Source organism: Hydra vulgaris, chromosome 02, assembly GCF_038396675.1.
Source record: "Hydra vulgaris chromosome 02, alternate assembly HydraT2T_AEP".
NCBI lineage: Eukaryota > Metazoa > Cnidaria > Hydrozoa > Anthoathecata > Hydridae > Hydra > Hydra vulgaris.
This window is the reverse complement of record NC_088921.1, coordinates 55340495-55412583: the sequence shown is the minus strand read 5'-3', so window position 1 is coordinate 55412583 and position 72089 is coordinate 55340495. Positions and strand designations below refer to the sequence as shown.

Sequence of the window (72089 nt, the reverse complement as noted above, 5' to 3'; positions counted from 1 at the left end):
TTATGCTTAACTAAAGTACTTTATTTTAACTTCCTGAAGCAATGCAAGATAAGTTGCATGATCTGATCAGGGGTGAACCCAGACCTTTTTTGGTACTATAGGACCGGTATGGGCGCCAAAAAAATGACTCAAAATGTCAATTTCATGTTGTTTTTCTTTTTCTTTTTATATTAAAAAAAAAAAAAAGTTCTTTCAAATGCTAGTTTTCTGCATATTTTAGCTAGTTTATTTAGCCAGTAATGTTTACAAATAAGGTTCGCTGCAAGTTTAGGGTTAGGGTTGAATAAAACTAATGGACATTCACTGATGGCATCATACAGGAAGCCGAATAATTGAACCTGTCATTTCGAAAAGGACATAAGTCCAAAACTTTTAGCAGTTAGTTTATAAGTTTGAATTAAAAATTTCTGTATGATTTATGTTTTTTTTATAAAAAATAAAAAATACATAAGTTATATACGTTCTTTATTTATCTACTTTTATGTTTAATTTCTTTAGCAATCTAGACATTATTTTAATAAAAATCATATTTTTGTTGATTTTGAAAAGTTCTAGTAAATGGACTTGTGCCCTTTTCGAAATGACAGGTTCAATTATCTTATATAAGCCAAGGGTAATACAATTTATATTACCCATTTGGATTTGAATCAATATGCCTGAATTATTTCCTAATGAGTGCTTGTAATATTTATATTTAAAATAATAGATGTGTAGCATTTTGTTAATAATCGATATCTCATTTAAAAAACCAACCGACTCCTATTTGTTCTATTTTTAATCTAATTAATTATTATTTTGATTATTTTGCTAATAGATACTCAAAATAGATTGAAAGAATGTTTATGCTATATATGCTATTACTTTTAAAAGTAATTGCATGTATATGCAATATGGGGCACTTCAAATACAAAGAAACACTTTTTTGCTGTTTTTTGACTCCCTTCTTTGTATATGTAACATTTTAAACAATCTCTCCCCGCCCTATTTGAAACGTGACATTATTTTTCAACAAATATATCTTTGAGTTTGTACTTTTATGCTAAAGGTTTACTATTCCGCTGTGATTAGAATTTAAATTTTAAGTATTTTGTCATGTCACACTGTGGCTAACCATCCCCTCTCCCATGTGATATTTGGTGACACTTTCAAACACCTCCACCCCATATAAGAATGTCACGTATTATTTGAATAGCCTCTATATGGTTTTGCTTCATTTTTAAATTTAGCAACAACAAAAACAAAAAAAATTTTTATGTAAAATTAAGCCCTGTCATTAAAAAAGAAACATTCACTGTTTGGTCACATTGCCCTGTGTGTCTTAATAAAAAAAAAATTAGATATACTAACTACTTCCTTTATACAAATAGTTATAAAATATTTGCCTTAAATTTTGGGTAAGTTTTTGCGTAAGTTTTTGCCTAAGTTTTGCGTAACTCATGCGCAACCTTAACTTTACGCAAATGCTGCGAAAAAGTTGTGAATACGAAATAGTTACGCAAAAAATATTTTGCGTAAGTTTTTCGTAACTTTTGCTCAGCTACGCAAGAGTTACGCAAAAGTTGTGATTCCGCACCCAGGTGAGCAGCAGGTTTTGCGTTAGTATTTCAAAATTTTCAAATATCTGTAATTAATATGTCAGAAAGTAAAACAAGACAACAAAAAAATAAACTTGGGTTCAGTTTAATTTTAAGTTATTCAAGAAAAATCAAAGATATATCAAAATCACATTATATTCAGAATTATAACGTTGTTCCGATGCTATTTTCACCTGAGTATAATCAAAATTTATTACGAAATAACAAAACTTTTTAAAATGATTTTAATTCCATCTTTCTGTTTCGTCACTGAACGTTGCGTCATTGAACTAATAGTTTTTTTCTGTAAAATAAAGCGATATAAAAACTTTTTTGTTTGTGGGTTTTTTTATGACTGCCTTATTACCAAATGATAAAATTACAACAAAAAAATCTAATTAGTCTAGCAAGAATTAAAATTTCAGCGTCACTGAACTCGTGTTTTAATTTTTGCTACGTGTCAGTGTTATGTTAATACAATTGTGTTTAATTTATTTCATAAAATTATGATTCAAGATTAATTTAGAGCATAATTTATCTAAATTCAAAATAACTATCTAGAATTTAAAATACCTCATTATTAGTTGTCAAATTTTTCAATCAATCGAATGTCAGATTAGTTGCCTAAATTGCACCTCAAGGCAGATCCTAAATTGTACCGACGCTACCATTTTGACCGCTGAAAAACGCGTGTAAAGTTAAACGGAATTCCCAAACTAACCTTTAAAAGGCATGTGGAACATAAAAATGTATATGCCAATAACTCAACAACAATTGTTTTTAAAGCAGATATTGTTTTATATTGTTTTACATCATGTGATATTGTTTGGCATGTTCCAGAAGAAAAATAAATTCAAGTTGCATAGAGTTTATTAAATAAAAAACTTCATTTAATTAGATTATGGACAGTTAGGTGTTATGTTTAGTTATATCAGAATATTATTCCTGATTATACAAAAACCATTCTTTTTAATCAGCTCTTTTAATCCCTTAAATCTAATATCATAAAATATTTGCGAAGTTGTAAAGTATCAAGAAAATCAAGAAAGTGGTACAATATTGGATTCAATAGTTACAATACAATATTCAATTCAAAAGTGGTACAATATTGAAATCAAGAAAGTGGTACAATATTGGATTACAATGGTAAAATTAAGGATCTAGTTTCCTTTACTGTACTCTGAGCGCTATTTTTTTAATTTGATTTTTTGGAAATTAACGCTTTTTAAATTATGAGTTATTTTAACACCTTTACAACAAGCAATCCTTAAATTATAAAATACAATTGAATATCCACGTTTCAACTCAGTAGATGGCCTACATTTTTAAATTTGGTTTACTATTATATAAAAACCATTCTTTTTAATCAGTTCTTTTAATCCCTTAAATCTAGTATCATAAAATATTTGCGAAGTTGTAAAGTATTTGAAATCAAGATCACTGTTTAAAAAATACTCTATGTATAGAGTATTTTTTAAACAGTGCTTTTGGTGTGCAAACTTATATATTATATTGATAAGTTTCCTAACGACATTTGGAAATATTGAGTTTCTTAAATTTCAAGTTTTAAATCGAATTGAATTTGATTGCGCGTGCAAATTAAACTGTTCATTTAAACTGCTTTCTCCATTGTAGAAAATGCTAACTTCTTGTGAAGTTGATGCGATATTTAGGTGAAAAGTTAGGAAATATTCATTAAACTCTTAAGTAAGTTTCTTATTGAAAAGTGACTTAGTATTAAAAGTTTTTTAAGATTATCTCCTTGTACTAGTTTTTTATTTAAAAAAAAAAGTGTGATCAGAGAATCATATTTTCGATGTTAATCATTAAAATGTGTTTTCGATCTTATTCCGTTTTTATCGATATTGTTCTACATTTGTGAATTTCGATATAAAAACTTTTCGATATTAATCTGAAAATTACATTTTCGATTTTAATCATTAAAATGAGTTTTCGATCTTATTCCGTTTTTATTGATTTCGATATTATTCCACATTTGTGAATTTCGATATAAAAACTTTTCGATATTAATCTGAAAATCACATTTTCGATCTTAATGGTTAAAATGGGTTTCGGTCAGTTATTTTTCGATATTAATCATTTTTTCAATCAGTTAATTTTCGATACTGTTCCGCTTTCACTATATTTATATGTAATATAATAATTTATATGTATTCATTTTGTGTTTGAGAGTGACTGAATCTATAGATGTAGATATAGCTTATATGGTATTATTTTTAGCACTTTCCTAAGCGACTATTTCTATGCCCTTATTGTTATTGACAATAATCTATCAATACACTGATTTTCGATTCATATATGATGTTTTTCTTTGTATTTACTTATTCGTTACATTTTTTCATTTCAGATTTATCATATGGTGGATTTATGCGATATAGATGAACAAAGTATTGTAAATTTGTATACATTTTTTAAAAACATCTACTGATAATTAGTCCAGTCAACGTCTAAACTTCAATGTTGCATATGTCATTTTTAAGTAGTTTCTAGGCTTTTCTAAATGTGTTTCTTATTCACATGGTTTTACAAGCATGGTCTGCAAGCAAATTTGAGCTGTAATATTTTTCTTAGTCTTTAAGGAGAATTGATGTTGTTGTTTGTTTAATTTAATTGGTCTAAATATAGTAGTTTTAATAACTAAATGTTTGTTTGTTCTTGTTTTTTATTTGTTTTCAGATTCTTAAGAACTTGGCAACTAAGCTAAGCAAGTTTTGTTTTATTTGTGCAATTGGAAATAGCTGAAAGCTATTTTTTAGTACAATTGGAAAGAACAGAAGTGTTTTTTAGTCACTTCACGCAGTATAACTGGTACTAATTTACTAATTTCTTTTTATTTAATATTTAATTTATTTTTTATTAGATATATATTTTATGTATTTAACACGGAAAAATGACTTTAGTTTGTTGACACGAAAGTGATCAACAAATTACAGTCAGTAATTTGTTGACTACTTACATAAATAATTTTGTACATTGCAGTCTAGATTTTTTGTTAAATCAAAAATAATTGATGTAAATAAATATTATTAAATATTTTTGATAAACGACTTATGTATAAAAACATAAAAAGATATGGATTTTAATAAATCTTAAGTTTAAATATGGTCTTTGATTAGAAAAGATCACAATTTGTAGGATTCTTTTACATTTTTTTATTAATCAGTTGTAACAATAGTAATATTACTGGTAATATGTTTAATGATAATAGTAAAATTGAAATGGATAATATTAGGCTCAAAGAAGTTATTAATGTAAATGCTAATAGGCAATTTGAAAATAGTTGTTGTCAAATGAAAGAGATAGATCTAGGCAAGATGAAATGAATCGTTGTTGAAATCTAAGAAATGCTGCTCAGCGAGCAAAAAACTTGCCAGAATTCAGTGTCAGGCGATGTGTTTATGTCTGTTAATTTGATTTTACTTTAGACAATTTAGAACAAAGCAAAGTATGAAATTTACTATTTATAGTAGCAATTAATAACAGTTTTAAATTTAATTGATTTTAAATTTTTTTATTATTTCAAACATAATTATGTTCTTTTTTTTTTTTAGCTGCCATTGTCATCACTTGATTAGTTTGCTACTGTTGAAGCATGATTTTAATTTTATAAATTTAATATGATATGAAATTTACTCTATTAATCATTAGTCAACAGTTAGAGAGAAGCTGGAGCTTAATTAAGAAATGCTTGAAATTAAATCAAGTTAAAAATAATTTTGTTTACTGGTAACATAATAAAGACAGTTACTTCTATTTATTGCGTGTTTTTTTACTTTTTTTAACATACTGTTTAGAAACACTTTCTTTCTCTCCCTCTCTCTCTTTTAGATGACTGGGAGAATTAATAAAACTTATGTAATTACTGAGCTCTTACGTATTTCTTAATACCACAATTAATAATGACCATTTATAAGAAATATTTTACGAGTTGCTTGGTATTTTATAATATAATTGTTCAAACTGTTTGACTATAACTGTCCCTCGATTGTTCAAATAATGTAATAAATAAAATCTTATAAGTACAAGTATTTTATTTGATAAAATATCTTATTAAGTTGTGGTGTTATATGCCAGTGTTACTTGTGTTGATAGACCTAGGCTGTTATAGCTATTTTTTTATTCTTTATTTTTTCTGTAATACTTTTATCCTAATTCTCCTAACAATAAAATGCAAATAATACTTTCAAATATACAACTCATTTTTCACCATCGCGTCAAGTTGTAAAGATAGTTGTAAACATTAATAACATTTGCACTTTCAATTAAAGTGCAAAAGCGAATTTAAAAAATCGCGAAAAAAATTATATAGTTGGGCCGGTAATGGTACCAACTGTTAGCCAACTATTTTATTACTGTTGGACCGTTAATGGTGCCAACAGTTTATAAAACAGTTGGCTAAGTGTTTGTAAAAGCGTTACGTTTTTTTAACGGTACCAATTAATTAGCCGACTGTTGGCCCAACTGTAGCTAATAGTTGGTTATTAGGATCGGGCCAACAACTAACCAACTGTTCAATGTTTACTGCGTAGTTTTTTAATTTTTTACAGATTCCACTATTATTAGGATTACACTATGCTTGATTTTAAATGTTTCTTTTAAATAAAGTAAAAATCAAGTATAAAAATTGAGATAAATCATCGAAATCCATATAACAAAGTTTATTAATGATATTACCTATTAATATGTGTATGCAGTGGTGTAGGAAGGTTTTTATATGTTTAAAATAACCAACTTTTAAACAAAGAAAATATTCTCTGATAAGCACTTGTTAAATAGTTTTGAGAGTATAGACGACAACTCCGGAGAACACTTCTGCAAGACAATAGCAAGTATGTTGTCTGGGCCACAAGTTGTAGAAGAATCTAGGCAGGAAATCATTTTAGGTACAGAAGATTGAGTGATACGAATGTCAAGCAATGGATCAACCTGTTTGTTGGCAATCAGATAGAACGCAATTAGTGGAATCAAGAGATGATATTGATGAAAAGTTTTTAGCAAACAATTCAGCTTTGTCTTTAGGTGAGGTGACAAAGTCTGAACCATACAAGAGAGGTGGAATTAAAGACTTGCCCTTATTATTGATACGATTAAATAATCTCCAGAAGTCACGAGAGCCTAATTTTTGAGATGAGATGCGAGATTTCATGACCTGAGAATAGCGGGCTTTGGCGTTAGACAAAACCTTTTTACAATGGTTTCTAGCAGTAATAAACAGACGTTTGTTTTCTGGAGAATTGTTTTGCTGATAAATATGGAAGTAACGGTTTCGATTGGCAATCGCAGCAGCACAGTGTGAGAAAAACCATGGAGGAGAGTGCGGCTTGACCTGGAATCGTCGAGAGGGAACAAAAGATTCCATGCCAGCCTGAACCCACGAAGTTATGTAAGATGCGCATTTGTCGATAGGAAGACAAAAGATTTCTACCCAAGGGCCATCACGAAGAAAATTACGGAAAGAATCCCAGTTAGCTTTACTGTAGTTGTAAGAGGTACGATAATAGGGGGATTCAGGCGATGAAAAAGAATGAGATATTTGTTTTAGAGAGATCAAACTGTGATCAGGATCACCTAAGGGTGAATGTGGAAAAACTGAGTACTGACTAAGATCAGAAACAAGACATAAGTCGAGTAGAGAAGGTAAATGATTCGGGTTGTCAGGAAAGCGAGTTGGAAAGTTGACTATTTGAGTTAGGGATTGTGAAAGGCAAAAGTTGTGGGCTTTAAAGCCTGCAGAGTCACTGACACTAGAGCCAAGTCATTCAGAGTGGTGAGCACTAAAGTCACCGACAACAACTATATTAGCTGATGGATTAAGAGAGAGGGCTTGGTCAATATGATCAGAAATAACATCAAAAAGAGTGCAGTCTTGAGATGAAGGAGAGAGATATAGAACAAAGAGAAAGGCAATAGAGTGAAGTGGTGCTAAACAAAAGCACATGAAAGAATAGTCTGTGGATTCAAATCTAGTTTCACGACAAATGGGTGAATTCTTACGAATGTAAATGATCAGGCCAACCATGTGACTATTGATGTCTTTACGAATCAGAGGAAGATAACCATCAACACTAAGATCACAAGATGAGACAGCCGAACTCAAATTAGTCTCACAAAGAGCAAGTAGGTCTGGTGAACTTTGCAAGAGATAAGACTCAACAGAAGAAAAGTTACTTCGAAGACCACGAATATTAGTGAATGATAGGTTTAGAGAACTTGGTGATGATGATGGTTTTTTGTGTTTTATAGTTTTTGGTACTATATTCATTTTAAAATTAGATTGAAGAACTTGACTCAAAGCATAGATAGTACTCAGAACACTGTTTAATAGCCCGAGCAGTTGCCTCATTACAAATAATAAACCCTAAGCCGTAACAAAGGGCTCCAAATGTGGCCTCCGCAATGCACACCAAAAGTACAAACAGAGACACCATCCATGCGCAACATGGCACTGTTTATACTTTGATATTTTTCAGCTGTTGATGGAATCAACCTCTCTGAGAGCTACCACAGAGTTCGGAAAACCTGACTACCAGCCGGCCTCAGAACCATAAAACTGAGTTTTAGAGCAGTACCCTTATTAGGAGATATTAGAATGAGTTGCCTAGTCATAAAAACAGAGACACAAGCAAAACCCATGCATTGAGTCAAGAAGATCCAGCATTCAACATCCTAAACTGGAAATGAAAGTTGCCCGACGATCTGGTAAATTTGCTTTCATCACTAACAAAAATTTGGTCATTTGAGATTGGAAAGCAAAAGAGAACAATTATGCTGGAGACGTTAAAACGATTCATGGAGAGAAGTAAGAATTTTAATATCATTTATGTTTGAATATTTCACTGTTTGAAACAATTTTTTATTTATTTCTTTGTTCTTAATTTTTTATTTTATTTGTAATAATTATCTAAATTATTATGGATGCTTTAAACGACAAAGGTTTTGAAAAACGGATGTTTGATCCCTTTCATAATAACTTTTTAAATAGTTTTTTTGATGAGAATCTAAATATTTTTCTTGAAACTCAAATAAATTTACTGCATTCACCATATATTGATCCTTATGATTTCAAAATACCAAATGGTTTTAATTCAATTTCTATATTGCTTATCAATAAACAAAGCATGCAGCATAATTTTGATAAGCTTAAGGAATTTTTAAATATCTTAAAATACATATTTGATGTCATAGCTATTTCAGAAATTTGGCATGACTCAGAAACTTTAATTGAATCTAACTCAAATTTCATCTTACAAAATTACCGCGTAACTAGTCAAACACGAAGAAGAAGTAAAAAAGGTGGAGGTCGTTGTTTTTACATTTCAGAAAAACTATAAAATTAAAAAGCAATTAAGCTCTTTCAAAAAATAATTATGAGTGTTAAACAATAGAAATCATTAGTGAAAAAGCTAAAAACATTGTCATTGTATGCCTAAACCTTCCTCCGAGTGGTACCGTCAAATCTTTTGAAGATTTTATAAGAAATATAATAGTTAATAATAATAACAATAAAAAACTATGCATTATCGGGGATATAAATTTAAATTCACTAACCTATGAAAAAAATCTAAATTCACAATCGTTTTTTGATTTGCTTTCTAAATATAATATATGCCCACTTAATGATAAACCAACTAGGATAGCTAAAAGTTCAGCAACTGCGATTGACAACATCCTTTTAAACTACTTTTTAGAAACGTCGTTAGAAACAGGAATATTTAAAACTGACATAAGTGACCACTTTCCTATCTACATTGAAATTAATAACCTTGATATAAATTTGACTACTTGCCCAAAAACAATTAATTTAAAAAAATGCAATCTATCAACGTTAAATAACAATAACTTCTCGCAAACACTATACGAAGAGAAATGGAAAGAAGTCTATTTATGTAAAAATACTAACGAAGCATACAATGCCTTTTTCAATAAATTTTTAAATATGTATAATGAAACGTTTTTTATGAAATAATAAAAACAAAAATAAAAACACTAACTAACCCTCCGATGAACAAAACTCTGAAGTAAAATGTCCAAGAAAAAACAAAAACTCTATAACAAATTTCTCAAAAATAGAAATATTGAAAACAAAAACAAATATAAAAACTATAAATATTTTTATCAAAACTTACTTAAAAATGAAAAAAAACAATTTAACAGTAAAAATAATTACTGAATGTAAATTTGATATAAAAAAACATGGAGTCCAATTAATAACCTAATGGGTAGTAATAAAAGTAGTTCATGACTTTCTCTCAATATTACTATTAATGATAATAATATTCACTGCCCAACACAAATCTCAAAAGAGTTTAACAATTACTTTACTAAAGTTGGTCTAAATTTAGCTAACAAAATTGTACCTTCCATTGATTCATTCAAAACCTATTTAAATTCTGCCAATAATAATTTATTATGATAAAGCAATGATAGTTATGATATCTCTAATTATAGACCTATATCCGTTTTATCTGTTTTTTCCAAAATATTCGAACACGTTATGTATAACAGAACTTATGTCCATTTGGCAAAAAACAATCTCTTTTACTCTAAACAGTTTGGGTTTCGAAAGAATATTTCAACGGAGCATGCCATTATTGAATTAATTGACCAAATAACTAACGGTTTTGAAAAAAATAAGTTTACACTAGAAATTTTTATAGATCTATCAAAAGCATTTGACACAATAGACCACTCTTTACTCTTAGAAAAAATAAATTATTATGGTGTAACAAACAAAACATTATCTTGGATAAAAAGCTACCTTACTGACCGAAGAAAATATGTGATAAATTCGGATTCTGGTGGATTAATTATTCTGTGTAAAGTATCACAAGGTTCAATTCTCGGCCCTCTCCTTTTTTTAATATATATAAACGACTTCTGTAATGTATCTGCAAATTTAAAGTCAATTATGTATGCTGATTACACTAATTTGTTTATGTCCAATAGTGATATTATTCAGCTATATGGTGAAATGAATATTGAGCTGTTAAAAGTAAATAAATGGTTCAAAGCTAATAAACTCTCTATAAACGTAGACAAAACTCAATAAAGATTATTTTATAAAAAAAACGCTGGAAGAAAAACTGCCACTTAAATTACCATTTCTTTTTATACATAGTAAACAAATTAAAAATCAAGAATGTTTAAAGTACCTAGGAGTCTACATAGATAAAAACTTATCTTGGCTTTCCTACATAAAATACATTGAATCAAAAATTAAAGAAACTATTGGTTTTATGTATAGAATTAGTCCTTTAATTAATACTCAAACTCTTAAATTAATATACTTCAGCCTAATTCATAGCTATATTAATTGTGGTAACATTGCGTGGGCAAGCACACAACCCTCTAAACTTAAAAGGTTATTTAGTGTACAAAAACATGCTTGCAAAATATCGTTTTTTAGCTTAATTTTTTGATATATTCAAAAAAATTTATTTTTTTAAAGATTTGAACGGAGTTTTTTTTCTTTAATTCTATTTTTATTTTAATAACTTTATTTTTATTTTATTATAATAACTTTATTTTCTTGACACTTGTTAAAGCTCACATAAGGGTCCTATGAAAAGATTGTGGTGACTCAGGTCATCCATATCTTTTTTGAGCCCCTGTCTGTCTATATAAATATATAAATATATAGATTTTCTTTTTTTTATGGAATAATTTTTTTATATTATTGTATAAACAGCAAAATATATGGAAAAAAAAAAATTACCAATAATGTATTCTCATTTACATATTACAATTTCTTAGTTACAACTTTTTTTTTTCTAATTACATATTGCGATTTCTTATTTACATGTTGGGTTTCCCAATTACATTTTAAAATTTTCTAATTACATGTTGTTTTCTTAATTACATATTGCGACTTCTAAATTACATGTTGTTATTCTCAATTACATCTTACTTTTCTTAATTACAACTTTCAGGCTCTCAATTACATCTCGAAAAGGTGTAGTACATCTATCAATTAGTTTTTCATAACCAGAAAAAAAGAATATATTGGTAGGAAATTTAATAGATAAGTTAAAATAAGATCTTTGATTTTGATAGTGAACATTTCTAACACTCTAACATTGCATGATTACCAACAACTAAGTTCATGGTACGCACAGTGTCATAAATATGGCTAAAGTTTATGGCACGCACAGTGAAAAATAAGTAAGAATTTATAAATAATATATAAGATATATTGTTTATAAATTTTTTCATTTTTTACATTTTTTATAAATTGTTTTTCATTTTTTCAGAGGCGGATACAGCATTTTTTGATATTTAAGATAGCTAACCATGGCCTTGCAAACTAAGCTCGGGGCCCAGGCTACTGGTAGTGCAGACAGTGGCAGTAGAGACACCTTGAAGACAGTTGAGTTGGTAATAGGGATAATACTTCTACAAGGACCACTAGCACTGTTTGACTAGCTTTGTTCATATTCTCTTTCCACTGGATATGTCAAAAATTAATGGAAACTACACGTTTCCAATGTCTGTTTTGGAAAGCAGAATCCCAAATGGGGAATCCTTCTCACAAGATTGACTTAAATTTAGCTCAGCAAAGACAGCAGTATTTTGTTTTCCATGTAAATTATTTTCAGCCTAAAATCAAGTTCTAGACTCGACTTTATCCCTAGCAATGATCGGAAGAATCTAATTAGTCGAATTCCTGGGCATGAACACTCAAAAGTTCATAAACAATGCTTAATTATTTCATTTAATTGCGTGAATTGGAACTTCGAATAAAAACTGATCAGTCAATTTAAGGTTTTGTAAGTTGTCGAATTCTCAATGAAGCAGCCACCTCAAGAAAAATCCTGAAACGAATCTTGGATGTGGTTCTGTGTCTTAGTGAACGTCAATTGGTTTTTTGTGGAAAATCTGACCTAATTGGAGATTCTCATAATGGAATTTTCTTAGGATTGTTAAATTTAATTTCAACAATTATGACCCAATTCTCAAAGAACATGTGATAAAAGTTTATCACAGGACAAGGGTCAATGGTTTTAGGCGCATTACCGTTCACAAAATGAGTTTATTGGTATTTGTTCAGCTGAGTTTCACAGGTGAATTATAAAAAAATGCAAGTGTGAGAAGTACTTTTTATTTATGGATATTTCTTAATATAATTGGATTATGATAATTTTTAGTTATGAATATTATGATTGCACTCCTGATGTGAGTTATACTGAACAAACTACGTCATTCAATACATGAAGAAAAATCTGGAGTATTTTCAATTGAAAAACGGTTATTCATTTTGCAGATTGTGCCAAGAAGACTGGATCTGATTTTAAAACTTTAATTCTAGAAACTTTGAAAAGTCTAAAAATTATTTTAGACTGCCTTTGCCTAGGCTATGACATTGAAGCCAACGTGTCAAGAAAATACAAGGGTGTTTAAGCAATCCTACAAAAGAAAAACCCATTGTATATATTCTCATCCTATGGTTTTTATTTATTAAATTTGTGTGGAAAAAATGCTGCCTCAAGCTGTACAGATGCTGAGACTTTCTTTGGAATTGTTTAAACCGTGTATACAATATTCTTTACAATCTGCTAATTCACAACTCTGAGAAATATTGCAAAAAAGGCTCCATTGTATGTCTTTGCATGAGAAATGTGGAACTCGATGGAATGAGAGACTTGACGGCATTCACTTTTTCTCTTATTAGCAAAATCATTGAATCTTTGGAAGAGTTTAAAGCTTAAACCTCACGCCTAAAATAAAAACTGAGATAAGAGGTGCCCTAAAATATACGAGCTTCTTCAAATATGTTCTCATGATTGGAATTTAGATAAAAAACCTTACATTGATCGCTAAGCAACTATTGATATTGAGGGGAAAAATTTTAAAGCCTTGATCTACTCAAATCTGTTCGGTTAGAGTGGTCTAAGAGACCAAAATAGCTGCAGATACTAAAAAAATCAGTTTTGAATTTCCAGTCCACATAAATGTGAAGCACAAAGATTTTGTTGGGGAACAAATTAAAGGTAATAAACATATTACGGAATCAACAGAAACAAAATCAGGAGAGAAGGCAACATTTTGGAAAATGATTTTTTTATCACATTTTTGATATTGAGATTGTTGAGCTCACTCTTTGTTTACATCAATTCATAAATCTTTGTTATATTCTTTTTTAGTAGAAATATCAAAAACTGAAGGAGGATGTATGCCCAAAAATTGAAGGATGCTCGAGGTCCCCAAATCCTGTGCACGACCCTGTAGCTAACTTATAAACAATGAGCGAATTCCAGACATTTATATGTTTCAACTTATTTTAAATAAAATTACTTTCCGAAAAATTTTGACGTTTAGGGCCTAGAATCAAAAAAGCCGTAAAATTTAGGCGAGACCTGCCCCAAACATGAAAGCAACAGGTTAATAAAATAGTTTTATACTATTCCCAAGTATTCATCAATAAATTCGAAAATTCATACAATAATCTCTTAGCGTTTATAATTATAACCATATGAAGTTTGAACCCTCCTCAATTTGAGCGCGTTACGATTCAAAATTTATTGATAAATATTAATTTAGTTGAGAATTATTTTAAATCACCAGACTCTTTGTGAGACTAATCGGAGTGAGAGCAACAATTTTATAAATATTTTATGAAATTGTTGCTTTCATTTCAATTTGTCTCACAAAGAGTCTGGTGAACTTTGCAAAATGTAAGATTCTACTGATCGAAAGTTACTTTAAAAACCACGAATATTTGTGAAAAAAAGATATTGAAACTGTAAGGTGGTGGTGATGTTTTTTTAATTTAGTATTATAGATAAACGGCATTCTACCACCTTTTTATAGAGTATACGTTATAGATAATACGTCATCCATCGCTAGACATGACATTTTGGGAACCCTTTCTGGACACCCTTAAACTTCAAAATGTTGTATCTGTGCATACGTTAAAGTATACGATAAGAATTTTATACATGTTGCTTGGTTAACTATTAGAAGATGTTGCGTTATTAGCTAGGTACTTTCTAAAGTTTTAAAAATACAAGCATAAATAGCTGTAGTTATTATATATACTATTATATTTATTATGACGTCATGAAAGATTTCTTCACTTATGACGTCATGAAAGATATTCTTTACAAAATCTTTAAATCATCCATTAAACAAGGTTCTTTCCCAGACTCTATAAAAATAGCAAAATTAATTCCTATTTTTAAGACAGGAGACCCGACCAATATAACAATTTACAGACCTATTTCTGTTCTTCCAGTTTTTTCAAAAATATTAGAAAGAATAATGTATAACAGAGTGTACACATACCTAATTACCAATAAACTCCGTCATGAAAATCAGTTCGGTTTTAAAAAAAACAACTTAACAGAACATGCTATTCCTCAATTAACACGTTGTATTAACGAATCTTTTAAAAATCAAAAATTTACACTTAGTGTTTTCATTGACTGTCAAAAGACACGGTCGAACATAATATTTTGCTTAAAAAACTTGAATGTTATGGCATAGCAGGAAAAACTTTAAGTTGGTTCAAAAGTTATCTCTCCAACCAAAAACAATTTGTTTTTAACAAAGATTCCCAACCTCAAACATTAATGAACATAACATATGGTGTCCCACAAGGATCCATACTTGTACCACTTCTTTTTATTATATATAAAAATGATCTTAACAAAGCATCCAATTTAAAGACTATAACTTTTGCAGACGACACAAACTTGTTTCAGTCACATGAAAAGAAAAACATACTTTTTAATAATATTAACAGAGAACTTAAAAATTTTTATTTTGGTTCAAAAAAAATAGGCTTTAAATACTGAAAAAAAAAGGATACTTTTCCATCCAAACTATAAAAAATAGATACTGCCTGTAAATATGCCTGATCTTTTTATAAACAATGTCATCCTAAAAAGAGAAAAAGTTACAAAAATTTTAGGAGTTTTTATTGAAGAAAATCTGTCTTGGAAATCACACATCAATAATATTTCTAATAAATTTGCAAAAAACATTGGAATTCTAAACACATCTAGAGGTATTTTAAACAAAAAGCAATTAAAACAATTATATTACTTATATTACTCTTTTATTCACTGTCATAATTATGCAAATATAATATGGGGAAGTACACATAAAACTAAATTTAAATCTCTTTATCGGCATCAGAAACACGCAGCTCGCTTAATAAATTTAAAAAATCGTTTTTCGAACTCCGAACCACTTTTTAAAGAAATGGACCCCTTAAATGCTTATCAACTAAATTTATTTAATGTACAAATTTGTAAAGATGTTTTATGTACAAATGTAAAGAACTTATGTCCCAAATTTTTTTTGTAAACCTTTACAATATTAAACCCCAAAACAAATATAACCTACGTAATAATAGCATTTTAGAAAAACCTTTTTGCAATAATAAACAAGCTCAATTTTGTATATCTTATCGTGGACCTTTTCTCTGGAATGAAGTAGTACGGCCTAATTTTGTTTTTTCATCTAAATTGAACTATTTCTTTTTCAAACAATCTATTAAAAAAATCATTTTCTCAACAAAATTTTTTTTTGATTTTTTAAAAAATATTTTCAGTTGCTATACTGCATATTGATTTGTTATGTTTTATTTTGAGTTTCACTTCTGAAATATGTAAAGTATTAAATTTATGATATATTTAGTGATTATATATACTCGTTATATATTTATTTTATATAGTATATAGATGTTTTCATTGTAGAAGAAATTAGAGTTTTGTAAATCTTCTTGAAGTCTTGCCTGTATAATATTATAAAAATTGTTAAAAAGTGTTAATAATATTATGCGGGAAATAAAAAAATAAAACAAAATAAAAAAATAAAAAAAATATTAATATTACGATATTACTTATATTTAGTTGTATTAGTTTTAAGTTTGTGTGCGACGCAATTTCATCGAGTAGTTGCGATTATAATAATATTTAACAAGTTATTTTAATTAATATGGAATATATTTTCATTTTTATTTATAATTAAAAAATCTTTTTAAAATTATACTTTTCATATTGATAAATATAATTTTTAAATAATTAAAAAAGAAAATAAACTTGTATGGACGGAATTCTAAATATTTGTTCTAAATATTTATATGTTTATACTTATTTATGAACCTTTAAATGTGTATGTATAAACCTAGGATAAATAAGGATGCTTTGAAAAATAATTAGAGCCTGAGAACAAGCTATAAAACCTTCACCCTCTGTCCCTAACGTGTGAGCAACAAGTTGTTAAGATTTTTTACTATTTTAAAAAACATAAGTTTGGAATTCGCTCCACATCTCGAAGTCAGCTATCTCAGACACCAAAATACATTGCATCTGACCCTGTAAACATGTTAGCAACGCACAGTGAAGTGTTTGATTAATTTAGGCGGCCAAAATTCAATTTTTAAAAACTGTCAAATAAAAAAAGAAAAGTTATTTTAACAATGCTGAATCGTCAGTGAATATTAAAATCGTTAAGTAACCGCAAATAGTTTTAAAAATAAGGCGTAGGATATATACAAAGTCGATCAAATTATTATTGTTTATGAGTTTAATTTCGTCGCTCTTTTTTTTAAGCAATAATCGGAAACGAATATAGTTTAATTGAAGTATACTTCAAAGTTATTAGTGATGAATTCTAATGAAGTCGGTAAAGCTAAATAAATTTGAAAAGTTTTACTTAATACATTTGTTATTATGTAAAAGACTGGGTTTTATAAAAACTCTTTTTTTTTCTCTTATTTTTTGCAATTTTCTCTGCAAGCTATAAGTTTTTAGTAATACTTCCAAACATTTCAAGATTTTTTTATTTAAGTATCAGATAGGCTAAAGTTTTGACTTCAATACCGCGTAAAAATCACTTGCCATTTTTTGCTCGTTTTTGCTAGGTATTTGTTTATTTATTTTTCGTATTTTTAAGCGTGGGTTGTTGTCTCTGCGTTATTATTTTTTTTTTGCTTCTTTCTGTGTTTTGATGAAAACTTACCATTATGAATAAACAATAAAACATCTTTTTAGTCATTCAATTAAAATAAACCTAAACTTTTATTCAGGTGTTTTTTAATTTTAAACTGGTATTTTTTAATTTTATCTTAGGTTCGTCAGATGTCAGAAAAATGACCCGAAGAATGTTTTTTGATGTACTGCAGAACCAAATAACATCAATCATTAATGAAAAATTAAAATTTTTAGAACATTATATATTAGCAAAAGATAATTACTCAGACGAACAAATAAAAGAAGTAAAGCACAGTTTATCGCAATTTTGTTCCGAATTGAAACAACGGAGGGCAATAGCAAACAGGGATGAAAAAAAGTTTGTAATAAAAAGTAGTAATTGGCTCGAAGGAATTATTGTGATACCTGCAGTACTGCATCGAGGAGGTAGGCCAGCGAAGAGCGCTAAAGAATTAAGCGAGAGAAGCATCACAGATTCAGAATCATTGGTTTATGCTACTCAAGTTAAAGAAAAAATTTCAAATATTCTAAAGGAAAATATTGACTCTCCAAAGCGACCAAATATGTATGAGATTCTAACGTTTTACAGGAAAACAAAGCTGTTTTTTTAGAAAACATTATAAAACTGTTAGAAATTATTGTAAAGTACAATATCCTTGCTACGGTAGCCTGAAAAAAGCAAAAATGGATTGTTATCCAAATAAAGAATCTTGTAATATCACTAAAAACTTGTATCGCAGTCAATTTACAAGATTTATTGGACCATACGGTTACACGATTGTTAATGTATTTAGAAGTGGTACAAAAATTAAACAAAAAAGAAAAAAATTTATTAGTATTAAGTTGTAAATGAGGTTGTGACGGATCACAGCAAAATCAATATAAACAGAAATTTCTAAATGATGTCGATTCTGATGCAAGTACATTTCAGAGTTCTTTTGTACCGCTTCGATTTAATTTTACGGAAGACAAAAAATTAATCTGGCAAAATCCAACTCCTTCTTTGCCACGTTATTGTTGCCCAAAAAGAATTAGATTTGTCAAAGAATCTAATGATATAACAAATAAAAGATAAACTTTATTGAAAATTCAATTATCTCATCGCATGTTACAAAAATGACATTGGGTGGTGGATTTCTTTTCAATTAAATATAATAAGATGCTCACTATGTTTGATGCTAAGGTGTGTAATGCAGCCACTCAAACAACTTTAACTATGAGCTGCTACATTTGTGGTGCAGCATCAAAAGATTTTAATAATTTGACAATAAAAAAAGATGTCAAACCAGATACACTAATGTCTGGGTTATCAATTTTGCATGCCAGGATCTGAATACTTGAAATTTTATTGCACCTACCCTATAAATTGTCTATTAGAAAATGGTAAATGAAAACATTTTTTAATAGACAATGATATTGCAAACAACATCAAGTGAACATAAAATTGATGTCAAAAAATTTAGGGAATATACTAGGGTTGTTCGCCGTAAACAAAAACTTACGAAAATTTCGCATTTTTATCTTCCGTATTTCAAGTTGTTATTGCGGAAGTTGTTCTTTCGCAAATTCACCTTCCGTAATGCGTTATACGAAAAAAATAAATAATAGTTATTCCGTAATAGCTCTTTACGAAAAGAAACTTGCGAAACAAATCATTTCGAAAGAATATTTGCGAAACAGTTCCTTACGGAAGGAGCGTTTCGGAATGTGCGCTTACGGAATAAACTCGAAAGTATTCATTAAACTGTCATACAAAAAAATATTATTATTTATTATTTAAATAAAATAATGTTGTTAAACGATTCTTCAATAGTTTTTACATATATATCTATATATCTATATATATATATCTATATATATATATATATCTATATATATATATATATATATATATATATATATATATATATATATATATATATATATATATATATATACACACACACACTAAAAAAAAAAGTAGAAATTTCTACCTTAGGGTAGGATATGTGATATACCTTTAGTAAGGTATAATTTTCTACCTTTTAGGATAGAAAATTATGTTAAAAACAATTATTTTTCATACAATTTTCTAACTTAAAGGTATAAGTTTCTACCTTATAAGGTAAAAAATTATACCTTACTAAGGGTATATCTCATATCCTACCTTAACTAAAAATTTCTACCTTTATTTTTTAGTGTGTATATATATATATATATATATATATATATATATATATATATATATATATATATATATATATATATATATATATATATACAGTGATCTTGAAAGATTAAGAAAGTTAGGACGAAGGTGGGGGAGGGAGGGGGGGAGGGGGAAGGAGTTGCTGAAACAGAATATAAGGGGGGCCTAACGCAACTCCAATCTAAATAAAAAAAACTGAAATTTGAGTTAGTTTGACGGAAAGGACAATATATATATATATATATATATATATATATATATATATATATATATATATATATATATATATATATATATATATATATATATATATATATATATACTTGTATATATATATATATATATATATATATATATATATATATATATATATATATATATATATATATATATATATACAGAGAGATATAAAGTTTTAGAAAGTTACGCAGCTAAAATTTAATTATAAAAAACTGAAACTTTAAGTTAGTTTTGAGGGAAAGGACAACGCTTCCTCCGCAACATGTCCCTATACCAGTGTTTACATACATTAATATTTATCAAGTACCGACTTTGGTTCACTTCCGACATTCGGTTGTTTATTGCCTTTGGCTTTTCAGAAATGGAAGTTTACTATTTATATTCTTATACATAAAAACTTAGTAAAATATTTGGTTCCATTACATTTTATGTCAATTTATTACTAATTTTTAGACTATCTACAGCTCTAAAACTTTCAGCGCTTGTATAATCCTGGTGAGCTTCTATGTTTAAATTTTTTTCCCGGGGCAAAGACTCGGAAAAGGGTTGTATTTTACGTACCCGCTTTTTTGCTGCAAAATCTTGCAACTAAATTTTTTCTGCTCTCCAAAATAGCCAGAGCTTTATAACTTTCAGCGGTTGTATAGTTCCAATAACGTTGGGATGTTGAAAATTGCGGGGGAGGGGAGGATCAAATTTAAAGCGTACGTACTTTATGGAGTAGTTATTTTTTCGGATTGACTACATGACCTATATCTTTTTTTGATTTCAACGACAGCATAGTTTCCCAATCACGCAATTTTATTCGTATAAAACCGTTTCTTTTTTTCCATTAACTTACTGACTCAGGGGCTAATTAACTGCTCTCTCATAACTTCGGGTAAGTAATGAATAAAAGAAAGGAACAGGAGAAAAACTGCCTTTGAGTTAAGCTAACGACAAGTTTACATTAAAAATTAGTTCGATAACGACCCTTTTTTTTTAACCGATTTACTATTTGAGGCAAATCTACATGATCCCAAACAAATGACTAACATGCTCTAAATTTTCTTTTTTCCCTCAAAATGGGAAAGTTTATGTTGTTCAAGTTATGTTCACTATTTAACTCTTGTTCATTGAAAGACATTTTTAGTATATCTTATGAAAGTCAAGGTTTATTTATAAAAATTTACTAACTGAAACATATCAATAATTATTATAATAATTAGTATTTTAGTTACCTAGCTAATCATACGTATTTGATTCATAAAACGTATTTAAATATTTTTAATATGCCGCGTTTCGTAAGTGTTTTTCCGTAATGAAGTTGTTTCGCAAGTTTCAGTGCGAAAGAGTTTCGTTTCGAAAGAAATTTGGTTTTTTATCATTATTTCAAAAAATAAAACCTTAAAATGTTCATATGTTGCAATACTGAAAATAAAATTTTATTATAAACATTTTGGTATATAAAAAATTTAATTTTTACAATTATATCAGTTTGGCCAACAAAATTTTGTTATAGACTCCGAAACGTCGTTTAGCGAAATAGCTCATTTCGCAAGTGCGACTTCCGTAAGCCCTATTTTCGTATGTTGCAAAATAGTTTTGTTTCGTAATTCAACTTGCGGAAGACAACATTTCGTAAGAAGCATTTGCGAAATGAACATCGGCGGTTTTTTTTGTTTCGTAAAATTCGGTACGAAAAAAGAAAATTCCTTATTCTCAATATCCTTCCGAAAGAATTTTATTTTTCCGGAATTGTACGAAACATTCCGGTTAACAACTCTAGAATATACTGTATAAACTGCGGAATTATAAATCGAGTTATATCCATGGTATCCGATGACCCCTACAATGCATAAAATCTTTATTCATTGTTTTATAATAATAGCGCATGCTTTGCTTTCTATTGGACAACTATATAAAGAAGCAGCTGAAGCGCGAAATAAATATTTTCGTCTTTACCGCCAAAACAGTGGAAGAAAGTTATCCATAGAAACTTGCAACCTTGACAAGCTTAATAGATTACTACTTAGCTAAGATCCTGTTTTAACTTTCATAAGAAAACTACCAAAAACACTAAACCATTTTTTAAAAAAACCTTGGAGGTGCTACTTCCGGCTGAACCTTTAAACCTTCCTGATATTGCTGACTCATATGACAAATCTTCAGAGCAAACAAAGTTATCTTCTGATGAAGAATGTTAGCTTTTGACATCATCCGGCTACTTAAATAGTGCCTTTCTCATAGTAGTTATTTCGAGTTCAAATATAAATTTCTCTAAATAAACATTTTGTTTTCTTCTTTTTAATATTTCCCATAGCTTAATAAGAGTTACATAGTAATTACGATTCTTTAAAACAACACTAAACCAAGATTTCCATTTCAATGTAGATTAATAGTTAGGATAAGAATAATTCAATTTTCCACCAGGTATAATAATTTCCACCAGGTATAATAATTTCCACCAGGTATAATAGATTTATTCTTATTTTATGCAATAACGCTATAGCAAAATGTTAAAAAAAAGGAGGATTCTATTATCCATATATTTTTGAAAATCTATTTTTTAAATTTTCTTATTTCAATTTCTATTCGCCTCTTTTGAAAAAATTAAATTTTTTTAAGTAAAGGTTAAATAATATTTTTGATCGCCTAAATCGATCAAAATACCCCACTGTGCAATGGGGCTATTTTGATCGATTTAAAAAAAGTTTTGATTGCATAATATTCCCAAGTGAGAGGATTTGTGTAATCTTTATTTCGTTGTTTATATATAAAATAAATTAAAAATATAACTCAAATTTAATATAATATAGGCATAACAATAAAAACGGCAAAATACCACGCAAAAAAAAATCGTACCTGCGTAAAAAAACGCGTTTTTTCACGCAATCCCTACAGATCATTGTAAAATTCAAACATAGTATCTTGAGCATATAATTCCTTTAAAATATTAAGCTTATAAGTTTTAAAATGAAAGTTTATTTTTTTTAGTTGATTAGGTGCTTAAGGTGTCCTTTCGGTCTTATCACAGAGTTCTGCCAATTGCCTTACCAATGATGCATTTATCAAATCACAGAGTTTCGCCAATTGCCTTACCAATGATGCATTTATAGCCAGAGCTGGTCTTGAACGATGGAATTTTAGTTCTAAAACTAAAACTCCATTCACTTCACGACGGCTGTTATATAAATAGTGACATACAAAAGGAATGAATAATTCCAAAACCAAAAATATGGTAAGAGTTCGCAAAATTTAAAAGTAATTTTTTGATTAAAAAATGGAATAGATTTAATACCGTATGTAAATTGTTTTCCTGAAAAGAGATATAGTTATATACAATGTTTACTTTTTGTATATTTTGGATAAAAGCATATTGTGCTTTATTGAAGTTCACAGGATGTTTGTTGAACCTAAATTAATCATTTAATTTCTTCAGTTCAATATTCAAGTAAAAAATTAAATTCGATTTAGTCTTAATTTCAGATAAAATGAGACTTAATTAAAAAAACTTTGATTTAGTCTTATTTTCATTGGAAAATGATCAGATTTATCTGTTTTAAGGATACTTGTTTGGTTATCATTGTTGGATATATCTGTTGTAATGATATTATCAATCAAAGAAGCCGAGTTTTTTGATACTCTGGTTGGACGATTAATTAAGGTAATTGCTCCAGTTTCTCAATAAAATCGTAAAAATTTTTAATTTTGATATCTTCATTGTGCAAAAAAAATTCATGTTTAGATCCCCAATAATGAACTTTCTTTTTTTTTTTGCTTTAATACCTTTTGAGTAAAAATTTTTCAAAAAACACAAAAAAACACAAATCTGCACCCTACATCACCAAATTTTTTGAAACTTGGCACAAATGTTTAGAGAGATATATTAGCAAAGACTGTAAAATTTTTTCATAAAATTCCTATTCGTTTATAACTTAATGCAACTTGAAGTTTTCTTGATTTTGACTGTAAAATGAGGGGGGAAAAGTGCCGAAAGTTATTCCATTTACTTTTACCCTTATAAGGTGCTTGTAGTAATGCTACAGTTCTGAAATTTTGTACCAAAAGAGTTTAAAACCTGTTTAATCCAAAAAATATAGGTTTTTATCTGTCAAAAGAAAACAATGTACTTTATTTTACCATCCATAAAATACACTCAATAATGCCGATACAAAAGGGCATTGACAATTATAGCTATAAAAAAAGTCTGACTGATAGAAAACAAATTTAATTTTGATTTTCTTAAAGATAAGATGAACATCTACTTTTCGAACCAATTTTATTTTGGCCTTACATTTACTTAAGGAATTATTGATGATTGATGTGGACACAAAACTTTGTGATATTTATTAAACCAGACACTCAATCCCAACCTTTTACCAATCAATCAAATCAGAAATTAACAGTTTAGTTACTTTTTTTATTTATTTATTTTCATGTTATTTAAAATTGTAAAAAAATATAAAAAAGAAATACTCAATTTTAGTGATTTTATACATGCTTTACATTCACATTATTTACAAGTTGTACACATAAGCATAAGGTCTAAGTATGGAAAAGACATAATAATCTCTATTTCCTTAGGAAAATAATTTTTTTAAAGTCGTCTTTGGCTAAATAGTAGCAAAGCCCTGTTTTTGTTATTGGTACCTCAACTTTGCAAATGATGTGGACATCTGGAATCCAGCATTGGCTATCTATTGGTGGCCATTTAAACAACCGTGCAGGACCATTCGGACACATAAATTTTACAAGCACGTCTTTTTCTTTCAGATTAATATCTTCAATGACTCCTATCCACCACTTTTGTTCATAGGAAACACAGGCAAAATCACCTGGTACTAGGTTTACAGTTGTTATCTGGACGTTTCCAAAGTCATGAATTAAAGCAAATTCTTCATCAACACTGCATAGCTTTGTGCCTACCTAGCAAAATAATAACATATGCATTTATTCATTTTTGTTAAACATGTTTAATTAAATGCATTGAAAGGAAATTGCGAGCTCAAACTAAAATATAAATATTTTTGACAATGATCTGCTCAAATCAAAAATCTATTTGATCAACAAAAGTTATGCATGTTTTTTAAAAGATAGTAAAAGGTATATTAAACATATATTTTTTACCTTTTGATGGCCAAGTGGCCAAATTGATGGTAACTACGTGTTCCAGGTATTGTTGTTGCAGTATCCAATCGCTCTTTAAGAGTGTTTCTCACCAAAAATAAATCTTCTGATGAGATATATATGAAATGTACACCTTCAATGTTTTCATGGCAATATTTATACATTGCTTGTGGAGATAGAATATAATTACCCATATCTCTTTGCAAGCTTGCTAGTGTTGCTAAACGTTTGACTGTACCACCTATCCCATCACAAGGTTGTTTACCGTGGCTAGTTGCAAAAAAGTTCCATTTAGCAGATAATCCAAAATCTTCAAGATTTAACAAAGATTTAAAATATTTTTGCAATTCTTATATTGACCTGCACACCCATCAGAAAAGTATTCAATATTTTTTATTTGAGGCAGATTTGTTTTTATATCATTGCTAACAACATCAATAATTTTATATACCATGCTCACATCATGGATCATATCATCCGAAATAATACAATAAGATTTGTGCTTGAGAATACCTTCTTTTTTGAAATAAATAATCACAGGATGAAGTGTACATTGTAAATTTGTCCAATGAAAGCTTTGCACTTCATCTTGAACTACAAATTTATAGTTTTCCGAAAAATCACCCAAAAATAATGCTGTTACCTCATTCATATTTTCTTTTCTTGATCTCAGGTATGATGCTTGACTTTTTGCTAAATAAGAATGTGGTGCGAGTTTTTCCATTTTTCTACATACTAATTCGATGTATTCAAACACTGGCTCTTTATTATGTGTCAAGTTTGACCTATCTGTTGTTGTCCACTGATCAAATTCTACCTCCTCATCATCTTCAAATTCTCCAAGTAAATCATAAAGTTTTTCAACCAATACATTCTTAGTTGCAGGGCATTTTTCACATTTCCGCATCATACAGTCTTTATTAGTTATATCACACACAATATAAGGTAATAATTCTTTGTATGTTAAACCAAGAGGATGTAAAAGCAGTTTCAAATTCTGATGAATAGCACAGACGCATTCCTGAGGCACCAACAGTAATACACCATTTAGGTCGCAATGTGCAAAACCTTGAAAATCCTATTTTTATTTCTGGGTTCTTGGTTTTAAAGGCAACAAACAATTCCTTTAAATTGCATAATAGCAAACGTTTTTGCATGTGAACATTTTTCTTTATGCTTACATAATCCTTCTTACCAGGCATTATACGGCTATGTTCATCATCTTCATAAAAAGTCTTGACCAGTTGAACTGTTACATCAGGAAGAACTTTTCCTAATTTTGGATTAGGCATAGTTAAAATACCTTTTTCTAATGCCAACTTATGTGCAGTTCGAGCTACATAGTTTGTTACATGTAATGTTTCAGAAACCTTTTTTATTGACCAGTCTGTTGGAGCAAGTGTCGTCAGTTGTATTTTTTTAGATATTGCTGTAGACTCTGCAATTTTGTTAGTTAGTGATACCATCATGTTATCAAACAAGTTTGCTTTTTCAATATACTCGTTAACAAAATTTGACTGCTCTTCAAAACTTTCTTCTGATATATTAAGGGAAGTGGCTACCTTTTTTTAATGGAGGTTGTTAATGCTGCCAATTTTCGTTTACCTTCTCTGATTTTACCTGACTTATGCAATCCTTTGACCTTTATAGGAGATACTCCAGCAAATGTAAAGTGTGTATCCACACCTTCTTTTTTATTTTGAATGGACGTTTCACTAACAATATCAAAATCTTCATCATTTTTATTTTCACTCGTACTTTTTGATAAACGTTTCATAACTTTACTTCGACAGGTTGGACACAATTTCTTTCCAGGTGTAAGATTTAAACCTATAGTTTCTGCTTCTAACACAGTATGCATTGTAATCACACGTAGTGATGCTGAAAAAAAAAGAGTAATTAATTACTTAAATAACGTTATTTATACTATGTAATTATATTACTATAAAATTAGTTATATTTTTAATTATGATAATTATTAAAAAAACTTATAAACAATTTATTAAGAATGATATTATTAATGAAACATAAATATATAAATTTTTACCTCTACACACCTTTTGGTGAGTCAGAAATGGATTACAACAACTTTTCTGATTACCCTGATATCTTACAACTAACATATCATAATGATGTGTGCATATGCTAGTGATTTGTTCTTTTTTCATATTTGTTCGTTTTACAAGTAGTTTTTTAACATTGCTGTCAATATCTTCAATCAGATTTCTTACTTGGGTATATGACTGTTTATAACAAGCTCCATAATTATTTACAAAGCAGCAATTTATTTTGTTATCCATATAAAACTATAATGAGTAATCTCAGTCTAAACACTTAAAAACAAGAAATCTTAAATACTATGTCCTACCAAGTAAATCACACTTAAACACAAACAATATGTCCACTATAAAAATTTAAGTTGTATTTATAAGGAACATATTGCTTAAAGAAATAGCTATTTGTTCTAACAGACATATTTTAAATGCCTAAGTACCTACTAATTATTGCCAATCTCTACCAACTATTTACAAAAATTTTGTGTGAAATTAAAATATAACCAAATATAATTTTATTTAGCTATATAACTTAACATGGTTATATTTATTAGAAATTTGTATGTCATTTTATTACTTTTTTTTTATTGATGAGATAATTACTATTTGATTACAATAAAACAATTAAGAATAAAAGGTTATATAATATTGTTTAACTTAATGACATAACTATTATGTAACAAAAATGAAATAACTATTATGTAATGAAAATAACAACTAACAAATTTATAAATTTACAAAATGTTGAACTATGTTTTGTAATAACTTTGTAAATAATTTAATCATGTATACTGTTTTTTTTAATCAACTAACTCTAATAATTATAGTCAGTTGATTTAAAAAAACATAATTATATAATTAATTTATAGATTATAATTAATTAGACCAATTTAATTTAAAAATAAAAATAATTGTATTTAGTTCAATATCAAAATACATTTGCGAACTTTTTTTTTTTTACAAAATTTTTTTAGAAAAATTGAAAAACCAAAACATTAATAACTTCTCGACAAAACATAAGGCCAATAAAAATTTGGTTCGCAAAGTAGATATATGTCAAATATTTAAGAAAATCAAAACCAAAAGTTTTTTCCATCAGTCAGATTTTTTCTAGAGCTATACTTGTAAATGTCCTTTTTTATTGTTGTTAGTAAGTGCGTTTTGTGGATCTAACAATAAACTATATTCTATTGTTTTGACAGATATGAGACTATGATTTTCAGATTCAGCTGATTTTAAACTCCTTTGGTACCAAATTTTAGATTCGCAACATTACCATAAGCTTGTTAAAAGGATAATAGTAAACTAACCTATTTCCAACACTTTTCCCCCCTCATTTTTCAGTTAAAAACTAACTAACTTCAAGTTGCTGTAACTCTTAAAGGGATGAGAATTTTTTGAAAAAAATTTACATTCTTTCCTAACTTATATTTTTAAACCTTTTTGCCAAATTTCAGCGAATTCTGTGATGTAGGGTGCAACCCCTTGCTTTTTGAAAAATTTTTACCCTTTTATAAAAATACTTTGTTAAAAAAAAATGCTCAAATTCTTGCTCTCGCTGTCAGGTGGTCGATAGTAAAAGCTCAATATTATATTTTTTGATTTATTGTGTATGATTCAATTGTAATATTGTGTATAATTTCAATTATAGTAAACTCTTTATCGCCGTCAAAAATACTAAATCATTCCGAAAACATAATTTGGCACGAAAGGCAAGTAAAAGTGGCAAATGAGTTATATACGTGAATGTAAAGTTAAATCATTCCTGTTAAATCATTCCTTTGCAAAATTAATACAAAATGAGGAATATAAAAATTTTAAAAAACACCGTGGTCAGTTATATTGCTATAAAAAAATAAATTGGTATTTTAAAACCATTAATGAAATATTTCTTGATACATTGATGTTCTAGCAACAATTAAAATAGAAGAAAACAAAGATTACAATTAAAGAAAATTTTTTACAAGCGTTTACAAAAAAATGAATAAAATTTTTGGAAATTTTAAGATTAATTGCTCTAAAATAGTGGTCTTTTAGACTAAGTTTTCATATCCAATCTAGCATACTTATCTTTTATATACTTACACACAAATCAAACCATTTGCATTTTAAGTAGATAGGAAACGTGTAAAAAAAACTTTTAAAATGTACATTTGAGCATGTAGTTTTTGGCGTGCATTAAAAAAAACTTATCCAGAATTAAACTTTTTCACTAAGTTTGCACAAAGTTTATACAAACTTCTTATTAAAATATTCTAATCATTTCTTTCTAACACCTGCTAATAAGATTATTGCTGGATTTCGTCCATTTACTTGCAATTTACTTTGCTGCAAACAGACTTCTTTACGTTAAGACAGGTCTGACACTGCTTCAAGCCAGAAGCTCGTAGAAGTTTACATTTTAAGTTCCCTTAGAACCTAAAGGAGATAACGTTAAGAAACTTTTATTAATTAATTGTTTCTCTTCTTTATTACAGATTTCTGCTCTTTCAAATTTGTCTTTTTTTAAACTCAAGATAAGATAAAACACCAACGTCTTGTCTTGCTCAATGTTCATCTGACAATATGATGATTGGTTGCTTAACATTTTTTTTATTTTGGTAGACATCAAATTCTTTCAATGCTGCCAAGAACGATTCATGGTTTGATACCCCATTTTCTAAAGTCGTAACAAAGAAATGTAGTATTTTATTTGCTGCACATACATATATTGTCTTAAAATAAAAAAAATCATTTTAAGCAAGTAACGGATGGGGCATAAAGAATGAGACAAATTTTGTCAATTAATTTTGTAATGTTGCAAATAAATTATTCCAAGTTTTTATATATTATTATACATCATGAAACCCTGTTTAAAATTTTATAGCTTTTGAAATTTCGCCTTTAGAATTTGTTAAAATTATGACGCTAAATCTAATCTTCCAAAATATGATTAAATCTTGGCTAGAGCAAGGTTTCAAGGCTCAAAAAACCTACAGTTTATTACAAACAGAAACATCTAGGGCAACAGTGTACAGATGGATCAATCGTATACTTAAATCTGGAATCTCAGCCAAAACCTCGCCTGGAAGGCCAAGGAGCATTCGAACAAAACAATTCATCGCAAAAGTGGGGCGAAATCTTGTATCTAACAAGAAAAAAAAGTCAGTTAGAAAAATTGCCAGAGAAGCAAGTTGTTCATCTCGAACTGTTCGTAGAATAGTTAACAAGGACTTAAAATTGAAAGCGTACAAAAAAATTCGTGTTCCTGCATTAACTGCAGCTCACATCGAAAAAAGAAAGTCGTTTTCTCATTGGATAAGAAATCTGTTCACTAAACCTACTTGCCGAAAAATCCTATTTTCAGATGAGAAGATATTCAATCAAGATGGGCAATACAATCGTCAAAATGACAGAATTTATGTTGAATCAAGACAAGCTGCTAACGAAGGCATTGGCCTTCATCCACTACATAAATTTGCTTTTAAAGTCATGGTGTAGTAAGGACTCACTTTTAATGGACCAACCAAATTAGTAGTTAAGCCAGACAATATGAGCTTTAATTCTGATTTTTACATTACAAATGTCCTACAAATCGTTAAACAAGAAGGAATTCGACTAATTTGAGATAGTTTTATCTACCAACGAGATGGCACCACGTCACACACAAGCAAACAAACTATCGAAAACCTTGAGCTCATGGGCATTGAAAACATTCCACCTAAAATCTGGCCGCCGAACTCGCCAGACCTTAATCCCTTAGATTATTTTTTTTAGAATAAAGTGGAGGATCGTTTGAAATCGAAATCTTTTAGTAACAAGATTGAGCTTGTTAAAAAAATAAAAGAAGTTCTTAAATAAATACCCTTGAAAAATATCTGAGATTCGATTGAAAGGTTTATTCAGGTCTCGAGTTTTTGCTATTGAACAAAATCAAGAAATAATAATTTTAAATAAACATTTTTAATATTAAAGAGTTTTCTTTCTTTATTGAATTAATATATAAAATAAACATATAATTTTTTTAGTATCTACTTAAAAATTGATATGAAATTTGTCTCATTCTTTACTCCCCACTCGTTATTATTATATATACATTTTACTTAATTAACATATATTATTGCATATCTGAAAACAAATGATTGAACTGTGACACATTCTCTATTTTCTCTATACATTCTTTGACATGCATTCCTTTGCCAGCATAAAATAATCCAGAATTGAAACCATCACCCCCCCCCCCTATTTAATAAATTGGGGTGTTTCATCACAATTAAATATTTGGTTAGATCAGCGCTATTCCAAACCTCTGCTTCAATTATCTCTTACCATAAAACCAACTTCTACTAGCTCTTTAGCAAGGAAATCTGAAATATATTATTGCTTGGAAATATGTGTAGTTTAAAAAGTACATTGATACTTATTTATAAAAATTTGATACTGGTACCTAAATGATTGTAAGACTGCTATATTTAGCATTAAAACGTAGCCAAAATGGTCGACTTATTCTATAAAAGAGGACCGTTATATATAAAAAGACCGTTATATATGGGACCGTTATATATGAGGACCGTTATATATAAAAAGAATAGTCTGATTTAATAAAAAAGATTATATAAAATTATATATATATATATAATTAATAAGAAGTTATATGAAAAGAATTAAAAAAAAAATATATAAAAATAGTTCTGATTGTCCTATTTAGGTAATTTCATAGGATAATTGTAGATTAAACAATTTTACTTTAACTTTTTTCCAGTCCAGCTCAAGCATTAAATGATAGGTAGCACATTTAGAATTAACTTGGTTAACTCCTGTTTGTTAAGTGCTTGTAAAGAGCTTTTCTTATTTTTTTATGAAACGAAAAATACATGCCTATCATCTTCTATAAGTATAGTAGAATAACCTCTTCCTTGTTCATAAGTTACTTTTCCATCTAATCGCCTGTTGATTGTGTCTTTATCTTTAATAAAAGGAAACATACCAGTCATTAACACTGCTTGTTCACTCTCATTCATTGCACCAATTTATAGCAGCTTCTAGCTGCTTATTTCTCTCATTAATATGTTTTCGGCAACAATGGCATCAGCTTTTGTACCAAGATTTCTTACTTTGTTTATACGCAAATGTAGCGGAGATGTTTTCATTGGAGAGGTTTCATTTTACTTACTATTAATAAACACTATAAGTATAATAAACGAAACTTTAAAATGACGTACAAACATAAAAACATAATATGCTTCAATGGTAGTATCTACGCAGTAGATTAACATAAAAAAATTAAACTTTTTTATTAATGACAATTAGAAACTTAGAAAAAACTATACAAATACTTTGTTAAATAACTTTAAATCTTTTCCAAATTTATTAAGTTACCAACATGATTTTTGGGGTACGTATGATGTGGTTTTTATGGTACATTTGAAGTGTTCCTCAAAATATAAGCTAGCAGTGATGCAATCACTCTAAGTGCAATATATTATAACAACTTTCTTTAAAAAATCAGGTTATAATTCTTAACAGCTCCAAAATTACAACCAGTTTAGTTATTGCGGTTTTTGGGGTGCATGGCGCAAAAAGTAGTTAACTTTAATATTCTAGAAAAAGAACACATGAGAGACTTATAAAACCATACCTATCAGGAAGAACCCCATTTAGGCTTATCTGTCAATAACAATAATAATAAAAAAATTATTTGTCTCAAGAAAAAAGTTCTAGGCTCTCCCACTTTCACGTGGTTTTTAGGGTCAACCAATTGTACCAAATTGAGAAGTTTTTCAAAATTGTTATAAGGGCTTCGAATGCTTACGTAGGGAATTCTAATTTTATATAAATTTTTGTCATAAACATTTTAAAAAAGAAACCCTTCTAATTCATTTAAACTGATATAACGTTAGCTAGACGTAGATTCTTGTAAAGTAATATAGTCATATAAAAGATATAGAACAGCCGTAGAGCATTGGTTGCCTTAAAAGCTAGAGATCAACGCGTTCTCTGGGCAAGTTTTAAACCATCGGTAAGGAAGGAAGCCTAAACTTTCTTTCAAATGCTCTTCCGCTATGCTCTGTGATAAGACCGTAAAGACTTCTTGGGGCACCTAAAAAAATTAGATAAATCGCTCCTGATAGTGATTTGAGCAATCCATTGGCGTGTCGTGGAAAAATTAATATCGGGGTTTATATTTTCATTAATATTTATTACAGAAAAGTTAAAACTTGTGGATTTATAATTTATAATAACATCTAGTTTTTCAATTCTGTCTAATTATATTTTAACGTTTGCCCTCATTATCGATGCAAAACTTTTTTCTTGTTTTTTTAACAACTTCTATGTTTCTTAGAGAATAGATTTTTGTGTTCTTCTAATTTGTTAGTAATTATTTTTACAATGTATTCCATATTTGTATAAGAATTTAAAGACGGTGTAGGAAAATACACGTCTGTTCGCTTCGATTTCTAATCACTCCCGTTCTGTACCGTTCCAAAATACTGTTCCGATTTGCATTCAACGTAAAGAACTATTGAAAATAAATTATGTTTTTAATTTTTATATATAAAATATATATATTATTTTATATAATAAAATAAGTTCTAATTTATAATATCTAAACGGCATTATTTGTAGGTGCTAAAGCATGAATTAGTTAATAAACGAACAGCTTATCTTTAGTAAAAAATGTACTATTTGCAGCTGTAGAAAAAAAAAAAAAACTTTTTAATTCTATTTTTGAACGCATTAACTGACGGAGCCAACTTGCATGCTATCGGCAAGTTATTTCAATCATTGCCAATACATTTTCTGTAGAAATTATGACGGGCATTATTATTTGTGAGTTCACGCATTATAGCGCGTCCTATAGGACGTTAGATGGTGATCTGCGAATTGGTGAATTATGCCAATTGACGATCTCAAAACCGTGAAAACGGTTTTGAGATCGTCAATTAGCATAATTCTTGATCCAACCAGTTTGAACTGTTGGATCAAGTTGCCACGTTGCCTGCGAGTTTCTAAAGTAGCAAAATTAAGACTCCGACGCCTCTCATTATGAGGTAACCCTATTAAATCATGGGGTACATTTGTTCCTTTGTGCTAAATTTTTTTAATTTCTTTGATGTCACCTTTTACGTAGGGACACTATACCGGAATAGCAAATCCCAGGTGAAATCTAACATACGTAGTCTATAGTTTACTCCAAAGTTTTATATCTTTTGATCTAAATGATTTTTTCAATAGGCCAAGTATCTTATTTGCTCTACGTGTTGCAACCTGTACGTGTTAATTCCATATTAAATCATTAGATATAAAGATACACAGATCTCTCTTAATTTCCGTTGTCTTAACAGTTAGTGATTTCAATCCTTCATTAATGATTACTACTGCCATAAAAGTGGTGCATAGTTTTACATTTTGCAACATTCACTTTCATTAACGATTTCTTTGACCATTCTGTGACAATATTTAAATTATTTTGAAGAATCAGACAATCAGCACTGTGAAACTCAGGTCTTATTTCTTGTAACAGTTTAGTGTCATATGCATAAATTTTATGAAATGATTTCATCTTATTCATTAAATTGTTTGTATTGATGATGAATAATGTTAGACCAAGTACAGAACCTTGTGGAATTCTGCTTGAAGCATCGATCTAGTCGCTTGAGTGTTCACCTAAAATAATTCGCTGATTTCTACTAGCTAAAAATTACTCAATCCATTTAAGAACACTGCTATTGACTCCGTACGCTTTTAATTTATGATGTAGTCTAAGACATTAGTGAGCTTGCTGAGTTCTTCATATTTATTGCAGAAAAGTTCATAACAATTTGTTGCCAATTTTAATTTCACACCATATTTGCTAGGAGTTGCTGTTGGTTAAGTTCTTTCTTAGACGACATTCAGATATCTTGTTTGCAACTAGATCACGCTTGATGTAGATAGTAACACCTCCACCGTTACCAGTTGATTTTTCATTACTAGTGAGTAGTTATTCAATTTGAGTAGCAGATATTTTAGTAAACCATGTCTCAGATAAAGAATAAATCAGGCATGTTTATCAGCCAATCCCACAACTTTTTTTTCGACAACCATTTTTTATGCTGAGTGGCTTATGAGTAGCGTAGAGGTCATATTTATATGAAAAAAATTTTTTATTTTATATTTTTTCTTGATAGAAGTATTCGCGCCGATTGCTCGAAGTTACGCTTTTTATAATTTTTGACAAAATTTAGGGCAATTTCCAAGCATTTGCGCAAATAGTTCTGATGTCAAATCGTTGGTCTTACCATATTGTCCATTACATGTAATACAATGATTTTTATCATCCTCTTCACAAACATTCTGTTTTTTTATTTCTGATAAATCTATTTTATCTTTGGAGCTTGCATCATTGTGCAATGATATGGTACCACTAGAATCAATGGAATCATACTTTTTTTTTTGTATATTTTTTTGTTTTAAACTTCTTAATAACACTTTTTTTAGGGTTTTTTTTTGTTTCTTTCTCTTCAATTTTATTTTTCTCAGGAGTGTCTGTGATTATAGCAGAGGCCATTTTACGATCCTTAGATTTTAAATTCTTTCTAGGTCCTGATTTTAAATAAGGCCTTACAATTTCAGGAATAACAACTTGTTGCAGTGATATTGATGGCTGTATTAAAGATTCTGACAATGTTATTATTTTAGCCAAACTATCTGTTTTTGTGGGTTTAACATTTGAGTTTCCAGGAGCATCTGAAGTATCAATAAGCATCTGGAGTATCAATATGGACAGTGCTGAGTTGTGTTGAGGATATCAAGTTTTGTGGAGTAGCATCATAAAAAAACTGGCTCAGGTCTATCAGTTACGTAAGATGTAAGAAAATCGTCAGAAAAGTTTTTGGAATTTAAAGGGTAAATGCCAGTCTTGATAAATCTATTTGTAATATTTATCATGCTGAAAGCGGCTAAAAAAGCATCTCTAGCCATCTCTAGCCAACAATATTAATAAGGCAGGATTTTTTTCACTTGGTTTTACATGGCTTACAAAATGTTCCATTGCTTTCACAAAATTATTTTCAGTCATCCATCCTGAAACATGTGATAAACCCAATGCTCCAGAAAGCCCATTATTCAACATGTGATCCTTATAATTTACTCGAGGAAAAATGAACACAGGAGGTATAGTACCGCCTCCAGCCTTAACAAAAAAAAAGAGTAGTCACGAGTGTACCTCATTCTGCTGATGTAACCTGTCCTATTTGTTTTGATCCCTTTGCAGCTATAATCTTTGGAGGAGCTGAAACGGTACTGCATCCTGTTTCATCCGTATTAAAAATCATGTGTGATGGAAATCTTTACTTTTTGTAAATGCTGGTTAGCTTTTCAAAGAATGTGTTAACATTTGTTTTGTTGAAACTTGTTGCTCTGGACAAAGATGTGCTTTCAGGTTTCCTGACTGACAAATTTTTGTGCCTCATCATAAAGCCACGAAGCCATTCAACAGATGCTATTTTATCACCCTTCCATTTTTCAGGACAAATATTATTTGCCTCTGCATTCTGAAAAGCTAGTTCCCTTGTTTGTTTTTTTGTCAAACCGTGACACATTTTAGATGCAGTTTTAAGTTACGAAACTAATAAATCCTCTGGATGTTTAGAAAAAATGCGCCTGTTACCTATATTTGGGCAATGCACATACTGATCCTCAGTATTCCCAATCTTTTTAATCACTTTTGCTAAATAGGCTCTTGATATTCCAAACAACAACGCTGTTTTATTGATGGACTGGTTGCCAGCATTCACTTTCCTTACAGCCATTTCTATTGCTGAAGTTGCGGGCCTTTTCGCTTATTCGTAGTTGATGACATGTTTTTCTCTTAATGATAAAAAATATTAAATGAGAATGAGAATAATGAAATAACATAATAATAAAAATACATAATAATATAATAAATACATAATAGAATATAATAAAATGAATCAAACAATACAAAAAAAGTTTTGAAAAATTATTTAAACTTTAAAACAAAACAAAAAAAGACTATTTCAGAACTTTGATTTTTAAAAATTTTATCAAATATTATTTTAAATTCAAACGGAGCTATATTTTACAACTTCAGGAAAAGTCATTAAAACAACTACACTCTTAAAAAAGTTCCGGTAAAATTTGCATGAACTGTTCAGATTATTTTTTACGCCTGAAACTTCAGGCGAAACAACTGAAAGTTCGATCGTTGCCTTCTCATGATACCTTTTGCCTGAACAGTTCAGGATTAGTTTAGATCAACAGTTACTGTTGATATAAATTAATCCTGAACTTTAGACAAAACGCACGAACCTGTAAAAACCTGAACTTTTAATCTTAATTTTTCGCTTTTTAAAAGAATGTGCTCGGTAATGTTAAAAAATTTAAACACTCAAGAGTTAATTAATCATTTGATTTCAAAAGGAATTTTTGTGGAAACGACAGCGAAATTGTCGAGTAAGTATTTACTACATAAATTTAACTAGTTAACTAATAACTTTGAAAATGTTATCTTTCGTAAACTTAATATTTAAAGGTGAAGATACTGACGGAGATGCATTTTTGCAAATGAACTCTGTTTTGTTTCATTGTATTGGAATAAAAATGGGTCAAGCAATAAAGCTACAGTCTCTCATTGCAGCACAAAAGGTGAACTTAATATTATTATTTACTTTTTTTAAGGATGTCAATGTGTTGTTACCTTTGCCCCAAAGATTTTTCAACTGTTGCTTGTTACATAAATCACTTGAGAAATGTTCATCTTTTATTTGAGCCTTGTCAACTACGGTGTAATGTCGGTGGTTGTATACGATTGTTTACTACATATAATATGCTAAGAAAACATATAAATAAAGATCATACCGGTTTTGTAGTTAATATTGATCGAACATTTAACATAAAACGTGAAAATCCAGTAACACCTAATTCTGAAGGTAAAAGTAAAATTAAAATAGACAAAGGATTCGAGAAAAATATTAAAGATGTTGCCTCACCTATTGTTGATGAGAATGGCATATCACAAGCAGCATTAAAATTTATTATGGCTTTAATGTCTTCCAGTTCTATTCCTTTAAGTACTTCAGAGTTTGTTAAGAACTGTTCGCAAAACCTAATTGAAGACATACTTAGTTATTTACTAGGTAAAACAGTTTCAGTACTGGAAACATGTAGGTGTGAGAAGCATACAAACTTAACAGACAACTTAACAGAAGCATACAAACTTAACTAGACAACTTAACAGAAGAGTTTAACAGATGGAAAACACCTTTTAGTGGAATTGATTCGCAACATCGAATATTATCATACTTGAAAAATAAAGGTCTTTACGTTGAACCAGTACCACATTCAATGGGTGAACGATGGGATACAAAACGTGACAGAAAGACTAAAAAGCAAATACAAGTCAAAGTAAAAGATTTGTTTTATTACATACCTATTGAAAGCACAATAAAGCTTGTGTTGCTACAGCCAAAAACTATGAGTATGTTAAAAGTGGAGCAAGTATCTAATTTTGAATTTGTTGAAGATTGGTTTTGTGGTGAAAATGGTAAAAAGTTAATGGCATATGCTAAATTTAAATTTCCTAAAAATTTCCCTTTGTTTATTCAAATATACTTTGATGAAGTAGAGACCACAAATCCACTTGGATCAAAAACAGGCATTCATAAACTTGGTGCTTTTTATTTTATGATAAAGAACTTTCCTCACGCAGCAAACTCATCCTTAAACAATATTCATATGTTAGCATTAACTCATGCAATAGACATAAAGAAATATTCAGCAGAGCCAGTGATAAAAGTGATCGTAAATGAATTGCAAAAACTTCATGACAAAGGATTTGATATTTTTATGGATGGCAAAAAAACTAACTTTAGATGTTTGCTAACTCAAATTGTTGGAGACAATTTAGGTCTGCACTCTATACTAGGATATATGGAAAATTTCAGCACTGTTTCATTTCCATGTGACATGTGTATGATATCAAAAGTTGACATCCAGCATGTTTTTAAAGAAGACAAACAAGCTCTAAGAACCGATATTTTATACAACTCTCAAGTTCACCAGATGCAAAGTGGGGAAATTTCTAATAAGAATTGTGGAATTAAACGGTTTAGTTGTTTAACTGAACTGCCTTATTATCATCCTGCTTCAAATGATTCTGCAGACATAATGCATGATATTTTTGAAGGAGTTATTCCGTGTGAAGTTAAATTGTTTCTTTATCATGTGTTATATGATGTCAAATGTATGTCCATTACAGAACTGAATAGGCGCATTAAGTTTATGGATTATGGTATTGTCTGCAGCTCAAAACCTAGTACTATTAATGAGTCACGCATGAAAAGTACTGACTCTTTACTAGGTCAACGCTCTACTCAGATGCTTACACTGTTTATGTATTTGCCACTTATTTTGTCTGATGTTATTGATAAAGTAGATACACAAAAGTGGAAACTTTACCAAATCTTAAAACAATTGTGTGATGTAATTTTATCTCCAAATTTAAATTGTTTACAAATCACATATATTGAGGAGCTAGTAATGGAACATCATTCATTGATGAAAGAATGTTATCCTGAGAAAAAACTTCTTTATAAGCATCACAGAGTGATTCATTATGGAACTATTATAAAACGAAGTGGACCTCTTCTTCACATGATTGTTATAAGATATAAAGCCAAACATAATTTTTCAAAAAGATTAGCTCATATTGTTTGCAATTTTCAGAACATTTCTTTTTCAATTGCAAAGAGACATCAAATTGCTCATGCCTTAGCTTGGATGACTCATGGTCCCCTAAAAACCATTGCTGATGTAAAAAATGGTGAAGTGTTTTTAGTTTCAGAATAAGAGAACAAAAATCTTATTATTCCCTTTATTGGTGAAGAAAGTGAAGTTTTAGCTGTTGATTGTGTTACCATATTGGGCCAGAAATACAGATCATGTGAAACAATTCTTTATGATTTTAATAGTGATGGTGAACCAAGTTTTGCTCACATTGACCAGATTTTTGTTCATAGTGAAGTTGTGTATTTTTTCACAACAAAGTGGGTTGTCCACAAATATTGCAATCTATCTTTATCTTATTGTTGTTTACTAGATAACCAAAAACTATGTATAAGAACATGTGACATAATAGATTACAAACCTCTTAATGCAGTGCGTTGTTTGAAAATAAATTGCCAGTTCATGCATATTATTTTGAATCATCAACTATGTCAAGATAACTTTCTATACCTACCCCATGAAATATCTGGCCATATTGTAAATATTTATTATACGTAGTTTAATATTTTCTGAAAAGTTCTATGGCAAAAACAATCCGTTTATTATAGATATAGTTACATACATAAAACATAAAATACATAAAACCCTTAGAATTAGAAAAATAAAATTAGTCGGAAATAAAATGCAGACCTTTAACTGTTTTAAATAGGGGAAAACATATTTTTACAAAGGTTTCACCATAAAAGATAGAAACAAGGTCGATAAATAATGGCTGACCTGGGAAGCTATTAGTCTAGGTCAGCATGCCAACCTTAATTCTGAGGGCTGTATATATATATATATATATATATATATATATATATATATATATATATATATATATATATATATATATATATATATATATATATATATATATATATATATATATATATATATATATATATAAAAAGAGAGAGCTATTTTTAGTAATTTTGAAAGTATAGCAATATGTAAATTTAAGTAAATTGAATTATTTGTTATGTTTTAGGAACAATCCACAGATTATGTGCAGACAGATTATTCACAAACTGATTTCACTATTGCAAATAACCATGTTTCACTTAATCAGACTAGTTATATATCAAATTCCAATTCCTTTTCAGATTCAACATATTCACGTGATAGCGATGTTCTTCATACTCCAGTACTTCGAATAGACAATATCAAATTTGCAATTTTTTAATTTAATTTTTAACTGTTTTTTAAAACTATAAGGACTAATTTTAGTTTCTGAAAATATTTTCAAAAAATTTCTTCTTTTTTAGGATATTCGTAAATTGCTTGATGAGCATCAGACAGGTAAAATTGTCATTGTTGAATATGACACAACTGGAATGTTACTTAAGTACAGATTTAAAATGGTTCATATTCTTGTCAACATTATGGTCAATAAAGTTGGAAACTTGTAAGTCATTACATGATATTTTACAGTTTGCTCTAAATATCCTTTTATTTCTGAATATTTTATGCATAGTAAATTTTTTCAAACATTTTTTTATAATAAGATTATATAAAAAAATGAACAGAATAAATAAATGTTAAGTTGGTGAATCATGCTAAGTAACCAGGTAGGAAATCTATCTGTTTAACTTAAATCTATAACATTTTTTAAATATTATGGTTCTTATTATTACTTTATTATGTATTTACTTTAGGTATCCATCGAGAGCAACAAAAACAAATCTTGCTATGTCAATCATTAACGCTTTTCCTAAACTGCACTCTGGTGGACCTCTAGGATATGTATGTTATTTAACTTTGTTATCTAAATGTAATTAGTTTCTTTGCTGTTTAAACTGCATTATTCTTATTTAAATATATAGGAAAATTACTATTGCGCTTATAAGGAAGTTGAAGTGAATGGCAAAAAAAAGAAAACAACACCTCATGGACATATCGAGGAGCGGCTGAAAACAATTAGGAAGTTTGATGGTGTCCATGCCCAAGCTACTCGAAAATGAAAATCCATTTCCCCAACAACTTTTGATGTTGCAGGTAAGCCTAATAAAACTGTAAGTCATGCTTATATATACAACAAATGATGCTTAACTATTTTTTTAATTCTTTTTTCAAATGAAGAGCGAAACATTATGAGTGAGTTGTCATTTGATGACATTCAGTATGATCGAAAACAATTTATTCTTGAAAAAACTAGAACATCACGAAGAAACTGGATTATGTCATCAAAACCGCCTTTTCATGAGTTTATTCGGAAATTTCCCCCATTTAAAGATTTAGGATTTGATGTAAGTAGTTTTGTTTTTTACATTTGTAATGTATATCCTAATGTCTTGGATTACTGCTATTGGAGTATTACTAGAGTAAAATTGATTTTTTGTTTGAGAAATATTTAAGGACTCTTAATTATCATTATATTAGTTTCAGAGAGAGTTTACAGGAACATTTGAAAATGCTCAAGATTTGCCTATGCAATGGGAGAATATGGCTCCTCATGTTATTATTTGGGCTCGTAGAAAGGCGAATCCAATGGCTAAGCAACTACTTTTAGAGCTTGACAACCAACTAATATCTTCAAGTGGTATGTCACATCGTCTTCTTTAATTACTGTTTTTATATTTTATAACTTTCACTAACTATTTAAAACTATTTTCTTTATTCTGAAATATGTACTGTTTGAATTTTTAAATGTTTTTAAAAATCAAAGATCGAAATATGGAATTTGCATTTCACTTGCTTCCGTACATTCTTCACGTGCCTCCTAGAAATAAGGATTGACCGTCTACAGCTGAAGTTGCAGCTCACTTTATTCAAATCTTTCCTGTAAGTTTTTTGTTTTTAAGTTTAATATTTCTAGCTAAATGGTATGTGCTATAAACTAGATCAATAATAATTTCGCTTCTATATTGTATCTTAATTATTTTTGTTTTTACAAAGGACACTACAGCTATGGAGACTATAATTGATGCAAACAGACATACCTCTTTCATGCATCCATTTGTTATTTCACTAGGGGCTCGAGGCAACTTGATTTAGTCCTTTATTTTTATAGAAGATAATGTTATTCCTATTAGAAATGGCATGTTGAGTGCAGTAGACCGTTTACTGAAACTATAATTCGTTATCGATATTGAATATGCGCCAGAGTGCAGACATGTTTTACATTTTTTACAACGTGTAGTTATGGGTATTAATGACGATGTGCCGTTGTCAAGAGGTGGCAGTGATCTGTCATTGTTTGTTAATGAAAAATTAAGAAGTGGATAAACTTTTAAATGTTTTTATTTTAATGGATACCAATAAATTTTTATTTTGTAATTTTGAGTTTGTGATGTGTACATATATGTGGCTAAGTGTACCAATATGGCTAGTTTAGTCATATTGGTATACACAATATAATAAAAGTTACCTTGTATAACAGTTATCTAGTAATTGTTTGGAAATATTTATTTATCTTACTCAAAATATTTACTTGTAGACTGAAAGCATTTTTATATAAACAAACTCTTATGTTACAGCTTATTTTTTATGTCGTGATCTATGTTTAAAAATCATTATGTTTAAAAAATCAAAACTTAGCTTAAAAAAATGGAGTTTTTATAAAAGTTTTAGTAGCGTAACTTTTCATTTGTTATCCATAAACATATATGACATGTAAATTCTAATTGTAATGATACTTGTAATTCTATTGAAATTATTATAAAAATGTTTATTTGAATATACTTGAGCATTTAAAAAAAAGATATTTTCGTTACTGCGAAGAACTTGGGAATAAAAACTTATTTCTCAAAATTTATTTGAATATTCTTCTACTTTTAGTCTGGTCGCTACATGTAAAAAAAAAAGGAAAACTAAACATTTTGAGTGGACATTATAATTTTTATATAGACTTGTTCCTTGTAACTTAAGAAGTTTAAAAATTTTTACGTGCCACTTGGAAATTGCTTATAACTTTAGTTAGAGACAAAAATAAATGCAACTTATTGAAAGAATTTCAAGTATAAATTAACCGCCATGTTGTTTATAAATCCAATACCGAAAAGCATTGATTTAGTTTTTACAAATTATTGACAGGGGGTTAACAATATGTAAAATTAAATGTTTTAAATATAATTATTCAAATCTATTTAATCAAAGTTTCATAAACCTATTTAAAAATAAATTTTTTTATAATTTTTTTAATATTGTATTAAAATAATAAAATAGTTGTAATGTAATAAATCTAAAAAAGATATTTTTGTTCCCGTTATTTGTTTACGTTAAAAAATGTTTACTTTTTAAAAACTGTTTACTAAAAAAACGTGTTTTATTTATTTTTATTTATTTATTAATATTAAAGTAAATAATGGCGAGTAGCAAAAAAACACAGCATCTTAATTTAGTTCCTAACAAAGAAATTAAAAATGCTTGCATACTTAATCAAGGAGAAGTTGCTCATAATAATAACAAACTGCGGGGTTTTACTGAAAATGCGCTTGCGAAAGTGAAGAATGCCTGGTAAGTCACAAACTAAATGTCCAACTCAATTTATTTCTTTATATATACCTAAAAAAAAATGGTACGGTAAAAACAATAAATAGCATGGATATGATAATAATATTTTTCTTACTATAGTCAAATTCGAAATGACTTTAAAATCATAAACATTCTACCTGATACGTGCCCAACAACTCTCTTGTTCCATCAAAGATGTTACGATAAGTATGTAAATATAAAAACATTAAAAATTCTACAACATCGAAAAAGTAGAGCAGAAAAAGTCAACGAGAATGTAGGCGTGGATAATGCATCCTCATCTAAGCGCATAATCTCAGCTCGGAAAAGAGATAGATCAGGTAAATTAAAAAACCCTTGGGCGGGAATTGCAAAGCAAATAATATTACCCTCAGTTTTCACTTTTTTTATTGTTTTATGTACTACTTCAAAGTTAAAATAATTCCCTTGTTTTAGGAAAAATTATTGCAGATGAAGAATGTTGCATTTGCTATTGCAATAAGACTAATAAAGATAGGAACGGATATGAAACACTTACAAAATGCGTAACGGAAAGTACAGCAAACGTGTTAAAAGAAAACGCTGTAAATAAAGCTGACAACCCACGACTCATGGCTAGTATATCGGGTACAGAATGACAAACCATAATTTCCTTAGAGTTATATTATCATCGGTCTTGTTACCTTAAATATACAAGACCCCAAAAAACTCCTTTTTTTTACAACAGAAAATGCAATTATGCGTTTGCTCTTCGACTATGTGAAAGAACACGTATTAGACAATTTAGAGATTATTCATACAAGTAAGCTATTTGAATTTTACAAAGAAAACTGCACAGATAGAACAAAGATTCCAGATAGAAGGACTTTACAGGATGCTGTAGTTGCAGAATTCGGCGGGTCTGTTCAGTTGTGGTCACCAAAATACGGCTATTCTTTCTTATATAACGATACTATTGAGAAGGGAAAAATTATTGAAGTTTTTTTAAAAACAATGAGAATCTAGATAAAAAGAATAATCCAAAACCGATTGAACAGCTTATCGATCATGTCGCAAAAGAGATTCACAGGGAGGTTTTGTCTATGAAAAAAACATACTTTAAATGGCCTCCTAATGAAGACGAGTTACTAAGAGTTAAAACTGAAATTCCACCTCTTCTGCATCAACTTTTTGCAAAAATTCTATTTCGTGCCAGAGTTAGTAAAAGAGGAATTGTCAAAGTAAACTCTCTTTGTGAAGATGTTATTTATAACGTAACAAACGGCCATCATCGATGCTCTAAACACGTGTTATTAGGGTTAAGTACCAAACGGAAAACTGGATCAAAAGAGTTAGCGAAATGGCTAAGTAAATTAGGACATAGAATTTCCTATGATGAAGTAAATTATTTAGAAACATTTCTTGCACAAAATGCAAAGCAAAATCAAATTTTTAAAAGTTTTTGTCCTTCTGTTCTCAGCCCTCAAAATTTGTGACCTTCGTTTAGGACAACAACCACATAAATCCTGAAACTTTAAAAGGAACTTCTATGCACGTCACAAATGGTATTGTCATTCAGTTACAAAATATTGGTCAAGTACACAAAAACGAGGTTAACGAAATAATTTCAAGAAAAAGAGAAAGATCTTTTAAAGCAATTGAGAAAGAGTTGCCTCTGTACGTAAAGCATAATCGAGAAGAACCAGATTACCTACGTCAAACAAACGCGTTATCGTTAGACAGTAAGTTACTGGCAGTTTCAGAGAAGCTGGATTTCTTTTCGACCTTACTATATCATTTTTCTAATGATATCCCAAGTTGGACTGGGTTTAACTACCTAATTACACCTAAAAGGATATCAGAAGACATCCACACTATTAGCTATCTTCCTGCTATTAACTCATCGTCTACAAACTTGAGCACAGTGCTTGAAGTTCTGCTCCAGTCCAAAGCTAAAGCCAAGAATCTTGGTCTCTTAGAAACTGACGTTGTTATGGATCAAGCGATATATGCAAAAGCGGTGGAAATCCTGATGAACCCTAGTCATATTGATCTTAAATGTTTTATTGTCCTCCGAATGGGTGCATTTCACACATCTTGTATTTTTCTAGCTGTTATTAGCAAAAGATTTAATGATGCCGGATTACAAGACTGGATAATTGAAGCTGATATAGCCGGTGAGTGGTTTCTTTATCTTTTTAAATTTTATTGACATTATATTACGTAGCAAATATTGCAGCAGATTTTTTTTGACCAAAGAAGGTCGAAGTACTAAAGATATTTTTTATATATTTTTAAGGTAAAAGTTCATTGGAGCGTATTTTGAAGGGAAAGCAATATAACCGTGCCGTTCGAATTTATCAATATTTGTATAATGCACTAACCCAGCTGAGGATAAAATATTTTGAAAGTTGGTTAGTTGAAAACAATCTTTCCTCGTTGAATAACTTCTCTTCCTGACCTGAGTTCATTAACTTTTAAAGGAGGTAAATAAATTTGCCTAAGTATACTTTGTGTCTGTGAATTTAATGATGATATTAAAATTGTACTTTTATTATTTCTAGACAAATTATGACAATTTTAAATCGTTGTTTGATGATGATTTCTTCAAAACTTTAGATGATCACTCAAATGTGTTAAAAGATATTGATATTTCCGGACCAACTTCCGCTTTTTGGTTTTCGTTTATTGAAATGTTAAATATTTTTTTTGCTTTGCTCCGTTCAACGAAGGTTGGTAACTGGATTCTTTATTTGGAGGCAACACGCCAAATGCTACCGTGGTTTTTTGCATATGATCGTCCGAATTATTCTCGCTTCTTAACTTTCTATTGGGCCGAAATGATGCAACTTCCTAAAACTCATCCAAGTATTTATCAACAGTTTATGTATGCTTGTACTCAAAAAAAACGTTTGGATTTCAACAAATTTTAGTTTTAAAAGTAGTTTTAAGTTAAATCTTTATAACTTATTATCGTTTTGAAAACAGGGATGGAAACTTCTCCGTAAGAAGAACGAGCGGTACGTTTAACAAAGTTCCATCTGACCAATGCATTTAGCAAACTATTAATCGTGATCAGAAATGCCAAGGGGGAATAAAAAGTTATAGTACGTCTGAAGGAACCATTCAACGCAGGGTACTTACAAGTCATACTGTTTCAAAATGTATTTCAATTTTGAAAAACAACATGGGAATCACAACCAAAAAACAAACACCAAAAGATGGTAAACCATCAAAAAAAGATTTCAACAACGGATGTGTAGAGAGAGCTTTGATACTAATGACAAATTGGGATCCTTTTAAGCAAAGAGATTCTTTGGTAAATATTTGTTCTGGAATAGAAGCACCTGATGAGTTAAAAGATAATTTATTGAATGCACAATCCATCGAGGAAGCAGAGTTCCAAAGGTTCTTTAGAGAACGCATTCAATCTTCAACAGTTTCTTTTTATGTTCCCATCAAAATGTGTTGTCTGCAAACATTTAACAATTTAAATTTGAAAATTTTTTTTTGCCTTAAAGAGAAATCATTCACTATATCAGCCGAACGAAGTATATTTGGAAGATTGCTAGTTATTGCATGTGGTAGAGAAGGTCTAACTTTGAAACAAGTACTATGTTATTCTTTGAGTCCTATCCCATGGCCGTTGGGATTACCTGATGGTAGCCTCGTCAAAACAAACAAGATGAACCTTCTTCGTAAGTTAATTTACTACTATTACTATAGGTATTGATAAATCCTCTTATTCAATTAACAGTTTAACTTGAAATAGTTGCCGAAAGCCGAAATTATGTGTTTGTTAAGAACATATTAGTCGTTCTAAAATAATTAATAAATACTACCTAAACACTACATTTTAGTATTTAGGTAACATTTTCAGTTTGATAAATTAATATTAAGTTTAGTAATTTTAGTAACTTTTAGGAACAATAGAATATTCGGTGGATCGAGAACACTTTGAGGAATTTGTTTTACAGGTTCCTCTAAGTGCTGCACATGTTTTCGATGGAATGGCAATTCTGCAACAGCTTGCTAAAATTAAACTCAAAACTTTTGGAGATATTTCAGAATTTATTTTAAATCTAATTCTGAAAGGATCCACAATATATTTTGTGACAGACCAATGCCAACCTGGCTCGATAAAATCATTCGAGCGTGCTCGAAGAAGTCAAACAGGATCTCTAAATTTTAAAATTCAGCGGAGAGAACAAGCAAGACCTAAACAATGGCAAAAATATTTGCAAAATGCTACCAACAAGGCTGAGCTTATTTCATTCCTACTATAAGATTGATCACATAATGAAAGATTTAAATCACAGCTTACCGGATATGTGCTCTTTGTAAACTTGCAGTCACGATTTTATAAATTGACATGCGAGGTTGGCGATCAGGTTAGCTAATAAATTATTACTTTGTTTTATTAATTTACGTGGTATAAGTTATTTCTGTTTTTTGTAGCGTATCTTATAAAATTATATTATACATAAAGGTTTACGTTTATATTATACATAAAGGTGACACAAGTCAAGAGAGGAAGTTGTATCACGGCACACAAGTCAAGAAAAGGCTGATACAAAAGTATTCTTGTGCTCTAAACACGCTGCATCTATTGGTTTCGAAACCATTTGCATTCACACGGTTGACACAGATATTGCTATTTACGCTTTGAACTTCCAAAACCAACTTGAAATACACTTATTTGTGGATATTGGCGTTTCTACTGAAAGGCGGACTCTTGATATAAATTTGATTGCCTCACAGTTAGTTACTGATTGTTGCAAAGCTCTTCCTGCTCTTCATGCATTTAGCGGGAACGATTATACAAGTGCATTTTACGGGATTGGCAAGTCAAAATTCTTCAAACTAATGAGACAGTCTGAAGAGTAAAAGTCAATTTTTTCCAAGTTTGGGGACTCTTTTACATTTGATGCAACACATTTTGCCCAAGTAGAAAAGTTTATATGCCAATTATATGGATTGAAATGCAGTGATACAAACGAAGGAAGATACCTCAAGTTTATTACCAAGAAAGAAGCTTCGGAACCCCAAAAGCTTCCACCTACTAGGGATTCTTATTGTGTCATTGCAAGAGAGTTTCGTATGTAACAGCAATTGTCAAACGATCACTAGAGGCAAATCCCGATATTCCAAAACCCACTGGATATGGATGGCGAGAAATTGGCGATCAACTTGAGGTTGAATAGATGCTCATTCCACCTGCTCCGGAGGACGTTATGCAGTTAATTTCCTGTGCGTGTAAAAAGTCAAAATGTGAAACACTGGTTTGTCTTTGTCGATCGCATAGATTGACTTGTATGGATTTGTGCAACTGTTCGTCTTGTGAAAACACAAATGATTGGGACGACACTTTAACAGAATATTATTTGACCGATTTCGATGCAAGTTTAGGATTTTATGAAACTAATTGAATATCTATCTATGATATACATATATGTATATATATATATATATATATATATATATATATATATATATATATATATATATATATATATATATACATACGCACACACACACACATGCATGCAAAAAACCGAAAATGTGTTTATCCTTGATTTAAATGAAGTCATCAATCAAGAACTTCGACTCTTGTAATATTTTCCCTTTTAAAAATCTGTTCACGAAAATCTTTTTGGTTATTTTTTTTTTCTTTCACGAAACTTGGAAAAATTATTAGCGTGACGTCATCAGTACCAAGTAGGAGCTCAAATTTAACAGTTTAAGCACTTTTAGAATTGCACATAATTTTTTCTAAAAATTTATTCTTTATTATAAGGTTTTCTCAAGAGGTTATCTAACGTTTGACGTAAATATGTATTTTTTAGTTTGATTTTTGAAAAAATTTATCAGCATGACGTCATCAGTACCAATTAAGGGCCCAAATTTGACCCTTTAAGCACTTTCAGAAAGGCACGTAAAGTTTTTCTCATTCAAGATATCAACCTTAAACTATTTAAGTAGTTTTTGTAATGTCCACTTCATTTCCAAGAAAAAATTACACGTAGCGTCCAGACTATATCTTCTATCAAGTATAAACTTCATGAACTTATTTCTGAAATTGACTCACTTAAATTGTAACACTTTTAAGATGACACAATTCAAAGAAAAAAATCCAGTCTTTATTCCTCTCCTAAATGATGCTAAAATTTAAATTAGTCAAAGCGCCATGGAGAGTTCGATGCTTTTAATTGATTTCTCTAATTCTATAAAAATACCAAGTCTTCTGTCCACTTATTCATGTCTAGAATATGACCTTTGAAAGTTAGCAATTTTAATATAAATAGTCAATTGCGTTTTCCTTTTTAAATATTAACTCATTTATATAAAAATAATGTTACCAATGTTATTAAATTTTTTTTCTCGCTTAATCCATCCCATTCGCTTTTAACTTTTTTGCTTTCCCGACCTTCGCTTTTAAAATTTTCGCTCTTAAAAGTTTCGCTTTAGAGACACCGAACCTTTTTTTATACTAAATTTAGTATAAAAAAAAGATAAATAAAAAAGTCGGCTTATTCACACCATAAACAGTCGGCTCTTTCAAAAAATTGTTTGGTTAAATACATAACCTTAAATCAAACAATTTTGACAAAAGCTTTAATCTAATATTTTTTGTGTAAATGAAGGGCAAATATATATATATATATATATGAATGCAGCATGTTTCTCTTATCAAATAAAACATTAAACTTAATCTTAAAAATAAATAAGTAAACCACCAAAAAATTACTTTTCATTTTCAAAATCTTTAGTGCTCCCTTACGACGCTATTTATTTTAGTAAAACTGTACATTTTTTGTGGGTTACAGGTCTCCAGTGTTGCCGCACAAAGAGTTAAATACAATAAGGAACGGATGCCCTTAGTTAGAAGTAATAATATTGAATCCTTCAAAATCTGACTCTTTCATACACACACTCCCCCTATTACCAATAACAGGAGTTTTATTATTATTGCCTATTATTATTACTGAAACTTATATTACTATATTATTTACCATGTTGTTTCTGTATATTATTATAATCTACTTCTCTTTTAATGCTATATTTTAACTAGGTATATAAAAGTCTTTTATTCAAGACAAATGTATAAGAGTACTTGAATTTCATCCTAAATTTATCAAACATCTTACTTAATTATTATTCCATAAAATTTTTCTTTTAAGTATTATACTGTTATACGTTTTTTTTTATTTTTTTTTATATTTAGTTTCCTATTATGGTGTTTACTTAAAACTATTACTTGTGCTATATGTAAATATTCCATGAAATATAAAATCTATTTCAGAATGTATTTGATTTAATTTGATTTGATTTAAGACCAAGAGGCTGGTCTTTATCGATAAAAACTGCTTTCAAAATGGGATCTGCTTTGATTTTATCCGTTTTTACATATTTTCGGACCTCCCTTTATTTTTGAATACAGAACTTTTTACCATTTTTATATTGTGAATTCGGTCAAAAGATGCTAACGCCAGCCAGGGCCGCCAAGAGCCGTCACTCTGCCTGGGACATCAACCCTGATTTGCGCCCTTATTTATCAAAATTTCCCTATATTATAGGTGAAGGACGTTATTTTTATTTTTTTTTATTTTTAGGTACCTTCTTTTCATTTGGCGCCCCTTAGATATCTGCAGCCCGGGACAAACTGTCCCTTTTACCCCCTCTAAAGTTTTAACATGATATGAATTTTACCTCTGCAACAGGCTCAGTATACATCTGCCAATAGTCTTGTTTATCTTAAAAGTGTAAATTAGAAATAATGCAATGTAGATAAAATAAGGTTTAAAATAACATTGCTAAATACATATGACATTTATTTTTGACAAGATAAAATCAAAATGCAATTTCTATTGATTTTATTTTTATTATAATTCTACTGATTTTAAGAAAAGTCTGTCATTAGAAAAAAAAATTGGTTTAGAGTTAGTTTCTTTGTACTTTACATCCGATTTTAAACGATTTTAAACCATTTGTAGCAACAGGATTGGAGGATGCTACTGCAATCGCACGTGTTAACCGCCTCAAATCGAGCAAAAGCAAAACAAAATTGTCAAACTCAAATATTATCCAAGTTTCGTTATCAAATCTTTCATCTCGAGAGGAAATACTCAAAAAATGCGCACACCACAAACAAGAGATATACAAGAGTGTCTACGTACGCGAAGACAGAACGCCAGAGCAACAAACCGAGTTTAACACCACACGCACCCAACTCAAAAAGCTTAACGACAAACTTGCCGCTGCTAGCATTCTCGATAATCCGTTTCGGAATGTTATACATCGAAGAACAGGTCGCATCTGTTGCATCGATGTCATCGAATCAACGTCCAATCAGTGCTACGTATTTTCATCCCCAGCCAGAGCTCTGTCAGACTACGCTAACTACACAACCGCTCCTAATTCAGAAATTTCCACTGCCAACTAGACGTCCTAGACCAATAACTAAAGCAAAAATCAAACCGATACAACCCGACGCTTCTACAGTCTCACCTCGCCATCTATGTTACTGGGCAAACAACCCATGTTCACTCAACAATGAAAAACGCCAAGAGCTCTATACTAGACTATCAGCTCTACATATATTCAGCCGGCCACACGTCATATTTTTTGCAGAAACTTGGTTCACAGATTTATTAGACGTTACCGTACCCGGCTACCAACCACATCGCATAACCACATGAAAGAGACAAGAGGGGCGGTGGAGTTGCAATTTACACAAGAGACGATGTCATAGTCAGCGAATTTAGTTCTACTCAGCTCAACTCAACATCAATTGAGCAAATCTGGCGAAAAATAAAACTTGGTTAAGAACCATTTCTCCTTGGCTGCTTATATCGTCCACACGACAAAAATGATCAAGTTCTTACTCAGTGTATCACATCGATCACTACCGCTCAACAGATACTGCCTAATATAAACTGCTCTCCAATGCTAATTTATGGCGACTTCAATTTTAGCCATACATCTTATGAGTCTATCGAAGTTAACGGCGGAATTGCAACTGTTGCTCACGTGAAAGGTTAGCGTCAAGGCGACATCAGGTTCCAGAAGTGCCTTGATGAATGTCACTTGACTCAGCTTATCACATTCCCAATCTACCGTTGTAGTCGACACGTCGAGCCTACTAGCACACTCGATCTTATTATAACAAATGAGCCAGACCGTGTAATCTTCATTAAACAAGGCGATTCTCTTGGTGACACTCCAATGGGCCAAGCACACTGCTTCATCTATAGTCAATTTGCTGTTGCATGCCTCAAAAACTCGCCTACTTTGCCGCTAAAACCTCGACTCATTTGAAGTCGAGCAAACTACGCAGCAATATCAGCACATATTGCAGCTGTTGAATGGGAAACAGTATACACTGGACTAAATGCAAACGATGAGTACCAGATTCTAGGAAACGTGTATAATGAAGCCACTAACCTACACATTCCGTCAACTACCACTCCCTTTACAGAAAAACAGGAGCAATGGGTAATACCAGAACTTATTGAGGCAGTCAAAGCTAAACGCACCTCTTGGGCCAAATACATCAATGCAGGTCGGTATACGCACAAATTTCTCAAAATATCGCATCGCACTGCCTGCAAAAAAGTTAAAAAATGGTCAAAGCTGGTAGGCAGAAGTACGAAGAACTACTCGTCAGGGATTCCGAAAACAACCCCAAACGCTTACATGCATATGTAAGAAGCAAGCAGAGCGTCAGTAACAACATAACATCGCTTGAAACAGTCAATAGCAACATCACAATCACATCACCGATACCGGCGATATAAGTGCATCGTTAAATAACTATTTTCAATCAGTCTTTGATTTAGAGCCCGAAGGTTCAATGCCAGGCTTTGGAAGTCGTACTAAAGCAGTTTGTGTCATCGATCCAGCAAGTTTCTCTATCGATAGAGTACAAAAATGCCTAAACATCCTTGATGAAAGAAAATCAACCGGCTACAATGGATTACATCCAAGGGTCCTTAGTAAATGTTCAGCTACCTTTGCCAAGTCTCTTTCGCTTATCTATAAGTGCTCGTTTGCAACTGGTGTAATTCCTGACTTGAATCGAATGTAACACCTATTTTCAAGAAGGGGAGTAGGCTTAAAGCATCCAACTACCGGCTAGTCTTGCTCACTTCCATACCTTGCAAAATAATGGAAAGTATTTTACAAAAAAGAATAATGGAAGACTTCGTTGCTAATGGTCTAATTTTTCTAAATCAGCATGGCTTTGTTCATCGTAAGGGATGCGTATCAAAACTTTTAGAAACTCGGGATATCATGACGGAAGCAACTCACTGCAGACACGCAGTAGGCGTCATTTACACAGACTTTGCAAAGGCGTTTGACAAAGTACCATATAAACGCCTTCTTCATAAGCTGAGAGCGTACGGTATTCAAGGCGCTCTTGTTGACTGGATCGCAGCTTGGCTAAGCAATCAATGTCAACGAGTGGTTATAAATGGCATTACTTCTGAATGGAAAGCAGTCACTAGTGGAGTGCCTCAAGGCTCGGTCTTGGGCCCATTGCTATTCTTAATCTTTGTAAACGACCTGCCGGACAGAATTACTCATCATATGAAACTGTTTGCTGACGACAGCAAAATAATAGGGATAATTAAAAAGGAGTCGGACAACATCACTCTCCAAGATGACGTTGACAGAGCAGTGGAATGGTCACATATTTGGCTTTTGCATTTCAACGTTAAGAAATGCAAAGTAATGCATGTTGGGCGCGGATGTAACAAGTCAACGTACAAATACTCAATGTCTAACGTCGACGGCACCCGTCGTCCTCTCGAAGAAACCGCAGTCGAAAGAGACCTTGGTGTGATGGTCTCAAATGATCTTAACTTAGAGAGTCAAATAGAGTCAATAAATTGAGTCAGCCGCATCAGTAGCAAATAGAATGCTAGGGCGACTCAAAAAAACATTTCGCAGTCGCAGTTTTTATTTATGGCGCACTCTGTATCTCACTTACATTCGCCCCTATCTTGAGTTTGCTGTACAAGCCTGGTCACCGCATTTAAAATCAGACATCGCCATTCTCGAGCAAGTCCAACATCGAGCAACAAAAACAATGTCGCGGGTCAAAAACCACGATGCCCTAAAGAGAGAAATTTAGTCAGTTATTCTATTGATCTCTTTGAGTATTTTATTTCTCAGAATAAAAAAATTCCCGATTTTAAAGAAATACAACTTGAATTTCATGAAATTCAAAGCGTGTGAAACCGCTCCATATTTGTTAATTTATGGTTTATGGTTTCATGATATCAATACTTTTTTCTCTAACTTAGCAGTTTTATTTACAGCTACGGCTATTTGAAGCTCAATGTTGACTGATTTACTTAAGGATGCCATAACCTTCGTAAGTTCCTTGAAATCACGAAGTCAATTTAGCTATCTAGTTTGGTTGACTTTTAACAGATTTAGGTAGACCAGACAACAATTCTCTTCTCTCGATTAGTCACGTTCCTATAATATAAATTATAAGAACGTCAATAATTATAATAAACGTAATAAATTATAGATATTATAATTAACGTAATAAATTATAGTATAAACTATTATTTAGCCAAATTGTTTAACCTTGATTATTAATAAAGGTTAAACAATTTAGTTTAATAATAATAGATAATAAAACAATTTAGTTTAATAATAATTTAGTTTAATAATAAAAGTAAAGGCTTTTATGAGAATTATTGTCCCCTTTGTTTTCAAAGAGCCTTATTTCTTAAGTTATGAAAAAATAAAAATGATTTTTCGTTTCTACAAAATTATTGTGTTTTTTTAGAACTAAATATTCCAATATAGACATTAAGGATAAATTGTTTATTTAGTGTTTGAATAAAAGCTATTATGGATACTTTACAAGAGTTTATAGTTCCTGAGGTTTTCTGTCTCAAAGAATGTCTTTAAATATCAATGGTTTAAAAATTAAGAAATATAATAAAATTAAATTGCGCAACCTCTGCAACTTCTTCTTCTATTGAAGTCAATAACAAATTTTGATTTTATTGTTACCCTGTGTAATATAATAGATTTTGTTGCTGCACAGTGTAACAATGAAATAAAATCAGAATAAAATCAAAAGTTATATTACAAATATGTCGTGGTTACATGACATATTTGTAATATAATTTTTTTAACTACACGATTGTGCAAGCAAGTAATAATGAAATTCTTTATAGTTTGAATCTTATTCAAGCCTTAAAAGACTGTGTCTCTTTACTTAGAAATATTTTTAATCAACACCTTCAAATATGTTTTAAACAAACCTAAAAATTGCATTTCAAATTATTTTAAATTCGTTATCGATTAAATTATTATTAGTTTCTTCAAAAAACAGTTGCAGAAATTCAGTTTTCTTGTTATACTAGTTAGAAAGACGACATTATATCTTAAAGTGTCTTTTTTTTAACCAATTGCCAAATCACAGGTTTTATTATGTGAGTTTGACCTTTGGGAAATTCAGTTAAATTTTTGCTTAACTGGATGAGTTTCAAAAATGAACTCCAATCTAACATTATAAGCAACAAACCTTTTCTTTACTGAGGCGCCAAAAAGGTTAAAAGAGAATGGTAAGAAGGAGTTGCAAAGTTGTAGAGTTATCTATAGATAGTAAACAAGTTTTTAACAAGTTTCTTATGAACACTTGTCAATTGTGTTTTAAATAAAATTCAAATATATTAAGCTCAGCTACCTTTTGTATAAACAGCTGTTTTCATAGCCAGACATCTTTGTAAAAGTATTATTTAGAATTGTGCAGTTATTACAATAAGTTTTTTTGACTTTTGGTAAGTATTTTTAAAGTTTATTTATAATTAAAAGTTATTTATAAAATTATATAAAAAATTTATAAAGCAAAATGTTAAATTTTTTTTTTTTTTGCACGATAGTTCTGGGACGTGGTCTTTATGAACTTGAGCATAAATAAACAGGTTGGTTCCCAGATTTCTCATAATAAAAATGCTATCTTTTGTACCTTATTCATTTGATTTTTGTTATAAATAAAATCTATAAACTCTTGCGCCTACTATGGAATTTTTTTTTTTTTATACATGTTTATTTTACAACTACAATTTGACTTACTATTTAATAATAAGTCTTACTATTCGATTTTTAAAAATAAGACTTACTATTTGATTTTTATCTAATATGGTAATGTCATGGTCTTGAATTTTGTCAACAGAAATCTTTTATTAAAAAAAATTACAACCTGTATATAGTATATATTATGTCAGGTGAGTATTCTTAAAAAAAAATTTAATTTGCAAAAATCATATTTTCAGCTTTAGTGACAATTTTAGCAATGTTATGAGCCATTTAATAAATAATTTAAACATTTTTATAAAACACACTCAATCCGGTCGAAACTTAAAAAAAATTAGGGAGATGGGCATAATTTTTTTAGACTTAAAAAGCTAAAAATAAACTAAAAATAAACTAAAAATAAACTAAAAATAAAAATCTTCAACAAGTAAACGAATACAAAGCGTGTAATATTCAATTGAAAAAGCTCATATATCAAGCTCGTCGTGAGTTTGAACTTGATTTAGCAATAAAATTGAAGGAGACTCGACCCAGGAAATATCCGGCCTATATCCTTAACATCAATTGTTTGTAAAGTGATGGAGAAAATATTACTTGACACTATTGTCAATCACTTAGTCGATATAACCTTATTTCAAAAAATCAACATGGTTTTGTGAATAAAAAAGCGTGTGTAACTAATTTGTTGGAATCGATTGAAGTGATGTCAGAAGCATTTTGTGACAAAATATATATGGACGTAACTTTTATAGATTTTAGTAAAGCGTTCAGTATGGCTCCCCAAAAGAGACTAATTCACAAACTTGAGGCATATGGTTTTACTGGAAATCTCTTGAATTGGATAAAGTTGTTTTTAGACCAGCTATTTCAACGAATCGAATTGGGCGGTTATGTATCCTTGTGGCTAGAGGTATTTAGTGGCGTCTTTCAATGATCTGTCTTAGGTCCAATATTTTTTATCATTTTGTGAACAATATATTTGATATTGTTAACCATCTGCGTAAAATGTATGCTGATGACGAAAAACTGCTGACCCGTTTAGACCACCCATTAGCTTCACAAAAATTTCAAACTGATATCTTCAATACCGATAAAGGTAAAATCATGCACATAGGTAAAATAAACAATTTTTATGTCTATTCAATGCCAGCTAATAACAATAATAGTGTCGAGCTAAAGCAATGGAAATTTTGAACCAGATTTGCCGGAATTGTTAATACAAAAAAAGGTGAAGCCTGCACCTCAGCATCGTGGCTATACAATATATATTTATAACCTTTAATATATATATATACATGTAATATATATTTATACATATAATATATATATATATATATATATATATATATATATATATATATATATATATATATATATATATATATATTATATGTATAAATATATATTATATAATATATATTTATACATATAACATATATATTTATATATATATATATATATATATATATATATATATATATATATATATATATATATATATATATATATATATATATATATAACCTATTTCATTAATTTGATTTATGTTTCATTTAAATCTAATATGTTTTTTTTTATTTTTTTTAATAATTTCATTTGTTGAAAGTTTTAACCTGCATATTATTTATATTTAAAATTATTTTTTTGGTTTCTTTTTTTCCATTCAGGTTACAACTAAAATATTTACTGTTAAGCATCCGATACTTTTTAAATATTAAAGGTTTATGTAACATTTAAAATGAGAATATGCTCAGAGGCAGGTAACAATTTTACCTAAAAAAGAGCTAGTTTGTTTCCAAAACTGGATAGCATCTCTTTTTGCACATAATTGATCTTACATAATTGATTAATGCAAATAAAATATGATGTTTATGTTTAGAAATTTGCATTTTTTTTACCAAGGTTTGTAAAGTCTTATATTTTTATATTTTTATTACCAAGGTTTATAAAGTTATATTTTTTTTACCTAGGTTTATAAAGTCTTCATCGCCCTGTATGACAACGATTTTTTTTATTTAATTCACACAGTCTGTGTCACATCTTAATAAAAAAGGTAAAAATAAATTTCGGCATTCCGGCCTACAATACTGTAATTCCGACCGGAACCAGATTGACCTAAAAGTTACATATTCCGGCCGGAACGGAATTCCGGTACATCTCTAATGCAGAGTTTGTTTCAGCTCTGCTTTGGCAATTTTATCAGGGTTTTCCAAAGCGTCTTTAAACTGTTTTTGCGTTGCCATTTTTAGCAATTACCAGTGGAAGCGATTTTAAGGTTTATATATGTGAATTGCTTTTAACTCGATAAATACTCTTTGAAAATACTTTTATATTCGTGAAGTTTCAATTACCTTTTTTTTTTTTTCTAAGTGACACGTTTTTAATAGTAATAATAAACTTTTTGGAGAATATATATATAATAATATAACAATAAATTTTATTTATCCATATATATGGATGAATAAGTCAAACTTATTTATACATATGGATAAATAAGTCAAATTTATCCATATATATGGATAAATAAGTCAAATTTATTTATATATATGGATAAACAAGTCAAATTTATTTATATATATGGATAAATAAAAAAAGAAAAAAAAAGAATAGGAGATTATTATAAAGATCTGAAAATGTTCAAAAATTAATTTGAATAAACAAACAGATTAAAACTCAGGTGCAACGCAATTGTTGACAATAAGTTAAAAAGCTAGTTATAAAATATTAAAAAACTTGTATATCTATAAATATATGCACTAACTATAAACACAATATAGATATATATATATATATATATATATATATATATATATATATATATATAAATATATATATATATATATATATATATATATATATATAAATATATATATATATATATATATATATATATATATATATATATATATATATATATATATATATATATATATATATATATATATATATATATATCTAATATAAACATATTTAAACACATTTATAAAACAATTATATAACACATATTAACACATATACAAGCAATACAAAAAAGCTTTACATTATTATAAAAACACATTGATAAAGCAACCATAAAGCACATATTACCACATACACATACTTATCAAAAAAGCATATATGCAAATCATAAACATGACGAACAAAAATTTTAAAAATGGCACGAGAAAATTTTTTTTTTTAATTTTTTTTTTTATACATGTTTATTTTACAATTACAAGTAACCAATCACTGATTGGCAGTGAAGATATTCAAATTTAAATCATATATGATTTAAATTTGAATATCTTGAGTAATATAGAGATATATATCTCGGATTATTTTTACTTACACGTTATTATATTGTTGTAATTGGTATTTATTTTATTCATATCTCGGAGTTGTAAGCAACTATATTTTTATTTACCTCGTATATTTCGAACTTTATATTTATAAATATAAAGTTCGAAATATACGAGGTAAATAAAAATATAGTTGCTTACAATTCCGAGATATGAATAAAATAAATACCAATTACAACAATATAATAACGTGTAAGTAAAAATAATCCGAGATATATATCTCTATATTACTCCAATTAAAATAAAAAGTACAATAAATAAAAATAAATATGCTGATTTTTTGGAGGAGAGTTTAGATGTTTCACTATAAGTTTATTTACCACATTTCAAAATAATGTTAGTGTATAAATATGATAAAAACAAAATTTGTGTAAGATTGATAAAAAGAACTACATATTTGTAGTCATAGGAAGCTCGCAGAAGACTTAAGTTAGTCTTGACATCGAGTACCTATTTCTTAGACGTGTAATACACATAAAAAATCAGTTGCATACGTGGTATATATGTACAGTAACATATATACCTTGTTATTAATATTATTTTTTTTTATCGATTTGTATTAAAAGTTAAATTCCTTACAGTTGTTTAGTTTAATTATTGTAGTTTTTAGCTTTTTTTTCAGAGAGTATTCGTTGTTTAAGTTTAATAGTGATTCGTTTCTGGAAACTAATTTGTTAAATAAATAGGGACCACGATATTTAATTGAGAATTTTGAGAGTCTTGTTATTTCAAAAGGTATCTTAAAGTTGCCTGTTGTTCTTGTATTGTATTTATTTATATTGTTTTTAAAAAAGTGTGCTGTAAAATGTTCTGGAACCAGACTTAGTTTATATTTAAACATGAAAAGTATATTTTGAAAAATATTTATTTGGAATATATTTAGTGCGTTCATTTATTCCAGTAGGGGTTGAGCATAAATAAACTTGTTTTTGTTGTATACTAGTCTTGAAGCGTGTTTTTGACGTAAGTAAAGTGGTTGTAATTTAGATTTGTGGGTACTGCCCCATGCTATATTGGCATACATGAGATAGCTATGTATGATTGAAAAGTAGAGAAGTTTTAGACTTTTTTGTGACAAAAATGGTCTTGCCTTGTAAAGTAAACCTATGTTCTTTGATATTTTTGTGTTTATGTAGTTTATGTGGGGTTTCCAGGAGATGTGTTCATCAATTAGAACTCCTAAAAACTTTGTATTCAGAGCTCTTTTGATGGTTATATTTTCTATATTAATTGTTGGTAGGTTCAGGGGTATTTTTTTAATTTGTTGATTAGAGTGAAATAGTATATACTTAGTTTTTTCTATATTGAATGACAGTTTATTTGATTTAAACCATATGTTAACTTTTTTTAGTTCAGCATTTGTTTTTTCATAGAGGTCTTCGATTGTCTTTGACGATTAAAATAAGTTTGTATCGTCGGCAAACATTATAGCTTTAAAGTTATTAGAGGCGTTTGGGAGATCGTTTATATAAATAAGAAACAAAAGAGGAGCAAGAATAGAACCTTGGGGTACACCACAAATTTGTTTTTAGTAAATTTGAGTTGCTTTTTCTATCTATAATAACACACTGTTGTCTATTATTAAGATAGTTTATAAACCAACTTAAAGCTTGATTTTTTATACCATAGTTATTCATTTTTGTTAGTAAAATCTCATGGTTGACGGTGTCAAATGCCTTTGACAAATCAATAAAGATCCCTAATGTGAATTTTTTTTTTAAATGATCTACTTATCCTATTTGAGAGGTCAAGGATTGCATGCTCAGTTGAGTGCAGCTTTTGAAAACCATATTGGCTTTTATTGATAATTTTGTTAGTTTTTAAATACTCATTTAATGAATTATAGATTATTCGTTCTAGAAGTTTTGAGAATACAGTAAGGATAGAGATTGGTCTATAATTGTTTAAAGAATTGGTTTCTCCTGATTTTAGATTGATACAATTTTAGAGATTTTTACTTTATCAGGTACAATACCTGTTGAAATTGATGAATTAAATATTTGGTAAATTGGATAACGTATCTCCTCAAAAATATCTGACACTACTTTGCAAGAGATGTCATTGATTCCTTGGGAGTTAATTTTAAGTGATTTAATAGCTATTTCAAGTTCGTCTTGATTTATTTCATTGAAATTTAAAAAGCAGTGTGAGCCTGTTAAGTATCTTTAAATGTATTATTTGGGCATTGAATTTTCGATACAAAATCAGCACCAATGTTGGCAAAGTATTTGTTAAATTCATTGGAAATATCTCGCTTGTTGTTTGATTCACTTTTATTAATAATTACTTTAGAAGGCATTTTGTTAACATTAAATTTACTTTTACCAATAATTTCCTTCATAATGTCCCATGTCTTTTTTAGATCACCATTAAATTTTTGTATTTGATTAGAATAGTATAAAACTTTGTGTTTTTTTTTTTTTTTTTTTTTAAAATAGGTTTTTGTATTGCTTGTAAAGGGATAGGTTTGCTTCGCTTCTATTTTTTAAGTATTTTACGTATAGTTTTTGTTTTTGTTTTGAGGATTTTATTATTTCTTTTGTTATCCATGGACAATTTAAATATTTTGTTTTTATTTCTTTTTCTTGAATTGGAAAGCTTTTATGATATTGTAGGATAAATAAATTTATAAAGTTAATGCACGCAGAGTTTGTGTTTCCTTGGTCACATTCTTGGTAGACCGTTTGCCAACTTGTTGCCGATAGCAAGTCCTTAAATTTTTGAGTAAACGTTTCATCGATAATTCTTTTATAACCAAAGATTTTTGAATTATTAATTTTTGTGGAATTTTGTGACAAAGAGAAGTATATTGGAAAGTGATCTGAAATATCTGTTTTTATTATTCCTGATTTTAGAGAAGGATCTTGTATAGAGTTGTTTAAAATATTGTCAAAAGCAGTAATAGATTTGGAAGTTAACCTAGTAGGTTTGTTGATAATGGGGAAAATATTAAGTTGAAACATGTCGTCAAAGAAATTTTTAGTAAAAGCATGCTTGTTGTACATTAAAATATTTATGTTTATATCTCCAATTATGAATAACTTTTTCTGTTCTCTATTTTTTGTTTTCAGGTGGTCTGTAATTTAAAAAGATACAAAATAAATAAAAATATATATAGGGTAGATTAGGGTATTATGAGCACCTTAAGCAAAAAATGGAATAATTTCAAAAATAATTAAGCTGGATCCAAAATTTTTGCGAATAAACAATGTTTAGGGATTCCTACTCATGATATTTGGGCACCCGAAATTTTTTCTTGGAAAGACAGAGGCTTTAAAAGAGTAGCAAAAATGCTCAATTTACCCAGACCACTTAGTAATATGAGCACTTTAAATTAGCTCAAAAAAAATACTAACCTGACAATTAGAACTAATTTTTGGAATAAAATGATTCGTTACTAACAAAACTTATCATTAAAAGATTAAATTTTAAGCCACTTTTTGTTGAAACAATACTACTATGTTTTCCGCATGGAAAAAAAAAAAGTTCGTTATTTTTTCAATTTTAATAACACAAATCTTTGAACGATAAAAATTTAATTTTTTTTTGAATTTAAGTCACAGGAAAATATTTAGTATTGTTAAAATATTAAAATCCTTTACTATATTTTGTTTTTATTCAAGAAACCAATTAAAACCACTGCTTTTTTTAGGACTTTAAATTAGGTAATTTCAATGAAAATCACTGGGTAATTTGAGCATGCTAATATTACACAAAAATGGCATCTTTAAATAAAGACAAAACTAAATTGTTCTATGCATTGTTTTTCAAAGAAAAATGAATTGGATTTTTAGCTAACATATTTTTCTTTATGAAAAAATTAATTTCATGATTTTAGCACCAAAATTTCGCCAAAAGAACTCATTTTTACAATCAAAGATTTAACAATATACTTTTGGTATTTGTTAGTGATCTTCCTTTTTAACTTCTATTTAAGCATGAATTTTTAAAATTATATATGTACCATTAACAACTGTAATATGTTATAATGTATCGTGTATTTGTAACGGAATATTTTAGATTTCTTACTTCGTTAACTTATTTTTAATCTTGTAAATCTTATAAATTTTAACACGAACATTTCTAAGCGGACTTGACGACAAGACTGTTGGTTTTATATATATATATATATATATACATATATATATATATATATATATATATATATATATATATATATATATATATATATATATATATATATATATATATATATATATATATATATATATATATATATATATATATTTTTATTATTATATATTTGTATTTTAAATATTGTAACGAAATGTTTTTTAAAATGTAATAAAAGGAACAAAAAAAAAATTAAGTGAATTCAGGAAAAACAAAGAAAAATAGAGCTAAAATCAGAAGAAGTCGAGTTAGAAAGACAGCATAAAAAAAGCGGACAGATAATTGCACTAGACATAAGAATGTGCAACTTACGAGTAAGTTAACATCGCGCCAGAGATTCGTAAACGTTGACTAAATGTGTATAACCCCACATTAATCCAATGTATATGAATTAACGTTGGTCCAATGTTTACAACGCAACGTTATACTAATCTGTATGGATTAAAGTTGAATTATATACATTAAATCAACGTTGATCTATATACATTGGACAGCGTTGGATTTTATACAATGGATCATGGTTGTATTTAAATCAAGGAAAGGTAGATATACAATTATATACTCGTGTAATTTATACGGAATATTTTTTATTCAAGTATATCAGTTGATTAATGAAATATATTTATCTCTTTCTTATTTAACGAAATATCAAGTCACAAGCAAAACAAATATGAATAATGACTCTTTATTCAGATATTATACAATAAATACAAACTAATGTCATAAGAAATTTTAAATTACCAAATTGGTTGAAATATGTTTGAATATGTACGTATGAAATAGGTATGTATATGAAATGCATGTATGAATGTATGTAAATAAATGTATAATAAATGTATATGCTGGCCAACGCTGGTGTAGAGCATGACCATCTTTATTGATTCTGTGCGGTCCGCAACTCTAAATGAATTGGGTTTTTTTTTTTTAAAACAAACAAACCTTTGTTATATAATATTTAGCACCATAAAGCGTTTTTTACACTAATTACTCTAGAATGTTATTTAATAGTTATTTTATTTTATGTTTGACATTAAGATGGCATGGTAGAGTTTTATTTGCTCAAAATGCTAATTCAAATTTTGAGAAAGAAGAAATCCCAAATTTAGAAAAACCAACGCTTGCCAATGAACAACTGGAAGACAGTGAAACAGTAGAAAATCAAGAAGCTGATGACGATGGATATAAAAAGGGATCTATTTGTGTTTTATGTAAGTATTATAAGTCATGCAAGCTATGTAATACGAATTGTCCATCATGCAAAGATAATAGTGATAACTGCAATATGTGCAAATATTGGAAGTATTGTAGACTTTGTGGAGTTGTCTGTGATATAGTATGTACACCAGGGAACTTTATTGATACAACAACCTCATCTGTTTATGATTATATGTGGCTCCTAAACGCGCAAATTTGATTTCTTGTTTGGTTACTGAAGACCTTTCATCAATTCTTGCCAAACTTAATTTCATAAATTTAACCAATCAATAAATCAAAACGACACAGTGAGTCAGAAAGATGAAAAAAACAGCAAAAAAAAAATGGTATAATTATCATACATAAACAGCATCAATACTATCGTATAAAAAAAAATAAAATAAATGTATATGAGTGTATAATTAACGTATGTATGTATATGAAATATAAATGTATATGTACGTAAATAAAATTACACATGTGTATTAATATATAATATTTTATGTTAATTTATACTAAAATATAAAACAAATAAATTTAATGTCAATAAAAGTCAAATACAACGTTGTGCATACGTAAAATATAACGTTGAATCAACTTAAGGTACAGCGTTTTGTCAACGTAAAATGCAGCTTTATGCCAATTTAAATTATAACATTGTGCCAACGTAAAATATTACGTAATGTTGACTTAAAATCCAACGTTGGATGAACGTTGTTTTTTGGTTGTTGGCGACGTCGCATTTGTAACCAAAGTGATATAAAAACAACGCTAGCGGTTGATGTTGGGTCAACGCAACGCTCAACATTGTTCTTACGTTTTATCAACGTATGTGCTAGCATGGCTCATACACATCACACACACAAACATTTAGTCATATAGAGTTCATAATAAATGAAAATATTCAAATAAAAAAGGAAATCTTATCAAAATACATAACAAAATACATATCGTCTCCTAAAAATTAATAAAAATTATTTAACTTTAAAAATTATTATTTTTAGTTTTTCCAAAAACGGAGATTGATGATTTTTATGTTTTATTAAAATTCTTTGTAACTACTTGCTATTTTCGAATATTTTTTTCCTTTAACTTTGGTTTTTTATTGTCTTGCTTATTTTCTCTTTTTTTCATTTTGTTTATTTGTTAGGTTTGGTTTTTAACTGTTTGTAAATATTTGTTGCTTTTTTTTATTATTTTTATTTTTCTTAAAAACTTCCATTAGACCTTTTCTTTTTCTTTTCTTTCTTTTTTTTTTTTTAAATTTATTTATAAAATTTGTTATAAAAACGCGTCCGCCATTCTGCACTGTCAAATAAAAAAAACAATAACAATAAAACACAATATTTACATAATTTGTATACAATTCTAATGTTTTATTATATTAATTCCAACTTTATTATAAATAATTTTGATGTATGATCTTCAAGATCATACATCAAAATAATTTTTTCTCTTATTAGGATGACATTGTTGATAAAAAAAACAGGCTAATTTACAGGAAGTATTCGTTTTTTATAGTTTGGTTAGAAAATGTACCCGTTTTATTATTTCAATATTTAAAGATATATTGAACTTATATAAAACACATTTTCTTGTTAGAGCAATTTATAGTTTAACTTGTTTAATTTACTTATAATACTTTTTATTGCCAATTCAGTAAAGTCAAATAAGCAGTAAAAAAGTAAAGTTAATACTTTTCAGTGCCAATTAAGTAAAAGCAAATAAACAGTATAAAATAAAAGTAAAAGATTAATAAATAACGCAAAAATAAAAATAAATTTCTCAAAAAGAAGATTACCATTTAAAATAATAAAATATATGTACATATATTAATTAATTATGCATTAAAAATCTAAAGTTATTAATTAACAATATTGATTTCTAATTTAAAGAAGCTTTATTAGAAGAAATATAATTCATTTTTATTTAACGAAAGTAATTGCTTAAGTTTTGTTTTGAATTGGTTAAGAGAATAATTAGTTTTCAGTTCTTTATTTAATATTATGTTCCACAACTTTGGTACTTGGTCTACAATAGAGAATTTAGTAGCGTAATAATAAGTTTTGGATTGAGTGTAATTGTATTTTAAAAATCTAGTTGGGTATATGTAATTTAGTTTTTCAAAAATTGAATAAAATAAGATTGGTAATATACTTTTTATCAAGTTTGGACATAAAAATAAGAACATGATAGAGATTTAGTTTGTATACATTTAGGTTTATATACATATTCAGTTCATTAAATAGTGTTTGTGTGTGTGAGAAACGATCTACGTTTGAAACTATCCTTATAGCCTGTTATTATTTGCTAAGCAATTTTTTTATTTTCGTTGCTTTGTACATCATACCTAAATTTTTCGATATGTTATTTTTAAGTACACCTATTTGTTCCCACCAGGTTACATTTTTGTCTAGAAACACGCCTAAAAACTTTATTAATCTTTATTAATTTATTATCAATAAAAAGGTCCTAAAGTTCTAAGGGAATATCTGATTTTTTATGTGGAGGATGGAATAAAGTGTGTATTTTGTTTAGTAATATTTAAAGATAATTTGTTTGATTTAAATCATTGTATTATTTTTTTTTAGTTCTTTCTTTACTGTTTGAAATAATATACCGTAAAATTGCCTAAGGTCGGTCACCATGTAACTTCGGTCATTTAAGAAAATAAATGAAAAAAGCATGCAAAATTCAAATTTTACAAACTTTTTTTCTCAAGTAATATTTGTAATTCGTTTGTAAATATGAATCTATAAAAAAAAAAAAAAATGTTTATATGAAATCTGCGGAAGTAATTCTTTAGCAAAACATCAGTTTAAAAAAATGCATACTATTAAAATCTAAAATAAGCAAATTATAAAAATAAATGATCATATTTATTCTTAGTATTATTAAGAATCACCAAATTAATTATTTTTACAAAATAAAAATTATTAATTTTTGAAAAATAAATACTTTTTTTAAAAAAATTAGTGAACTTTTGAAATACTCTAACTTCAGTCATTCAAGGATAAACAACAAAGGAGACAATTAGCACTAATATTGTGAAATGTTGATAAGTGTTGCGAATGTAAAATTTACCGGTAACTTTACGTGTAAACTTACCAGTAAATTTTGGCATTTTTATAATGGATACATACTATGGTGTTTTATTTAAATAAAAAATTTGTTAATAATTTCAAAATCAACTGACGGTTCTTTGAGTTCTAAAAGATATCAAGCTTGTGAAATTTTATTTGGAAATAAAATTACAGCTCAACAGCAATTATGGATGCCTTGCAGATTCTGTGACGATTGTATGTGTGGATCTTGCTGTTCTACTATGGTCAACGACACGTGCAAGAATTGCCAATAAACATGCAAAGCTCATTTAAAGCAAAGTAATGCTTTTTTGTTAATTGAAAAAACCTTTTTAAATTAATTAAAAAATGTTTTTTTAATTTTATTAGTGATAATAGCCAAATGTGATAATAGCCAAGTAAGTTTCGATTCATACTTAACCTCAACCAACGCTAGATTTATGTCTAATTATAAACTTACAAAAAAAGAATTATTAGACGCAGTCTCTTTATTAAAGCCTAATAAAAGTTTAGGATTTGATGATATAAGTAGTAATGTCATTATCAAATCAGTTAAACATATCACAATTCCACTATTGCACATTTTAAGTTCATCTCTACAACAAAGTGTTGTTCCTGATAACCTAAAAATTGCAAAAGTCATTCCAATATTAAAATTAGGTAATCCTTCTGATGTTGCCAATTATAGACCAATCTCAATACTTTCTTGTTTTTCTAAAATATTAGAGCGGGTTATGTATAATAGACTATATTCTTTTTTAAATGTTAATAATATTCTTTATAATAAACAGTTTGGGTTTAAATCTGGTCATTCCACAGAGCATGCAATCACTCATCTTGTTCATGATATATAAAGCATTTAATGAAGACAAGTATACCCTAGAGGTGTTCATTGATTTCAGTAAAGCTTTTGATACAGTCATTCATCAAATCCTTCTATCAAAACTCAAAAGTTATGGTATTATAAATAGTAGTTTGTCCTGGTTTGAGAGTTATTTGACTAATAGGAAACAGTACATATTATATGACGGAGGAAAATCTGATAATTAAAAAATTACCTGTGGTGTCCCTCAAGAATCAATTTTAGGACCACTTTTATTTCTTGTTTATATAAACGATTTAAATAAATTCTCTAACATCTTAAGCTCCATTTTGTTTGCTGATGATACCAACTTGTTTTATTCCAGTAAAAATATAAGTTTATTGTTTCAAACTGTAAAAAAGGAACTTGAAAAATTAACCCAATGGTTTAAGTCAAATAAACTGTCTTTAAACATCAATAAAACTAAATACACTTTGTTCCATCGTCTTCATAAAAAAGCATATATTTCCCTAAAACTACCGGATCTGTTTATTGATAATAAACTAATAAAAAGAGAACAATCAATAAAGTTTTTAGGCGTGTTATTAGATGAAAATGTAACCTGGAAAGATCACATAGGACTAATTGAAAATAAAATATCAAAAAATTTGGGTATTTTGTACAAAGCCAAACAGTTTTTAAATCTATCTTGTTTGAAAAACCTATACTTTTCTTTAATTCACTGCTACTTAAATTACGCAAACATTGCTTGGTGCAGCACTAACTCAACGAAAGTAAAAAACTGCTGAGTAAACAAAAACATGCTATAAGGATAATCTAAACGTAGATCGTTTCACTCACACTCAAACAATGTTTAATGAACTCAATATTCTAAATGTATATAAATTAAACCTCTATCATGTTCTTATCTTCATGTTCAAACTTGATAAAAAAATATCCCCAATTTTATTTAATTCAATTTAAAAAAAATAAGACACATATACCCTACCAGATTTTCAAAAAACAATTATATTCAATCCAAAATATATTATTCAGTTACTAAATTCTCAATTGCAAACCGAGGTCCAAAACTGTGAAATACTATACTAAATAACAAGCTGAAAACAAATTTTTCTCTAAACCAATTCAAAACAAAACTTAAGCAATTGCTGATGGCAATTGAAAATTAATTAAATTTCTACTAAAATTTTTAATTTTTCACTATATTTTACTATATTTATATATATTTTTTCCAATATTATTTACGAACAATAATAACAATTAATTAACTTGTAATTAAATGTTATTGCACTTTTTCAAACTTTAGATTGTAATTTGTAATTATTGTAATTTTTTTATCTTTTGTTGTGTTTATTAATCTTATAGTTCCACGTATAACTGCTTGTTAAGTCTTATTAAAACAACATCAACATAAAGAATTGAGATTAACTCAAATATAATTATTTGTAAATTGAACCAGCTAAAATTATATTTTTTAGTTTATAATTTCTTACTTTACTAACCAATTCTTAAATTTAACTCTTTATATTACTAAATATTTTGAAAGTTTAAAAGCTAAATATTGTAAAACATTTTATATTTTATTTTTTGCATTTTCTTTGAAAATGTCATTTTATAATGATACATTTTTCGGGGCTTAATGATAAGACTAATTTTGTCTTCTTCTAGCCCTAGTCATGTAAATTTTTCTTTTATTAATTACGATTGTAAAAGTTTTTTTTACTAACTGGCAAATACATAACATTAAGCCAAAATAATAAAATAGTTGACTAATTACAATAGAAATTAAAAATACTACTACATATATTTAAAAATGCATTTTTTTCTTTGCTCCTTCTTTTTTTATTTGGTGCCCCAAAGACTTTTATTTTTGAGCCAGGGACGACTCTCTCCGTAGTTACTGGTATTACCTGAATTTATATTAAAATTTTACAATAAAACAACATTGAAAAATTATTTTTCATTATTTGCGACGTTAACCCATTACCTGCCAAATTTTTAAAAACATTTATTTTGTAAAATATAATTGTTTTTTTAACTGGAAAAGTATTTATCCAAGTTAAATTAATAAAAAAAAAAAAGCATTGTTAAAAAAAATAATATTTATACAAAGTCCCATTTGGGGATCGTGGCTGATATAGCGTAAA

The 72089-nt window shown here is 28.8% G+C and overlaps 3 protein-coding genes across 3 annotated transcripts; 2 read left to right on the top strand and 1 right to left on the bottom strand.

Annotated features, from left to right (window-relative positions):
* Positions 1 to 24423: 24423 nt before the first annotated feature.
* LOC136077041 (ARL14 effector protein-like) lies at positions 24424 to 27480 on the bottom strand. The gene is made up of 3 exons (XM_065791416.1): positions 27118 to 27480; positions 25071 to 26951; positions 24424 to 24869 (listed from the first exon to the last, which is right to left on the bottom strand). The coding sequence occupies exons 1-2, from the start codon at positions 27368 to 27370 to the stop codon at positions 26629 to 26631; spliced, it is 576 nt and encodes a 191-aa protein (XP_065647488.1). The 5' UTR covers positions 27371 to 27480; the 3' UTR covers positions 24424 to 24869; positions 25071 to 26628.
* Positions 27481 to 30052: 2572 nt separating this feature from the next.
* Positions 30053 to 30604, top strand: LOC136076157 (uncharacterized). The gene has a single exon (XM_065789630.1). The coding sequence runs from the start codon at positions 30053 to 30055 to the stop codon at positions 30602 to 30604; it is 552 nt and encodes a 183-aa protein (XP_065645702.1).
* A 7183-nt stretch (positions 30605 to 37787) lies between these two features.
* LOC136076156 (uncharacterized) lies at positions 37788 to 41927 on the top strand. Its single transcript, XM_065789629.1, has 7 exons — positions 37788 to 38244; positions 38334 to 39929; positions 39993 to 40264; positions 40863 to 41018; positions 41140 to 41279; positions 41530 to 41617; positions 41698 to 41927. Exons 1-7 carry the CDS (start codon positions 37788 to 37790, stop codon positions 41833 to 41835), a joined length of 2847 nt encoding a protein of 948 aa, XP_065645701.1. The 3' UTR covers positions 41836 to 41927.
* The last annotated feature ends 30162 nt before the right edge of the window (positions 41928 to 72089 follow it).

Excerpts from the sequence above, each read along its gene's own strand:
- LOC136076156 (XM_065789629.1), top strand. The coding sequence starts at position 37,788 with ATGTCAATGTGTTGTTACCTTTGCCCCAAAGATTTTTCAACTGTTGCT. Across the intron at positions 40,265-40,862 it reads ATTACAAACCTCTTAATGCA|GAACAATCCACAGATTATGT; the intron begins GTGCGTTGTTTG and ends GTTATGTTTTAG. Across the intron at positions 41,019-41,139 it reads GCGATGTTCTTCATACTCCA|GATATTCGTAAATTGCTTGA; the intron begins GTACTTCGAATA and ends CTTCTTTTTTAG.
- LOC136076157 (XM_065789630.1), top strand. The coding sequence starts at position 30,053 with ATGATTAAATCTTGGCTAGAGCAAGGTTTCAAGGCTCAAAAAACCTAC.
- LOC136077041 (XM_065791416.1), bottom strand. The coding sequence starts at position 27,370 with ATGGATAACAAAATAAATTGCTGCTTTGTAAATAATTATGGAGCTTGT. Across the intron at positions 26,952-27,117 it reads TCACCAAAAGGTGTGTAGAG|CATCACTACGTGTGATTACA; the intron begins GTAAAAATTTAT and ends TTTTTTTTTCAG.